The 72089-nt window shown below is 36.3% G+C and overlaps 3 protein-coding genes, 1 long non-coding RNA gene and 1 pseudogene across 29 annotated transcripts; 2 read left to right on the forward strand and 3 right to left on the reverse strand.

The window, feature by feature from the left end:
- Window positions 1-8554: 8554 nt before the first annotated feature.
- Window positions 8555-9211, reverse strand: LOC110933440 (tol-Pal system protein TolB 2). The gene has a single exon (XM_022176662.1). The coding sequence runs from the start codon at window positions 9209-9211 to the stop codon at window positions 8555-8557; it is 657 nt and encodes a 218-aa protein (XP_022032354.1).
- Window positions 9212-37982: 28771 nt separating this feature from the next.
- LOC110936489 (UPF0176 protein CPn_0734/CP_0012/CPj0734/CpB0762-like) lies at window positions 37983-42140 on the reverse strand. 26 transcript variants are annotated; one of them, XM_035989044.1, is made up of 11 exons: window positions 41713-42126; window positions 41436-41544; window positions 40997-41241; window positions 40810-40929; window positions 40487-40564; window positions 40298-40344; window positions 40139-40146; window positions 39937-39987; window positions 38878-38993; window positions 38740-38801; window positions 37983-38178 (listed from the first exon to the last, which is right to left on the reverse strand). In XM_035989044.1, the coding sequence occupies exons 4-11, from the start codon at window positions 40838-40840 to the stop codon at window positions 38116-38118; spliced, it is 456 nt and encodes a 151-aa protein (XP_035844937.1). In that variant the 5' UTR covers window positions 40841-40929; window positions 40997-41241; window positions 41436-41544; window positions 41713-42126; the 3' UTR covers window positions 37983-38115. The 26 variants fall into 26 exon arrangements, 23 of the variants coding, with proteins under 23 accessions (XP_035844937.1, XP_035844940.1, XP_022034582.1 ...); XM_035989047.1 differs by having other exon boundaries at window positions 41436-41578; XM_022178890.1 differs by adding an exon at window positions 41579-41624 and having other exon boundaries at window positions 40810-41241; window positions 41436-41497.
- Window positions 42141-53053: 10913 nt separating this feature from the next.
- LOC110934679 lies at window positions 53054-53565 on the forward strand. Its single transcript, XR_002588543.2, has 3 exons — window positions 53054-53116; window positions 53212-53341; window positions 53432-53565. It is a non-coding gene; the product is annotated as an uncharacterized LOC110934679 (long non-coding RNA).
- Window position 53566: 1 nt separating this feature from the next.
- Window positions 53567-54561, forward strand: LOC110934677 (annotated as a pseudogene).
- Window positions 54562-62459: 7898 nt separating this feature from the next.
- LOC110933439 (probable RNA-binding protein EIF1AD) lies at window positions 62460-64416 on the reverse strand. The gene is made up of 2 exons (XM_022176661.1): window positions 63817-64416; window positions 62460-62474 (listed from the first exon to the last, which is right to left on the reverse strand). Exons 1-2 carry the CDS (start codon window positions 64414-64416, stop codon window positions 62460-62462), a joined length of 615 nt encoding a protein of 204 aa, XP_022032353.1.
- Window positions 64417-72089: the final 7673 nt, after the last annotated feature.

The raw sequence follows: 72089 nt of genomic DNA on the forward strand, positions 1-72089 counted from the left end.
AGAGTGCCGAAAGTAAAAAGAATTACTATCACTCATGTTTATGTCAGAAATTACCAACCGCCGGGATCTAACGGTTCTGTTTTCAGTAAGTAAATCTTGGGCACGGGGGCGTGTTGAGTGAGCACGGCCCCGTGTTCAGCTTACTGTCTGACTTAAAACAGGATTGTCAGTTCCAATGATTGAGTACGGGGGCGTGTTCAGCGGGCACGGCCCGTGCTGAGCTCTGCAGAAGCTGAAAAACTAAGAAAATCCTAAAAAAATAAAAAAGAAAAATAAAAATATGATTAGGCCGTTGATTCCTAACTTTCTTAAAATCCTTGTGTCCCCGGCAGCGGCGGCAAAAACTTGATGCGTGCTAGTGTGTATATATTTTAGATGTATATTTAAGCCCTTTTTACACTTATAGCCAAGTTTTAAATTTATAAAACACGATATTCACTAACACTAAACACACATATGGGCAAGTGCACCCATCGTGGACGTAGTATAGTGTTGGTAAGATACCGAGGTCGTCCAAGGACACAAGAGCTTTTAGTACCGGTTTATCCTCAAAGTCTAATCAAATCAAAAAGTAAGAAAAGAGTTTTAAACTAAGAAAATGAAAACTAACTAAATGCTGAAAAATAAAATAAAAATAAAAAAAGATAGACAAGATGAATCACTTGGATCCGACTCGTGTATTAGTATAACCTTTGATTATTTTCGCACTTTTGCACTTGTTTAAGAGATTATCTTAGTTATTGTAGTAGGCCCCTCTTTTGAAGGCGACGTTACCCTCAACCCAGTAGTTTGAGTCAGCAAGGATACAATCGTAAAGGGTTGGATTATTGGAAGATAATGAATTAAGTTATTAATGCAAATTATGGTAGGCCCCGCTTTTGGCGGTGACGTTACCCTCGGCTAAGTAGTCTGAGTCAGCAGGGATACAGTCCTAAATAGTCGGGTTATAGTATTAATAGTAGTTAACTTATGAGGGGGTCAAAGAGTTTGGATCCCCGCCATCCAATACCTATGGGCATTGAAGGAGATCCTACTAAATTTGACCCAGGTCCCTTGCAGGACCTCTAAACGCTGAACAAGGGCAAGACCCTTACCAAACCATTCCCTTAACCCCCGACCAGGTAGCCAACATACCTCCATATAGACCGTGGAGATATGAATGGTGAAAATCTTTTATTTTATATAGACAGTAAAATAATGCCAAGACACCACGGACAAACGATAAGGAAAGATCACCTTCAACATAAGCAACTAGTTATTAAAGTCATTAATACAAAACCAAATAAAAAGTGCAAAAGATTAAAAATAAAAAGTATTATACTAAACACTTGTCTTCACCAAGTGATGTAAGAGACTTAGGCAAACATGGCCTTGATTGTCAAGAACTCTTACGATCAACCTTGGATCCCGAGACGACTCACACACTCTATGATGGACAATGGATGATGGTGGTGGATGATGGTGTTGTGATGGTGGTGGGTGGTGGATGAAATGTGAGAGAGGTGGTGTGCCAAGGGATGAGTTGCAATGAAACCAAGCACTTACAATTAATGAAGAGAGAGAGTGTCGGACAGGCACGGGGCCGTGTCCAGCGGACACGGGGCCGTGCCCAGCCTTCTGTTCAGCCTATAAATAGGAGTGCTTGGTTTCATTGCAACTCATCCCTTGGCACACCACCTCTCTCACACTTCATCCACCACCCACCACCATCACAACACCATCATCCACCACCATCATCCATTGTCCATCATAGAGTGTGTGAGTCATCTCGGGATCCAAGATTGATCGTAAGAGTTCTTGACAATCAAGGCCATGTTTGCCTAAGTCTCTTACATCACTTGGTGAAGACAAGTGTTTAGTATAATACTTTTTATTTTCAATCTTTTGCACTTTTTATTTGGTTTTGTATTAGTGACTTTAATAACTAGTTGCTTATGTTGAAGGTGATCTTTCCTTATCGTTTGTCCGTGGTGTCTTGGCATTATTTTACTGTCTATATAAAATAAAAGATTTTCACCATTCATATCTCCACGGTCTACATGGAGGTATGTTGGCTACCTGGTCGGGGGTTAAGGGAATGGTTTGGTAAGGGTCTTGCCCTTGTTCAGCGTTTAGAGGTCCTGCAAGGGACCTGGGTCAAATTTAGTAGGATCTCCTTCAATACCCATAGGTATTGGATGGCGGGGATCCAAACTCTTTGACCCCCTCATAAGTTAACTACTATTAATACTATAACCCGACTATTTAGGACTGTATCCTTGCTGACTCAGGCTACTTAGTCGAGGGTAACGTCACCTCCAAAAGAGGGGCCTACCATAATTTGCATTAATAACTTAATTCATTATCTTTCAATAATCTGACCCTTTAGGATTGTATCCTTGCTGACTCAAACTACTGGGTTGAGGGTAACGTCGCCTTCAAAAGAATAACTAAGATAATCTCTTAAACAAGTGCGAAAGTGCGAAAATAATCAAAGGTTATACTAATACACGAGTCGGATCCAAGTGATTCATCTTGTCTATCTGTTTTTAATTTATTTTATTTTTCAGCATTTAGTTAGTTTTCATTTTCTTAGTTTAAAAATCTTTTCTAACTTTTTGATTTGATTAGACGTTGAGGATAAACCGGTACTAAAAGCTCTTGTGTCCTTGGACGACCTCGGTATCTTACCAACACTATACTACGTCCACGATGGGTGCACTTGCCCATATGTGTGTTTAGTGTTAGTGAATATCGTGTTTTATAAATTTAAAACTTGGCTAAAAGTGTAAAAAGGGCTTAAATATACATCTAAAATATATACACACTAGCACGCATCAATACCCATATACTCTTTTCCCTTTTTGGCCATGTTCTTGCTATTCACCCGAGTACCCTTCTTGAAGTTTGCGAACTTTCTCTTGTTATCTCCAGATGGCTCTACAGGAGTCTCCTTTTTCTCTTCCGAAGTGGAAAATTTTCCTAGTCTAATCGCTTCTTCAGTGAGCGCCACACTTAAGTCGATAGCATCGGTGATTGTTGGAGGTTTAGATATTGTCACCAGGCTTAGAATCTGAGGTGCCAATCCCCCGACGAAGCGTTCGATCCTCTTAAACTCCGGTTCCACCAGACGCGAAGCAACTTGTGATAAATCGTGAAATCTCTGCACATACTCAGCTATCTTTGAACCTTCCATTTTCAAGGTCCACAGTTCAGTCTCCAACTTCTGGACTTCTGCCCTCGAGCAATATCTCTTACGCATCAGTTCTTTCAGTTCGTCCCACGTCAAAGCATACATAGCAGTCTGACCTAACGTCTGAACTTGAAGGTTCCACCATGACAGAGCCCCATCTAGAAACAATCTAGATATGTACATGACTTGTTGCTCTGGAGTACATTTGCTCAAGCTCAGAACAGAATCCGTCTTCTCAACCCAACGCACAAAAGCTACGGCACCCCCAGTGCCATCGAAAGCTCGGGGCTTGCAGCTCAAGAACTGCTTGTAGGTGCAGCCTGCGACATACGCAACATCATTCACATAAGTCAATAGCAAAGCACCCTTGGAAATGTCCAAATGTTTTGTAATGTGTCTTAAGTGACTAAACATTACCATTGGGTGGGTTATTTCCTGAGGTACCTCCGCTGCGTTTGGAGCGAAGGGCCTCGTACTGTGCGATGGCCTGTGAGATGCGCTCTTGTAATTCTGCCTCTGTCGTCGGCAGAGGGTTGCTGGTATCGGTGTTCCTTTGAAGCGACATCTTCTAAGAAAGAGATCGGATAGGTCAGGTCTTATTAAGGACACAAGCACATAAGCATCTACTTAATCGATTAAGACCTAGGAGGTGTATTTACATGTGTATATACGCAGTCGTTATAACAAGCAATCATATAACATCACAATTATAGCACAAGCTGGTAGATAGGAACATATTTAATGAGAACATAACAAGCAAGCACGTAGCATCATAATTATAGCACAAACATGCAGACCAATAACGTGCTTAGTGAGGACATGGCGACTGAGCTTTCATTATTTACCGACCACAATCACATTGTCTACAAAGTGTATCACATCACAAGGGACACAGGGTCACCCTACCCTTGTCCAATAAGTCTATCAGTATACCAAAATCACGTGGTCAAAAGTGGTCTTCGAAAGTCTCTACAATCTCGGTTCATTAGTAGTGTCTTTACCCAAAAGTAATGCAATCTGCATAAAACCAAAAGCCAACTATACTGGTGTCTGAGGTGGAGGAGTGAAGAAAAGCAAGCTGCTAACATGTGCAAGCTCCTCCTCGAGCTTGTATACGCGTCGAAGCAATTAACTTATCTGCTGCTTGATAGTAAAGAAACGAGCATCAAAACCTAAGAAATGTGTAATAGCAGCAGGTGAGAGTGTAAAAGGGGACAGTGATGAATGTGGAGGATCATAGTATACTAGTATAGACAGGGCGGAGGATATGGTGCCAGTTCAAGTTCCTAAACTCTGCGACTCAAAATCCTCAAACTGTAGCTGTTGTGACAGGAGCAACTCATCCCGTGTGTAGCCTCCAAAATGTGAGGGATGGTAGGGGTCTGAAATCAGCATAGTGTATGGTAGGGACCATCGGAACGGCTCGTCCAGCGGTGAAGAAATGAACAATGCAGCCTGAAGGATCTGTGGAAAAGCTGCTAATACAAAAGGACTGTCACGCGAGTGCTGGCCAAAGGTACCTTCCCCTGGATGGCGTGCGGGTATGTCTTGAAAGAAAACAATAGGCAAAACGGTGCGATGGACGTCGGACTCCACAGGAGGAACGGAGCAACATCAGCGGTGCGGGTGTAGGAACAAATGTCTTAACAAAAGGAAGATCAACGGGTACAGGTTCTAGGTCGGGAATAAGGAGTGTAATATATGGTAATTCAAATGGAACATAGTCAGGATCAGAAATCGGCTCAAGATCAATAGGTGCAACATCAGGCTGACCCAAAAGGAACTGGAGCTGTCTCATGAGCAGGCTCTGGGTCGTGTGAAGGTGTGGGATCTCGAGCAGGTGATAGTGTAGTAGTCATAGTGGTGTCGTCATCTGAATCAGTAGTAGAAAGCTGCAATCCGGCCGTCTGTAAGGCTGCAGATGTCACAGACTCAAAGGAGTCTGAAATCGAGTGCAAAATGGAATAAGAGGAAATCTCAATAACAGGGATCTCAAAAAGTGGAATAGCAACAATGTTCTCATCCAACTTTCCATCATCATGGGCGTCATCAGGAGGACCATCAACAAACAAATCAACGTCATCATCAAACAAATCGTCAAAAAGGCAGATCCTCAGGAGAAATGATCATGAGAGGTACGGCGTCGAGGATCGGAGTCATGATAGGCTCACCATCGGAATGACCAGTGATGGGGTGGTCATGGACCGAAACAAGAGTGACAAAAGGATCCTTGTCAGAGAAGACATCAGCAAACGTAAATCATTACCAAAGTCTGGTAGTGCGAATGGTTCGAAGTCGTCCTCGTCCTTGGTCCGCATGTCAGGATCACTCTCAGTGTCTGACGTAAATATTTCTGGCGCGGGTATGACCTCGTCGTCTGATGCGACTGCCTTCGGGTTGCAGGCATCCAATAACCCATCCTCTGAAGATAACATGTGTTCCTGCAACATCGTAATCCTAACATATGTACGTATAGTAACCACTAACACCCAATGTATGCAAACAAAGGTAATTTATTATGTAATCATGTATTCACATTATTCTTCATTAAACTTTCTATCCTTCCTAGTTTCCCAGACTAAACCACCCAGTCCCCCAGACTAAACCAACCAGTCTTCCAGACTAAACCAACCAGTCTCTCAGACTAAACCACCTAGTCTCTCAGACTAACCAACCAGTCTCTCAGAGTAAAACACCCAGCCTCTCAGACTGAAACACCCAGCCTCTCTGACTGAACCACGAACATAAACCTTGAAATGTGTTTTGTGTCTTTTCTTTATAAAAATTGTTTGTTTCCCTGGATCTGGGCGTTTCGTGTATGCAATGAAAACATGTTGTAAAAATATTTTCGTGAGAGCCCTAATGATTGTAGTCTAGACTCGAGAAGGAATCCTAGTTCGCTACAATCGAAGCTCTGATAACCAACTGTCACACCCTGACTTTTTCGGAAGCGTGATTTGGTGTGACTTGCTTAATATCATTGCATTCAACTATAACAAACAACTATATAATAAATCCAAGATGTTCATCCATTGATTAAGTTTTGAAACATTATAACAACATTGATTTAACCCCAAAAACATAGACTTCGCATTCAGAATACAACACCAACAGGTTTTAAGTTCCAAAAGGACTTTTCAAAAAACACTAATGATAACCAAGCTTTGAAACATGTATTCTATCCAAGATAGGATACACACTCCAAATCATTCGACACCAGATGACATCTTTTATTCCAGACAACACTTGAAACTTTAACGCCCGCCAGATCCATACTTAGTTTCCTGAAATACATGTAGTTTGAAAACATAAACAAAAGTTGAGCGAGTTCATGTGTGTGTTTGTGAATAAACCTTTGAAACCTTTGTAAGTATGTTTGTATGTAATTGAAATCCGGTATGAAAGCAACAAGGAAACAGATCAATTAATGTGTAGCTAATACATTAATAAACGTGACATGGTGCAGGAAGACTCAAACCTAGCAAACTTCGCACCGGACTTCCGGCTGTAAGACATAGTCACCACATGGCTCATTCGGCGGGCGCATAGGCGGGGCTCGCTACACCCGAATAGATCTATCACTCACGTCCCTCGGTCCTAAAATGAGGATTAATGGCCTTAAGAGTGCGCCTACCTATTCACATGATCTACTGTACTTTCCAAAGCTAACCATACCAATTGTAATTGTACGTAAACATTTTGTAACATGTACTTCACCCCTGAAGTTGTAAAACAAAACAGTTTAAAGAAAAGGGGGGCATGAACTCACTGTTTTGCGTTCTTCGAATCCGCATGTAACTCAAAGTTTCCTCTGGTGTACACGACTACCTACAATGTACTATGGTCTTATTAGACGAGCGGGTCATGCCTTGACTTAGTATTAATTAGTGCCTTTGAGTTACGTTTCCAAGTGTCTTTATCATTATTCCAAGTTATATAATTATTTGTCAAAATAATAAATATTTTAACTTAAATTATATTTATTAATTTTTGGAATAATTGTTAAAACAATATATATCAACTTAATACTTCCCAAGTATTTATACTTGTATATTCTTCCCAAGGATGGGGGTATCTTTCACTTGTATAGTCTTGCCATGTATTAGGGTCGTATTCCGGTGTGTTCATACGTATGAGAATATGTATTTTTATTGTATTCATTAAGTATTCCTTATACTTAATTTTATATTAACTAGTAGTAAACCCGCGCGATGCGGCGGTGACGCTAATATACAATGCGACACTTGTTTTCTGTTAGATTATCAATCCGCTCGTAATATACTATTTAATACTTTTGCTAGTTTTCTTATTTATAGCATTATGATGTGGTCTATTTATGTCATAAGCATTACAACTCTAACTCAATTAAGCCAAAAGTCATAAACATTGATGCAATGTAATAAACCAAAACACATGAATAAGAAAACATAAGTCATAAACATAACCATTTAAAAATAAACATCCACATGTTAACTACTTGCATTGTGATAAGATAAATTTTAGTCATTGCCTCACACATGTCAATTATTTCATCTACATTGTTTGGCCACCATTTGTCATCCCAATGGATGTTGGGAGCTTCTTGTTTGACTACTCTAGCGACCGGATGATAAGTTTCTTCTATTTTTCATCTACTGCCACATACTTTCACAAGGACCCAATCCACACTACTAAAACATCCAACCTAAATATAACATAATTATAATGATATCATAAATATAACTATCCAATTGCCATTAATTAAATTCAAAGGCCAATTTACCATCAATGAAAAAATGTTAGTAAATTATAGAGTTGACCATATTCGCACCACTGAGTCCAAGTTAAGGCCTTCCACTGTGCAGCATGATGTTTTTCTGAGAGTGACTTGAACCTGAGTTTGGCATTAAACAAATTTGAAGAATGAATATGCATGTACAAAAAACTAAAATAGTGCATCAAAATATGATTTTCCCTTAATTTTTCATTTGCAAGTTATTTTATTTATGGAAAGGGTGTAGAATATATACCCTTGACAAGCAGAACCAACAAACAATAGAAGCAAAATCCTTGATAGTAACACAAAACCAAAATCAAAACAAACCACTGGATTTTATTGTACTATCAAGCAAGGATGGATACATTATTCGTGCCTGATTATCGATTTACTTCATATTCTACATACTATACAATACGCGAACAATCTAACCGCCACATTGGATCTTAGCCTCATTTTATCAACTCTGTTACTTATTGCGAGCCACTCACTATCCTCAAGCGAGCATTTTTCCTCGTCTATTGACCACTCGATGTTCTCTGGCTTCATAAACTTGGGACCCCAGCTCGGGGTTCCATCTTCAAAAGAGTTATGGGTCAATCTAGTTAACTCCGAACCATCCAGCTTCATGGTAAATATCTCTCTCCGTATGGCTGATAGTGATGTGGATTCGACATTGGTTCAGCAGAAACAGCTGCATAGTCTGAGGTGAAAACAGTGTGCTTCCCATCCGGGCTGAACCATGGGTGGTTTGTACGTCCGGCTGAGCCACTATGGATCAAGTGTCGCAACCCAGTTCCATTTGGGTGGATTATATACAACCCAAAACTTCCTGAACCTGGGTTGTGACGGTCGGATGCAAATACGATCCAGCCCCCATCCGGAGACCAATTAGACAGCGTATCGGAGCATGGTCCGTTTGTCAATTGAGTTAGACCCCCCTTCTCACCTGCAACAGCATTCGTGTTATACAAATTCTTATGACCCGTTCGACCCAACCTGAAAGCAAGCCATTTCCCATCAGGTGAAACCGCTGGAAAAACGTTGTTTAGTCCATCAATGGTGAGTTTTGTAAACCGCGGTTCATCCACATCAACTTCAACCGAGTATATATCTACACTGGTGTCCTCGCTCTCAAAGGTTGGCCCGACGCTCGTGTAGATCACACCTTTACGCTTGGGGTCCCACACCGTTGGAAACGCACTAACATACGAATCTATCTCTCGGTTACCTGACCCATCACTGTTAATCACATAAAGACCCGGCAAACCAACATAAGCCATCCGATTCCCATCAGGCGAAAAAGAAGGGAACGACCCGTCAATCCGAAACAACGAAATGTCTGGTACCTCTGTTCTAATACTCTCGACAAAATGTCCATCTCACCACCTTCACTCACTTCCACCTCCTTATCCTTCTTACTCTTCTGCTACTTCTCCTTCACAATCTCATCCACAAAATCTGAAACCACAGCTTCAGTACGCTTGTTATCGTTGTCGTCGTGCCTGCGACGCATACGTGAGTGGTTTGGGGATGGGGTACAATGGTGGCTTTTTCTACGGTGTCTGTCGGTGGAGCGAGAACTGACCGCCGGTGGTCAGGGGAACGGGTTCGTGATCTGGGTTGAATGTTTGATTATATAGCATGTCACATTGTCCTTTGTACCTGAAAACAATTATTAAACATTATTGTTTGATTACAAAATGCATGCATCCACATATGACATTTCAGATTCTTAACATTTGCAATTACAAACAATATATATTATGCAAGTATGGATCTACAATATATGCAGATTCACAAAGTCTGGCATATTAAAGAGTAACTGGCATTCTTTTTTGTTTTTGTTTTAAGAACTCTAATTGCTCAAGCCTTCATAACTTCTTGAGCAGGACCCGGTTTAAACTGTTCTTATATCGAGCAAGTTCCCCATCAAGACGTTTGATCTTTTCATCCACAAACTCACCTCGTTTTTTTTTTTATCTAAAAAAAGTTATAAAAATTAATCAGCCATCTGTTTGTATAACAACCAAGCAAAAAAATAAATAATAACTATCAATACAAGACTAAAATATTACTGATCTTACTAAATCAGCAACAAGAAACTTATAATAATAATAATCTAAATAAGATATCCACCTAGAAACTTATTTACCATTAGAAATTGATAATAGGGTAGAAAGGCTCATCAACCATAGACATTGTTAAAACTTTAAACCTAATAGTAACATGAGAAGATTGAACAAACTAATTTCTTATTTCTCAACCTTTTAACAGAACTAAAATCTAGGACACTAATCACAGCAAAAACAATTACGATCAGTAAAATATTTTACATTACTTCAAGGAATTAACCTAAACGAATGCGAGATCCAAAAATAACTTAGAATTACAAATCTAGAGTCGATTAACATACAGTTTGAGATGAATTGATAATACTCACCGTCTAGGGTTTTGCTACGGTAGCCTTGTGGTTGTCAGAGTTGCTGAAGGCAGAAGAGCAGAGCAAGTACGGTTAAAAACCCAAATCAATAAAACTTCAAATCCAAACAAAACAATATAGTTTACAATGAAACAGATAGGGTTTATTAATTGTTACCTTAGCCGCCGGTACTTAACTCAGATCGGTTCTGCAGCAAAACCTTAGTGGTAGTCGCCACCACTTGAGCTCAAACCACGGGAACCCTTGATCCTATCTTACCGCAGTCGTTGGAATCATCATCTGTTAACTTTGATTGAACCAAGGGATGAATCGATTGGAGAGAACATAGGGAATACATGCTATTAATAAAGTATTTGATGGCTGTTGATTGCACCTATTACACGCATAAGACGGTTTCAAATTAGAATATTCAATTGGATGTCTTGAATTTACCATGGCTGTTGTGGAAACAATTGATGGAGGAAATAGGAAACAGCTGAATTCGTTTGTGGCTGTAGAGATTCAAGGTGAAGAAACTGAAGGAGAGGAAGATAAAATGGGAAGGAAAATGTAAAAAAGTAGGTTTTATTTAAGACTTTTATCTGCCATCTTAAAAAATAGGGGTTAAATTACTTTTGTGTCCATTTGAGATGTACTAATAGTTATATAGATTATTACGGAATATTATCTTTAATAAAAGCCCACCAATATATATTTCCAGAATATATATTGTAGTAAATATTATCTAGAAAAATTATCTATAATTTTTCTTTTGGCAAAAACATTTGTATTTTCTGATAAGTTTTAAAGATAATATATTTTCATGTCTAACTTGGAAAATATACATATAAACTCATTTTTCTCCAAAAATGATATATTTCATATTTATTCGGGAAATTATATCTTTCGCCTCAAAATATTGTATTTCGTATGTGTAAGAAAATATATATTTCTTAAAAATAATATATCTTCTAAAAATTTCAAGAAAAATATATACTCATACATGCCAAAAATAATATATTTTTCCCTTGTCAAAATGTGATATATTCTTGTAATAATTATGAAAATCACATTTTCATTCTCTTGGTGTTCAAAATACCAATTACCAAAATATACTTGTAAATAATTTTTCGGAATATTTTGTGAGTTATATTCGTTTGTTTGGTTCTACCGGTATTTTGGGTATTCTTTATATATTTATTCCTCGGAATTTTGGTAATATTTTGGATTGTAATTTTTGGTATTTTGATAAGTTATATTATTTCAAGCACCAAAATAATATAACTACTACACATAATATAAAAGTAATCACACATGTGTGTCTTCAATGTATATATATTCTAAATAAATATATATATATATATATATATATATATATATATATTTAGCCACTTTTATTTATAAAAATCAACCTTCAATACATATATTTTTATAACAAAAATTATGGCAAAGTTTATATGGAAAACTCATGGTTAAAATACACTTGTAAATATTTGTTTAAAATATTTTTCTAAGTGTTAATATTTTTAGAAAATTTTGCCATAGTTTCCCCTAAAAATGGAGGTTTACATGCTTTCAAGTATATCATTTTTTTTTTTGTAAAAATCATCACAATCAATTTACAATTATCAACAAACAACCTTTATTTGCCAATCTTGCCTAAATCATGCATATTTCACTACTTCATGAACTTGAATATTTGTAAAAATTTGTAGTAACTTGGTAGTGTGTTTAGTAAGTTTAGTTACCCTTTAAAGTGTGGTTGTTTATATAAAACCATCATTCTTGAATGATTTAGATGTTTATAACTTGTAATCATATTTTTCAAAAGTATTTCTTTATGTATTCTTCTTGTTACACAAGTGTTTCTACACTTGTTTAATCACTAAAAATAAGATTTGTTTATGTAAGAACCAAGTTTTAGCAAAACTTATATTTTTAGCTTGGTTTCTTTAGAAATCCTCCATAAATCTTTAGATCTATTAGTATTATTACTCACATTAATCATTATTTTTCAAGAAAACAATAATTCTTTCAAGTTCATGTCTTGCATGAGGATGATTTATAAATCTCTAACATTTTCATCCTCTCATCTTGCTAGATTATGTTTTTAATCATGATCTAGCAAGATCATATAATGATCTACATCATTTACACAAACCAACAATCATCAAGCATCATAACAACACTAAACAACAAGATTTCTTTAAGATTTCTTATAGTTTTATGCTTATGTTCATGTTTCATCTTCAAGTCTCTTAGTGTTCTTCATGATTTTCTACATGTATCATTCTTTAACCACTTGAAATAGATGTAAAATGGAAGGATTTATGTTCTTACCACTAGCTCAAGGCTAGGGATGATTCAAGTGAAGAAAACAAGTGGATAAAAGCAAATGATGAAGGTCCTTCAACTTCGGAAAGCTCCAAGCTTCCTAACTATGCTTCTTACACCTTAATAACACTAGAGAATGGTTGGAACTTGAATGAAAAATGATGGATGTGTGGGTGTGTTCTTGACTGTAAGTAGAAGGAAGGAGGAAGAAGAAGAAAAGTGTTGGTGATTTGTGAAAGTTATGAAGGTTATGATGCTCTTGGTTTATCTTATAATCCTCCATAACATTTTAACTAGTGTGTAATGTGTTTCAAAAGGTGAAACATGATCTAGTAATTTAATCAAATAAAATCTCTAGTGGGCCATGCTTAGTTGGCCGATTATAGGGGGGGTCTAGACTAGGCTTCAACCGTAGTTAGATAATCTAGTTCAATTTCAAGTATTTAGTTAGGGTGTTTAGTTATTAGATATTTGTATAGTATGTTATGATGTCCGGGGACCATAACTAACTTGGCAATGTTAAAACAATGCTTCTAGTGTAAATTTGACGTTTCGGGTAGTGTCCGGTTGTTCGGTTGGTTACCGGTTCCTTAAAGTGCTAAACTTTGCAGTTTAGTGTGCTTTATGTTACTTTTTGTGACAGTTTCGATTCTCGATACTTAGGAAAGTATTCTGGACCATTTAACCATAATTCTGCATGATATTAAGTTGTTAAATTGCTGAATTTTTGCTGAATTTGCTGAATTCTGTAGTGTATGAGAGTTTTAGGCACTTTCCGGTACTTAAACTGTCTCTAGGAAGGCAGTTTTATGATCCTTACTTTCCTACACACTATACTAGTGTAAGACTTGGTTTCTGGCTCATTCAGTGTCTCAATACAATGTCTGTCTATCTACTGAACTCTGTCAGCATTTTTCTGATTTGCCGAATAACTGTGCTAACTGTGTATCGTGCATCATTTGAGTCAATAGAGTTTGCATGCAGTAATGATATGTTGTTTGCAATATATGATGCACATGTATGTATGTGGTAATAATCAGAAAGCAATTCAAGTAATTAATTGTAATTCAGCACAGTCATTAAGCACAAATCATTATTTAATAATTGTACAGAAGCATGCAAATTTGACAGTTGTCACATTTATGATGCAAGTCTCGGACTTTACAATTGCAACGAAAGGACGATTACAAGAACACAAGACTTCCAAAAAATGGAAATACAAACGAGACTTTCTATTTATAGAAAGTACGAAAAAAGCAGGGCGTTACATTATTTACGAAAACGCCATCGCACCATTCTACTCCATAGATTGTGTCACACCCCAACCGATGGCGGAATCATCGGGGCGCGGCACTAGGCGAATCAGATTGCTCAAGAGAATCCATAACAACTATATTGCGATAATATTTATTACATTTGTCATCCCATACTAACAAACAATACAATCACATAAGTTATCACAGATTTCTTGTCCTCTCGAACAATTCAAATCCGACAACCTACAATTTAGATGAGTTTCTAGACTTCCTAGCTTGATTTGATGTAAACTTCGGCTAAACCTGCAACATACGTTAAAACTTTGTCAATACAAAAGTATTGGCGAGTATACAGGTTTGATATGTGATAGTGTGATAGATTAAAAGTGCTGCGAATTTTCACATGCATAAACGTAATACACGACATATATACTCACAAAACTGATACTACCAGCTAAGTCCTCGATGCTCGACTCTGGCATAACTAGACCCCGTCGGGCGAAATAGTACTATACTAGTCTTGGTGGGACGTCACGAGTATAAGTCCTAGCATACATGCAACTAGCATCACGTATATCTATGCAAACAGTTATTCGCAAGTGATAAATAGTCCAATTAAATCGTTCGTTTGATAAGTTTGGTTTTTATGGAACGTATGTTACACCCAAAATTCGATAAAAGGGGTCAAGTATACTCACAGCGCGTATTCGGTTGGGTTTGCGGAATCGGTGCCGGAGAATGTCCTGATTTCAGACAATTTATGTGAGTGATAGATTACTATGCGTTAAACGGTATCGATTTGCGTGAAATCGGGCAAAATTGGGTTAAAATCGGACAAAATGGTGAAATTGGGCTGGCCCAGTCGAACAGGCCACTCGATCGAGTGGGCCTGGTCGGTCGGATGGGCCTGGTCGGTCGGACGGGCCTGATCGATCGGACGGGCCTGATCGATCGAATGGGCCGTTCGATCGAATGGGCCACTCGATCGATTGGCCTGTTCGATCGAATGGGCCACTCGATCGATTGGCCTGTTCGATCGATTGGGCCACTCGATCGGTTGGGCCACTCGATCGACTGGTCCAGTCGATCGATTGGGCTGTTCGATCGATTGGTCCGCTCGATCGATTGGGCCGCTCGATCGGCCATTCTGTTCGGCTGTTTTCGAAGATTTTTCGAGCGTTCTTCGGCGTTTTGGGTCGAGACGTTATGATGAGGTGTTAAACAACTGAAATCCCGTCAATTCCGACCTGTTTCATCGGCCGGGAATCACCCCGTTCGTCAGATTTGGTCGTTTTTGTCGGTTTTTCCGTGTTTAACCCGAAATCGATCATTTTATTGCTAGAAATCAGATCCTAGACCAACACGACACTAAGAAATGTGCAGAAGGTCGGTCTAAGTTCTGGTTTTACCATTTTTATGTATAGATCTGATGTAAAAACCTTGATTTTACTTAGGAAATGCCCTAGATCTAAGTTGTTCTTGATGATATGAGGTCAACACTTTGAAGTTCATAAGAACTTGCGATGAAATCAGTCAGAACATCTCAGATCCATGACCATCTTAATAGGAAAACACTGATTTGGTTGAGATTCATGAAAAATCGTATGTAAATCATCCGAATCTGAGTTGTTCTTCATGGGATGACATCACCTTTGAAGAACTTTGTGGTGACATCACCTTAGAACACCCCAAATCCGTTGATTTCACGGTTAAAAATTGAGATTTGAAAGATAGAAAGATGAAGGATTGCATTTGGATCAAGAAAGTACAAGATTTGAGCCGAAAACTTACAAGAATCGGAAGAAATCGAGAGATTTGAGGGCTGGAGCGTCTTGGTCGGTTAGGAGCAGCAACACAAGTGTTTAGGAGCGAATGGAGGGGTATTTATAGGCAAGGAAGGAGAAAGGAAGGCAAAACAGTGACTGGATCGGCTGGCCCAGTCGATCGGCTGGCCCAGTCGATCGGTTGGCCCAGTCGATCGGCTGGCCCAGTCGATCGGCTGGCCCAGTCGATCGGCTGGCCCAGTCGATCGGCTGGCCCATTCGATCGGACTGGCCCATCCGATCGGCTGGTCCATCCGATCGGCTGGTCCATCCGATCGGACTGGCCTATCTGATTGGGCCGGTCTGACCAATTGGACTAGCCTGATCGAATTGATCCGTTCGGAAGCCTTTTGATCCCGTTTTTGGTGCGATTTCGACGGTTTGAGCCATATTTTCATATATTTATATAATTATTAAATTATTTATTATTATTAATCACAAAAAGGGCCGTATATACGTATTTATGTATCCAATTCTCAGTGCGGTGATCGAGTTACGCGTGCCTTCGAGTGCGTTCTTCGATGTGATGTGCCACAATGATTATCGGGGCACCACCTACTCATATTGCCATCATCGTCATGACGGTTAGAGTCATAGTACTCACCCGATAACCCTCGTTAGCGTTGATTACTCACATTTTGACACCTCACGCTCATCGAGAAGGGTAGTTTAGGCCCATATTCGACATCATCGTGAGTGTTATGCAAAATAGGTTTGTAATAGCGATAGAATATGCGTAATTATTCGATTGTACTTCGATTTAGCGATAAAATTGGTATGATTACATTATGATCCGAATCTCCGGTGCTAGGCGTAACGAGTGTATCGAGTAGTAACAACGCACGAAGGTGCGGGTTGTTACAGTATCCCCTCCTTTAGGAAATTTCGTCCCGAAATTAATCCAATAGTAGGGTCGTAAGAGTTGATGCGATTGATGGAAGGGATTAATAGCGTCTAGACAACGAGCGATTGATTACGATTTGACGAGTGAGAACGGAGAGAAGATACGATTCGATTAGTTAAAAGTGATAACACACACAAAAAGCAATTCCATAGCGTTTTAAACTTACCAATACTCGATTAATCTTCGAAGTTATTTAGGAAAATCTCCTCATGGCGCGGCGTTGACTGTATCGATGTCCACCCCAGCGCTACGGGGAGGGTTTTTGTTAGTTGATAATAGGTTTTGAGTTTTTACATTTTAAAAGAATCAGGTGGCAAAATAAGTTTTAAGAAAACTTTCCTACAACGTGGGTTCGAGCGGAACTCGACTGCCGAACCCTCGTTCTCGGGAAGATTCCTGTCGGTCATTGCAAAGGTTTTTAAGAAAAGAATTGGACTTATGAAATTTTCATTGGGCACGGAGCCAAACTGATTCAATGTTTTCTCCATGTTGTAAGGAATTTCATTTGTCCAACGGTTTTAGTAAAAATTTTATAAAAATAGGTTCTCCTTAATACTATGGAAAAATAACTTACATCGGGCCCCACGTGGCACCTTCCCACAAAAGTTCGTTAATATGGTTAAAACACTTATATATAGGAAGTACCAGCGGCGTATCCACCATGCTTTACCCATATTAACTCTGTTTCATGAGGCAGTGTCATGCGTGCTGATAAGACACAGATAGAATTTCGATTCCCTTGATCCTAGCGATGAGGTGCTAGACCGAGTTTTGAATAGAAATAAGTTGGATGCAAACCAAGCGTAGGCAGCGGGTGCGAGTAGTCCGGTCGCACAACGCTGATATGGTATGCTTGGTTGGGCAACGAATGACACGATTTTGATTCGGGTAAATGAGATTTCGATTTGATTCCACACGAAGTTCGCATGGCACGTTTCCACAAGACTTGCTAATATGACAAACACCATGTTTCCATATTAGTTTTATCTTGTGAAGCAATGTCATGCACCCTAACATTACACCACCTGCGATGACTTCCAAGTAACATTCGAACATCGATAGACAATAGATTTCAACAGATTGATAAACGACGATTGTTGCGTTGCGAGTGATAGACGATTGATTGAACTGATTACACCACGAATAGTACTAAGGCTAGCCCACACGGCCTTTTTTTCCACAAAGTCAACTAATATGGTCAAAACATCACCATGTTTCAACCTTGTTAGTTTCGTCTCGTGAAGCGAGGTCTTGTGCGCTAACATGACACGTAGAATGCGTGCATTGATAAGTAATAGCGAACCATGATAAGAGTATCGAGTTGGTGGATTAGGTGCGAGGCGCGTTAAGAGTGGAAGGCGGCGAGTGATTCTCGATACTCGTCTAGCGAATCCACAATAGACGATCCACACCAGCTGATAGAAGTTCACACAATTGACAACAACTAGCGTTAGAGATTTCTAGACAAACACATGATGCGATTGCGATTTCGAGCCACTTATCGAATGATTTGATTGCGAGATTGATCCGGCAAAACTGCGATTAAGTTGCGTTCTAGACTTTACGACCAGTCTCGCGTTGCTCCAATTGCTCTTCGGGGTGAACTTACCTAAGTTCATCGATGTGGCAATTTGTGTACGCGGACTTACGAGAAGCCTCGCAGTGATGCGGTTTAGTTTTGTTACGCCTTGTGATTGATGGTAGAGTGTCAAATTAACCATAATAGTATAATAGGTCTAATAACGTCCAACTCCACATGGCACTTTCTTCACGAAGTTTCGGTAGTATGGTAAAGCGTACCCCCGCGTTACCCCTACTACTTATGCCCCGTGCTTTGGTGTCACACTTTGTTGACACGGCCTTGACCGTGCTTTTAAACGTTATGGCACCATTAGAACTTCACTACGATCTCCGTGCACTGACCAAGATAATCCCGTGTGCACCCGTGATTAGTTGTCCCTTGCACGTATACCGTACCTCATTCTAAGAGTGTTATAGGGATAAAATACATAATATAGTACATAGTGCTAGCGTTTAGATAGTGCTCGATTATAAAAGAAATAGAATCCACATGCGACGATAGATAAATTAAGTCCTAGAAATGGTAGAGATAAGTCGTATTATTACAACAATATTAGAATCAAGGTAGCGTTGTTGCAGAGGACACTTGCGGAGACGGCGGTTGTTGATGACTTCCTTCCAGGTTACGGTCTTGTACGGCACTGCGACGTATAATGCCCATACCAGTTGCAATTTGCGCAATAGCGACATTTTGCTTCTAGCGGGTGATGATACGTGCATGTGAAACACAGGGGATGTGATCCATTGTAAGCTCGCTTTGACTGAACTGGAACTGATCGGAGAGGTTCGGGTTGCGGCAGTCCAGTTGTTGAAGAGTCTGGGCTCACGGTCCTTCGTTTGCGGCTCGGTTGGGCTTCTTGAGTTGATGCAGTGTCGTCCTCGGATTTGCCTGGTGATTCGACGGAGACATTGTCGGAGCAATCCTTGGAAGAATCCTCCGAGGAGCTGTCAGATGAACCATCGACCGATTCTCCAAGGGAATCATCGGATGAGTTGATGAAGATTGCTTGATGAGCTCGTGTGACAGGCTTCTTGAAGGAGAATCCGTCCACGACCCGTTTGCTGTTGATCTCTGCGGCTAGTCGGTAGGCTTCTTCGATGGTAGTAGGTTTTGCAGCTTCGACAAAATCACCCACACACTCTGGTAAGCCACGAATATACTTCGCGATAGCTTTCTTTGGAGTGTCGACTTGACTTGGGCAGATTATGCTAAGCTGTTTGAACCTTGCTGTATAGCTCGCATTGTCACCTTCGGTTTGCTTGATTTCCCAAAATTCGTTCTCTAGCTTCCGGACTTCGTGAGGGGGACAATATTCTTCCTTCATGAGTTCCTTCAGCTCACCCCATGAGAGGGCGTAAGCTGCGGAGATCCCACGTTTGTTGCGTTCGGCGGTCCACCAATCGAGTGCTCGGGATTGGAATACTCCGGTGGCGCAAGTAGTTTGAAGGTCCTCGGGGCACCCACTCTGACGAAGGGTAACCTCGATGGCATCGAACCACTGGAGTAATTGAGAAACATCTCCTTCACCAGTGAAAGGCATTGGATCACAGGCTTTGAAGTGTTTGTAGAGGAATGCAGATTCCGTCTTGACGTCTTCCGGGGCTCGAGAGTGGCTTTGAGAGTGCACTTGCGCGACAATTTGAGGAATGAGCTTGACCACTTCCTTGGTCACAATTGAGGCAATCCTCTTATCGGCGCGTCGTTGGGCTCTTCTCCTAGCTACTCGTCTCGAGATCGAGTTGTTGGAAGGCATCTAGACAGAAGGATTCGGAATGAGATTCGATCATAATGATTTTTTGAGCTTTTGATGCGATTTGATTCGATCAAAACTCGGTATAGAATTTAATTAAACACATAGGAGCCACATAGGAAAATTCTAGGTTCCTAAACTCTCACATAATTGATTCGTTTTGTATATAGTACGTATAGGTATAGCTGTAGGTTACACATAGATATTGATTCAGAATTCGCGAGGACGCGGTAAGGGGAATAGCGTAAGCGAATTCGAGTACTTAGGCGTTTGTTTCGTTGCGATCATTCGGTCTTTGTTTTAGATTGCGATGGCTGTGCAAGTTGTGCGCTTGGTAAATCTAGGATCGTAAATCCGATAAGTCGAGAAATCGATAAATCGTAAAGCTTAAATTTGAAAACTCATAGACGTAATTGATACCATATACGTAATAGTTTAGATAGAATGCCTTGGGTGTTTAGGCGTTGACTACCCAAGTAACCCGACTATACCCAACAAGTTCGGGCATACGCGTTGACCTAGGGGACTCATGCTTCCACTGGGATGCAGCTCCTGACATTCGTCTCTCTAGTCTTCGCGTAGCCTGAGTCGTTGTTATGGTCGTGACCTTGGTGAGAGCTTTTGTAAACCATTTTATGGAGTGGAACAGTTGATTAAGGTATGGGTTTCACCCCTGGCTTAACAACTTCGTTCCCATTTGTGGTTGTGCTCATCGAATAAATCCGAGAGTTCCACCAGAATTTCGAAATGGAGACCTTTTGTCGAGATGTGGATGTCACTCCTAGCTCAACAAAGAGTTCTCGTGCTAGAAAAAAAATACGCTGAGTGAGTGATCCTATCGAGAGTTATTGGTTTTCACACCTGGTCTCGACTAGATCACTCGGTTTTATTGTACGAGTAGTTTTGAAAACATGTGTATTGTGTCAGCCTTAGGAAAGGCTAAGTAACCTTCTAGCCTTAGGAAAGGCTCTTTGTGTGAAGCTGTAGTATGCGGTGTTCACACAATAGTTGTAACTTTTCAACAAATTCGATCGAGGGTAGCAAGTTGGCCCAAACAAACCCTAACGAGTTCGTAAGAGTCGGCCTGTAGGTACTTAGACTATAGACTAGGTCAATTTTTCTAAGACATCGACCCGGACTAGGTCGAGTCTCAAACTTTGCCTAATTCCCTATAGTTATGGCTCTGATACCAATCTGTCACACCCCAACCGATGGCGGAATCATCGGGGCGCGGCACTAGGCGAATCAGATTGCTCAAGAGAATCCATAACAACTATATTGCGATAATATTTATTACATTTGTCATCCCATACTAACAAACAATACAATCACATAAGTTATCACAGATTTCTTGTCCTCTCGAACAATTCAAATCCGACAACCTACAATTCAGATGAGTTTCTAGACTTCCTAGCTTGATTTGATGTAAACTTCGGCTAAACCTGCAACATACGTTAAAACTTTGTCAATACAAAAGTATTGGCGAGTATACAGGTTTGATATGTGATAGTGTGATAGATTAAAAGTGCTGCGAATTTTCACATGCATAAACGTAATACACGACATATATACTCACAAAACTGATACTACCAGCTAAGTCCTCGATGCTCGACTCTGGCATAACTAGACCCCGTCGGGCGAAATAGTACTATACTAGTCTTGGTGGGACGTCACGAGTATAAGTCCTAGGATACATGCAACTAGCATCACGTATATCTATGCAAACAGTTATTCGCAAGTGATAAATAGTCCAATTAAATCGTTCGTTTGATAAGTTTGGTTTTTATGGAACGTATGTTACACCCAAAATTCGATAAAAGGGGTCAAGTATACTCACAGCGCGTATTCGGTTGGGTTTGCGGAATCGGTGCCGGAGAATGTCCTGATTTCAGACAATTTATGTGAGTGATAGATTACTATGCGTTAAACGGTATCGATTTGCGTGAAATCGGGCAAAATTGGGTTAAAATCGGACAAAATGGTGAAATTGGGCTGGCCCAGTCGAACAGGCCACTCGATCGAGTGGGCCTGGTCGGTCGGATGGGCCTGGTCGGTCGGACGGGCCTGATCGATCGGACGGGCCTGATCGATCGAATGGGCCGTTCGATCGAATGGGCCACTCGATCGATTGGCCTGTTCGATCGATTGGGCCACTCGATCGGTTGGGCCACTCGATCGACTGGTCCAGTCGATCGATTGGGCTGTTCGATCGATTGGTCCGCTCGATCGATTGGGCCGCTCGATCGGCCATTCTGTTCGGCTGTTTTCGAAGATTTTTCGAGCGTTCTTCGGCGTTTTGGGTCGAGACGTTATGATGAGGTGTTAAACAACTGAAATCCCGTCAATTCCGACCTGTTTCATCGGCCGGGAATCACCCCGTTCGTCAGATTTGGTCGTTTTTGTCGGTTTTTCCGTGTTTAACCCGAAATCGATCATTTTATTGCTAGAAATCAGATCCTAGACCAACACGACACTAAGAAATGTGCAGAAGGTCGGTCTAAGTTCTGGTTTTACCATTTTTATGTATAGATCTGATGTAAAAACCTTGATTTTACTTAGGAAATGCCCTAGATCTAAGTTGTTCTTGATGATATGAGGTCAACACTTTGAAGTTCATAAGAACTTGCGATGAAATCAGTCAGAACATCTCAGATCCATGACCATCTTAATAGGAAAACACTGATTTGGTTGAGATTCATGAAAAATCGTATGTAAATCATCCGAATCTGAGTTGTTCTTCATGGGATGACATCACCTTTGAAGAACTTTGTGGTGACATCACCTTAGAACACCCCAAATCCGTTGATTTCACGGTTAAAAATTGAGATTTGAAAGATAGAAAGATGAAGGATTGCATTTGGATCAAGAAAGTACAAGATTTGAGCCGAAAACTTACAAGAATCGGAAGAAATCGAGAGATTTAAGGGCTGGAGCGTCTTGGTCGGTTAGGAGCAGCAACACAAGTGTTTAGGAGCGAATGGAGGGGTATTTATAGGCAAGGAAGGAGAAAGGAAGGCAAAACAGTGACTGGATCGGCTGGCCCAGTCGATCGGCTGGCCCAGTCGATCGGTTGGCCCAGTCGATCGGCTGGCCCAGTCGATCGGCTGGCCCAGTAGATCGGCTGGCCCAGTCGATCGGCTGGCCCATTCGATCGGACTGGCCCATCCGATCGGCTGGTCCATCCGATCGGCTGGTCCATCCGATCGGACTGGCCTATCTGATTGGGCCGGTCTGACCAATTGGACTAGCCTGATCGAATTGATCCGTTCGGAAGCCTTTTGATCCCGTTTTTGGTGCGATTTCGACGGTTTGAGCCATATTTTCATATATTTATATAATTATTAAATTATTTATTATTATTAATCACAAAAAGGGCCGTATATACGTATTTATGTATCCAATTCTCAGTGCGGTGATCGAGTTACGCGTGCCTTCGAGTGCGTTCTTCGATGTGATGTGCCACAATGATTATCGGGGCACCACTTACTCATATTGCCATCATCGTCATGACGGTTAGAGTCATAGTACTCACCCGATAACCCTCGTTAGCGTTGATTACTCACATTTTGACACCTCACGCTCATCGAGAAGGGTAGTTTAGGCCCATATTCGACATCATCGTGAGTGTTATGCAAAATAGGTTTGTAATAGCGATAGAATATGCGTAATTATTCGATTGTACTTCGATTTAGCGATAAAATTGGTATGATTACATTATGATCCGAATCTCCGGTGCTAGGCGTAACGAGTGTATCGAGTAGTAACAACGCACGAAGGTGCGGGTTGTTACAGATTGTTTTGATCCAACGGATGAGGGGCGTTCTCACCGTTTTCACACTTTTAGACGTTTTCCTTAATATATATATATATATATATATATATATATATATATATATATATATATATATATATATATATATATATATATATATATATATATATATATATATATATATAGGGTAAGGTTCATGCGAGAACCACCTTTATTGCGAGAACCGCGAGAACCAATGTGAACACAAGCTAAAATAGCTAAAAAAACCCTAAAAAAAACCTAACCCCCACCCCCCAAAAACCTAAACCCCCCCACCCCCCCCCCAAAAAAAAACCTAACCCCCCCAAGCTAAATGCTAAAAACTAAAACCCTCAAAAACCCTAAAAAAAACCTAACCCCCCCCACCCCACCCCCCCCCCAAAAAAACCTAAACCCCCCTCCCCCACCCCCCAAAAACCTAAACCCCCCCCCACCCCCACCCCCCCCCCCCCCCCCCCAAGCTAAAATGCTAAAAACTAAACCCCCCAAAAAATCTAAAAAAATCAAAAAAAAATCTAAATTTTTTTTTATTTTTTTACTATTTTTATGTTCAAATCGCTACTTTTAGTAGCAAAAAAAAAAATTTAAAAAAAAATTTTTTAAAAAAATTTTTTTTTTGGATACTAAAAGTAGCGATTTTTATATAAAAAATAGTAAAAAAATAAAAAAAATTTTTTGGATGTTTTTTAGATTTTTTTAGGTATTACTGTTTGTGTTCACACTGGTTCTCGCGGTTCTCGCAATAAAGGGTGGTTCCTAACGGATCTTTGTCCTATATATATATATATATATATATATATATATATATTACTTTTTTAAACTTGGCTATAAAATATATATTTTTAATAAATATATATAAAAAGCTTAAAATGTAATAAAAAGATTAAAATATATAATAAAATCATATATATATATATATATATATATATATATATATATCACTTTTTTAGTTTCAGGCTCTCCAAATATTTGGACCTCCGACGGTCGCTCGACCTGCCCAACCCTCTAAGCCAGACCTGTACCCACGCAACCAAATGGATGGGTCCCCACAAACCCAGGCATTTTCAGTCGATTTTCAAGTTATTTTATTAAATTTTATATTTTGATTTTTCCCTATTATTATTATTATTATTATTATTATTATTTTGAACGGTTAATTTTCTTTAATCTTCTGTCGTCTGTAGGACTTGAACTCAAGACATTCCTCTTCTCAACTCTTCCTCTTCTCAACTCTGATGTTTTAAAAGCTTTGTCTTTACCAATGGAACAACACTCCATTGGTTCCCTTTTATTATTTAACCATGTTTTTTAATGTAGTTCTATCTTTTGGTATAACCATTCTTTTAAACCTGATTTCTTCTTTTTTATGCTCATTTTTTATAGGGGTAACTTTGTAGAATAGTAACCAAGTTCTAAAAGTGTTCCAATTAGGTTACTTAAGTTTCAAAAGTGTTCTAATCAGGTCACTCAACATTCATTTTTCATTAAAATTAAGGGTTTTTTCATCCATTTCATAAGTAATCATGGTGATCTGGATTTTTGTTTCTTTTTTCCCTTTTATTTGATGCTAACTTTGAGTAATGACGTGATTTGCTACTTGTTTTTTTAATTTTTTAATGTAATTAAAGTGTTTTTATTTTTAATAAATATAATTTCATATATTAAAATATTCCGACCCCAACATCTTATTCTTCATTTTTTTCTTGACACATGGAAAAAAGGACATGACTCGATTTGAATGTTAAATTATCTAATTGGGACAAAAACGATACGAGTGACCTAATTAGAACACTTTTGAAACTTGGTTACTATTCTGTGACATATTCCCTTTTTTTTTATAACCACAAATTCATTTTTTTATAACCACGAAGTCATTACCGGTCTCTTTTCATGTTTTTTTCTTTTTCAATATGAGTTGGTTTTTGTGTAATATTTGCTTACCAAACCAGTGCATAACTTTGTTGTTATGTGCATATACCGTATTGTCACGACAATGCATGGAAAATTTCCAGTAGTTCAAATGTATAATTACTGCAACCTTGCGTTAAGCTAAATGTTTGATATAAACAGTTAAATTATTTAATATTATATTTTATTTTATTTTGACATTTATTTATTATAATATATCTATAAGCATAATATTGTATGATTGAGATAAAAATAGAATCAATAAGTTATGATAATAATTATGGTGCACATGATAATTCGGTACTTCAAATTTTAATATTTCTACTCACATTTGACTAATTAACTTACATATCTCTAGAATAAATGTTAATTATTTAACACATAATAATATACAAGTTGATATGGAATTAAAGGACTATTAATGAAGAGAAGTTGAGCACGCGAGTTGTTTACGGCCCTAACCTTTTTCTCATAATGTTATTTGTTGTTTAATATTACATATATTATTTTTTGCTATTATGATTAACACGTCTATATTTCCACACAGTCATACGCAGGGGCGGACCTAGGTAAGCTCAGGGTGGGCGGGCACACCCTTTAAAAAGAAAAATTTAGTGTATTTTTTAGGCAAAAAACCCGACCGCACTCCTTGAAAATATGCTTGAACCACTTATTCGCACCCCTAACAAATAATTCATGGGTCCGCCACTTGTCATACGTAACATCATTATAATAAGTTTATGTCTTTTTACGATTTCATATAACTTATGTTTCAAATTATAGTTGCGTGAAATAGATATGCATAATGTTAAAATAGTTAAAATAAAATAGATTATATATGAGTTACTAACTTAGTTGTATTGTATATTATGACTGTTAAACAGTAATAATAGAATATATTCTTCCTCAATATAAAGTAAACCGAATGCTAATGTCTATATGAAGATGCATGAAATATGATAATACTACTTTATGACCCCAATTGTGTTTGATTTACAGGACGATACAAAATTACAAAAATAATCGCTTTTAATTATGACTAGATTAAATTTAAAAATAACTTAAATATACATAACACATAAGTAAATAAGTTATATGTGTAAACTTTTTTAAGCTCTTACGAATAATAACAAAAATTTTGTGATCATAAGTGTGTGTATATATGTAATAGAATATAAATCAAGCTTCATGTGGTCTCATGTGTTTCTAAACCCAAGTCATAGTTCTTGATGGTCAAACCATTTTTACATAACATTATAAACCATGTTATGTTCTTAATATTCTACCAAACCCCTTCCCACTCTCACTCTTTCTTTAATAACAAGAATATAAAATATGATTATTAAATTTGGTAGTTGATTTCTTTCATAACAAGAATATAAAATATGATTATTAAATTTGGTAGTTAATATAGTTAACTTGGTAGTTGTTTCATCATAAAGACTTTATATATTAAAATTGCTTTACCATGTGAATAACCTACTTGATCAATTAATTATACCTTCGGTTATGATTTTATCTATATGTTGGTTATCACTAACCACATTTCCTTCACCATCTAAGTTTTGTATTTCCCATAATGTTATTTGTAAATTGTGTTAAACAGTCGCGGAACTAGAATATTAACTTATGGGTATCAAAAAAAAAATTAACCGTGCAATCATACAATATTAAAAAAACGACAATAAATAACTAAAGTAAAACAAATACCTAATAGATTTTTCCTCTTCTTTTTTTCATAGCTTGAAATCGTTCCATCACATCGTTGTCTTTTACTTCATGTAAAAAATCATTTTTGACCGCACAAACCATACCATTGTTCAAAAATTCTGGGCCCATTAGATTGGATAAATCCGTCTTGACAAGCTTCAATTTCGAAAAACATCTTTCAATGGTTGCGGGTGCAACCTGTAAAGCAAAACTATCTTCACTACCCGATAATCAACACTTAAGTTTGCGGATGATCAATCAACTCAGTTTGCGGATGTTTGATTCAACAGTTGAATCAGCGATTCGCCGTTTGCGGATGAATGGATGATCACGATCAGCAGAACTTCTTCAGTTCTTCTGCCTCTGGCCCTCTGCATCGTTCACAATCACAGCCCTCTTAGTCGACGTTTGGTATATCTGCGACATATAACAGTATAACTGGGCTGACATATAACATTATAACTTGTTTGAACTAACATATAATATTATAACTGGGCTTTAATAACAATTGGTTGGGCTTATTATATACAATCTTCATTATTGAATGCTTACTCTTCATAACTGGGCTTTAATAAACTGATTTGACCTTATTATTTACAACTGCAATTTGGGCTTACAATTTTTTTAGGGGTGTCCTCGTAGTTGTTTACGGGTGTGATTTGTATAAAAATCAAAAAAAAAATTACACTACCGGTACAAAGTTGAACCGTAGTCCGTGCTATGGCTAATTATTCTACAGGTCCGCACCTGGTGCGGTACTTAATTTTATATAATAGTATATGTGGCGTAAAATATATTTATAGGATAATTTAGAAAGTTCAACAAGAACGAGTATAAAATTTATATATGAAAAGGTATATTTAAATTGACCAAATACTTTTTTTATATAGATTCGGAACCATTACAATATGAAACACCATAACTCTCCGTTAAAATGTATGTGAGTTAGTGGTTAAAAATGATGGCTAATTATTTGGTTACCATCGAAAAAACCCGGAGCAGAAACTTCTTCAACAATGACCCAGATATAATTGATGATTTTGTACTGGTAGCGGTAACTCAATTCTGTTGATAGTCTAGGTTGCTACTTGTACACCCTTACTTCTAATAGGGCAAGTTGCTGTAAATAGCCCCGAGTTACTGTTGATTGCAATTAAAATATTATTACGATATATTACGATATATTACTATATATTATTACTAGGTTAGTTCCCCGTGTGTTACACGGGTTGAACAATCTAAACTATATAATAAATATTTCTTGTAAATGCAAATCAAAGATGGAGACGTTTATATATACCAAACTGACATAAGTGAGTTAATATAAAGATGATGTATGTTACTATTATGAAATTCATCAAAGAAACATGTAATCTTTGAAAATGATACAAAAATAAATATATTAGTTATAATAATAATATGACAAACAAATTAAGGACCTAAGTACGAACAATCAAGTTATATATCTAATTTAATAATAATAATATGACAAAACAAATATTGAACCTAACTATGTATAAATTTCTAAAAAATAAACAAATAGACAATAATTAAAATCCTCATAATAAATAAATAAGATATTTGAGTGTTTTCCCTTTCCATCAAACGAATTTTAAAATTTATGGCTAGATAATTTATTAAAAAATATGTTTCGTTAATAAATAATTATGAATTTTTTTCTAGAAGAGATTAAATTAAAATTAAACTAAATAATAATTATCTATAAGAGATTAAACTAAAAAATTTAATAGGATGATTATATATAATTAATTAAAAAAATTAATTAAACTAAATAATAATTATCTATAACACATGGCCTAATATGATGACAAGTGTCTCGAAAATGGTTTTAATAATAATATGACAAAACAAATATTGAACCTAACTATGTATAAATTTCTAAAAATAAACTAATAGACAATAATTAAAATCCTCATAATAAATAAATAAGATATTTGAGTGTTTTCCCTTTTCATCAAACGAATTTTAAAATATATGGTTAGATAATTTATTAAAAAATATGTTTCGTTAATAAATAATTATGAATTTTTTTCTAGAAGAGATTAAATTAAAATTAAACTAAATAATAATTATCTATAAGAGATTAAACTAAAAAATTTAATAGGATGGTTATCTATAATTAATTAAAAAAGATTAATTAAGCTAAATAATAATTATCTATAACACATGACCTAATATGATGACAAGTGTCCCGAAAATGGTTTCTTTTATTATATGTATAGATTATTACTATATATTACTATATTATTACTATATATTAATAAACGGATTAAAATTAATAGTGATTTTAATATTATAATAATGTATGGTTTTTTAATACTTTTATTATTTTAATATTATAATAATAGTTATTTTTTTATTTTTTTAACTTTAATCCTTTTTTTAATATCAGGGGTTGGGATAAACTTGATGTCAACCGGTATCGAACCAGTACTCGTATCGAAAATACCGGAACGATCATGTATATTATGACTGTTAAACAGTAATAATAGAATATATTCTTCCTCAATATAAAGTAAACCGAATGCTAATGTCTATATGAAGATGCATGAAATATGATAATACTACTTTATGACCCCAATTGTGTTTGGTTTACAGGACGATTCAAAATTACGAAAATAATCGCTTTTAATTATGGCTAGATTAAATTTATAAATAACTTAAATATACATAACCACATAAGTAAATAAGTTATATGTGTAAACTTTTTTAAGCTCTTACGAATAATAACAAAAATTTTGTGATCATAAGTGTGTGTATATATGTAATAGAATATAAATCAAGCTTCATGTGGTCTCATGTGTTTCTAAACCCAAGTCATAGTTCTTGATGGTCAAACCATTTTTACATAACATTATAAACCATGTTTTGTTCTTAATATTCTACCAAACCCCTTCCCACTCTCACTCTTTCTTTAATAACAAGAATATAAAATATGATTATTAAATTTGGTAGTTAATTTCTTTCATAACAAGAATATAGAATATGATTATTAAATTTGGTAGTTAATATAGTTAACTTGGTAGTTGTTTCATCATAAAGACTTTATATATTAAAATTGCTTTACCATGTGAATAACCTACTTGATCAATTAATTATACCTTCGGTTATGATTTTATCTATATGTTGGTTATCACTAACCACATTTCCTTCACCATCTAAGTTTTGTATTTCCCATAATGTTATTTGTAAATTGTGTTAAACAGTCGCGGAACTAGAACATTAACTTATGAGTATTAAAAAAAAAAAATTAACCGTACAATCATACAATATTAAAAAAACGACAATAAATAACTAAAGTAAAACAAATACCTAATAGATTTTTCCTCATCTTTTTTTCATAGCTTGAAATCGTTCCATCACATCGTTGTCTTTTACTTCATGTAAAAAATCCTTTTTCACCGCACAAACCATACCATTGTTTAAAAATTCTGGGCCCATTAGATTGCATAAATCCGTCTTGACAAGCTTCAATTTTGAAAAACATCTTTCAATGGTTGCGGGTGCAACCTGTAAAAGCAAAACTATCTTCACTACCCGATAATCAACACTTAAGTTTGCGGATGATCAATCAACTCAGTTTGCGGATGTTTGATTCAACAGTTGAATCAGCGATTCGCCGTTTGTGGATGAATGGATGATCACGATCAGCAGAACTTCTTCAGTTCTTCTGCCTCTGGCCCTCTGCGTCGTTCACAATCACAGCCCTCTTAGTCGACGTTTGGTATATCTGCGACATATAACATTATAATTGGGCTGACATATAACATTATAACTTGTTTGGACTAACATATAATATTATAACTGGGCTTTAATAACAATTGGTTGGGCTTATTATATACAATCTTCATTATTGAATGCTTACTCTTCATAACTGGGCTTTAATAAACTGATTTGACCTTATTATTTACAACTGCAATTTGGGCTTACAATTTTTTTAGGGGTGTCCTCGTAGTTGTTTAGGGGTGTGATTTGTATAAAAATCAAAAAAAAAAAATTACACTACCGGTACAAAGTTAAACCGTAGTCCGTGCTATGGCTAATTATTCTACAGGTCCGCACCTGGTGCGGTACTTAATTTTATATTATAGTATATGTGGCGTAAAATATATTTATAGGATAATTTAGAAAGTTCAACAAGAACGAGTATAAAATTTATATATGAAAAGGTATATTTAAATTGACCAAATACTTTTTTTATATAGATTCGAAACCATCACAATATGAAACACCATAACTCTCCGTTAAAATGTATGTGAGTTAGTGGTTAAAAATGATGGCTAATTATTTGGTTACCATCGAAAAAACCCGGAGCAGAAACTTCTTCAACAATGACCCAGATATAATTGATGATTTTGTATTGTCAGCGGTAACTCAATTCTGTTGATCGTCTAGGTTGCTACTTGTACACCCTTACTTCTAATAGGGCAAGTTGCTGTAAATAGCCCCGAGTTAGTGTTGATTGCAATTAAAATATTATTACGATATATTACTATATATTATTATTACTATATTATTACTATATATTAATAAACGGATTAAAATTAATAGTGATTTTAATATTATAATAATGTATGGTTTTTTAATACTTTTATTATTTTAATATTATAATAATAGTTATTTTCTTTACTTTTTTAACTTTAATCCTTTTTTTAATATCAGGGGTTGGGATAAACTTGGTGTCAACCGGTATCGAACCAGTACTCGTATCGAAAATACCAGGACGATCATGTTCCGGGACATGGTCATTAAACCCCCAAAGGCGTTAAACAAACAAAACAGCATTTTTAAATGGGTTAATTTGACAACACTTAGCCATCAACTGGTTAAGGTCAATTCCCCGACCAAGCGGTATTTTATATACCGTACCCTAAGCCCGTATAGGGAAAATAAGTTAAATGTATTTACCTGAGCAAAGTATAAATCAAAAACAGCGAGTGCACGTAGCTTTTACTGGGCTCCTAGATCTGGAAATTAAGGTTTTAATAACCTATTAGAATTCTAACAGGTCTTAAGCTTAGACCGGTTAGTTATAAAGGAAGATTACGGTTTTAAACGCACAATAAGGCGAAGACCGTTTTAGAATGTGGTTTTGACCCAACAAGCTTGCATGCTTATTTAATATGGGTAACATGATCACATTCTGGATTTTGAGACCAAAAAGATATGGTTTGACCCGTTTCGGCTAAAATGGCCAAACTAGTCACATAAGCCGATCCGAACGCGTATAGTGCGTAACGAGTGACCATAAGATTCAAATACAAGTTTCTGAAGTCAATATGCTTAAAATATGTTGTGGTATCAGAATGATACCTTCCATTATGCCCCAAATGGTTTTAAACCAAAACTATGCCTCATAAGGGCGTTTTGGTCATTTTATAAGGTGTAAAAGGGTTAAAATAATAACCTGAGTTACAGGTCTGATTAAATTAGTAAATATACTTAATTTACTAAGTTATAACAGTAGGGTAGCAAATCTATGTGAAATTTATTATCTTTAACCCTACTATGCACCGAAGGGGCATTTTGGTAATTTCACATGTGCCTAAAAGGTAAATTCTGGAATTCTGAGTTCAAAACATTTGCCTACTGTTTAAAATATAAAAATTCACTGATTACATCAGTAGGTTCAATCCCTCAAGCTTAATAAGGTTCTAGTGCACCCTTATGCGTTAAAATGCTTAAAAAGGCGATTTGGAGCCATTTCCGGGTTTTCTGTAAAAAGCTGATATTTTTAATATTCCAGAAGGCTCAAAATAATTTATTTATCATAACAAATCAGTAAAAATTGGTTTGGGGTCAAAAGGATTTGTAAAACTCATTTTATGGCTTAAAGGGGCAAAACCGGCATAAACCGAATTAATCTTAGAACACTAAGTTATGCTGAGCCTAAAAATAAATAAAAATCACCAAAAATCCCAAAATATTATTTTATAACAGTGGTTAAAAAGCTTGGTATAAAAATTTGGGTTTTGATAGGCTATATGCAATTTACGCCATTTAATTAGTAAAGAAGCTCTTAATTACGCTATTGAGCATAACTCTTAATCTAGACCTCAAATTGACTTCAAATTTTGGGTGCAAGTTTATAAATCAGTAGCTAAGGTGCCTACCCTTTTACATTTTCAAAAATCACATTTTAAGGTCAAATGGGCATAATGGTCAACATATAAGCGATTAACGGAAACATGCATGTGAATAGAATATCTAATGAACCAAGTAGTATAATCTCAGAGAGTTATACTAACATGCAAATAGGTCTAAAAGAAGCTCTAAGGCAATCCTAAACTTGGTTTAATGGGTCAGAACTGATAGTCAAAGCAGAAGTCAAACTTTGCGACTTTCGGTTCCAAACCGAGCATAAACTGAAAATTGTCGAGTTGAACATGTTGGAACATGTTCTTACATTAATTACCAAGTTATTTAATGATCAAACAGGTTGCATGTATCCTACATTGCTAATTATGCATTAATTCACAAATAACCTTTCTGTTGACTTTTTATAATAAGCTTTGACTCGACAATTAACATAGTTAGAGTGGGAATCTGGAAACACCCTTTTAAGGGTTTGTTACCCACATAATTACCTATTTAAAGGTACTTTTAATTCGTGATTTGACAGAGCACATTTTAATTAATCACGAAGTCAAACCTTAATTACGACGGTTTGATTTTTAGCTAATTAACTAAGCTAAAATGAATTTGGAAGGGTTAAGGACACTTACAAGAGTCCTAATTAGGATTAGGGATGCTAAGGATGAGTGCTTGCTGTCCAGAGAGCTCCAGAGAGTATACTTGTGAACTTTTGAAAGTGGGTGATCAAATGGTTACAACCTCAAGTCCCTTATATAGTGAAATTGATCTCCCAAGATGGTGCCAAACAAGTCTACACTTGTTGTAAGATCATCACACATGTCCCTAATGCAGGAAAACTGGTTGGGGCAGCCCATGGTATGCAAAACAAGCCCCTTAAGTCGGTTACACAGCTTTTTACAGGCATCTGTCCAAGAATTCTGATGCTGGCAGTCTGACGCGGCCCACTTGAGGTTATAGGGGATTCTAACGCGGGCCGCCTGGACCGGCAAAACCTGCCAAACAAGTTTTAAACTTTGCATTTTCAGTCCCTGGTCCTTTGTAACGTGGTTTTAAGTCCCTAATTTGCATTTTCAGCCCTCTAACCTGATTTTTAAGGGCCTTGGGACTTTTGCTAACTTGGTTAAGTCCTTGACTAACCTTGTAACCACTCATAAGGCCATAGAATTCAATGTTGACGCTTTTAATCCCTCGAACACGAATTTGATCATAACTTACTCATACGATAACGAAACTTTATGAAATTTTAACCGCATATTCTAGTGAGTATATTTTATCGTTACAAAGCTTCGGGTCTGCCAAAAGGTCACTCAGAGGTATACTTTACACATGTTGACACTTTTAGCCCCTGTAGTTTGTAATTCCTCACTTTCTTTCATATTTAGCTTCGTATGATCCATGATTTATTCGTTGGAAGGTATAAACTTATGTAGGGCTATTTTAGAATATATTTATCCATTGTTGACACTTTGGACCCTTATATTCACATAGTTTCCCCGTTTGTCAACTTTAGTCCCTCCAAAGTATTCTTTCTCATGTTCAGAGCTTGTGACACGTGTTTATACATTATTGGGCATAAATTTTCAAGGTGTTACAAAGATCTTTCGGTTCGGAAAATTTGGTACCGGTACCCAGAACAATTTGCTTATCTCTGACCACGGGTTTAATACGAACAACATCGTTACCATACAACTTTTTTGGTTGATTTTCTTTCGGTTATCTTTTAATGTTTTTTCTACATTTTCTTTTTATTCTTGTCAGCAGTTTCGTTCGCAACACGCTCGTAGTGATTTCAAAACACATGTAAACACATACTAAATAACAAAAGAAATTCGCTATAACGCGGTGAACTTCTTTAAACCTAGTTATCATAAATGCCATGGATTGATCAAGTTGCTATTGATGATCAATTGTTACTTATAACTAGTTCTGATGCAACTTTTTATCAACAAGAATTGCGACCCGCAGTAATGCGGCGGGGATTCTTTAGTTATAACTAAGTCGATCTATGACCTGCACGTTATATTAAACCTGTCAAACAGGAAAAAGTAGACGATGTAAAAACGTTCACCCACACACACACACGTTGCGTCGTATTAACTCGCAAATTTTAGAACGAAATGTAAAAACGTTAAACCAAAGACGCACGTTGCGATGTGTTAAGTCACAAAATTTAGAACCAAGCATAAAGCGAAAAATTTGCGAAAAATCAAAACTATAAAGGACCAAAGTTGAAAATAAAAAAAGTTGTGAGGATAGATTGCAAAAGATAAAAAGTTTTGGGTTAAAAGTAAAACAAACAAATAGTTTTGGGTTAAAAGTAATTTATGAAATGCTTTTGGGTGAAATGTAAAAAAATCAATTTTTTTTGGAAAACCCCCAAAGCCAAGGTTACAACAACCATATGCATAACCATTTTTTCTTTAAGAAACCCCCAAAGCAAACCCCGCGTTCCGGCGGGGCGTAAAATGGTGTCAAATAGTACTAATGTCACACAACCGTCATCGACCACCAACACTAACTCGACCTAGGATCTGCGTGTTGCGACGAACCTGTCAAACATGGAAAAATAGAGGTAAAAACGTTAAACCACACATGCACGTTGCACCGTGTTAACGTGCAAAATTTGAAACAAAACATAAAAAAGTTGAACCACAGTCGTACGTTGTGTCGTATTAACTCGAAAAATTTAGAACTATGCGTAAAACGAAAATTTACGAAAGACGAAAAGTATAAGTGACAAAAGTTGTAAAGTTAAATTGCAAATAATGAAAAGTTTTGGGTTAAAGTTAAAAAAACAAATTATGTAGTGTAAATATTGTAAAAGTTAAAAACCTTTGGATTAAAAGTAAAAAATCAAGTTATTTTTAAAGTCCCAAAGCACAGGGTATAAGTTGTATTGCATATTTTTGTTGCTTATTTATAGTAACTAGAATTATGACCCGCCGCAATGCGGCGGGGATTATTTAGTTATAACTACGTCGATTTAGAACCCGCACATTATGTTGAACCTGTCAAACGGGAAAAAATAGACGATGTAAAAACGTTCACCCACACACATACGTTGTGTCGTATTAACTCGCCAAATTTAGAACGAAACATGAAAACGTTAAACTAAAGACGCACATTGCGATGTGTTAAGTCACAAAATTTAGAACGAAGCATAAAGCGAAAAAATTACGGAAAATGAAAACTATAAAGGACCAAAGTTGAAAGTAAAAAAAAGTTGTGAGGATAGATTGCAAAAGATAAAAAGTTTAATGAAACGTAAAAACGTTAAACCAAAGACGCGCGTTGCGATGTGTTAAGTCACAAAATTTAGAACGAAGCATAAAGCGAAAAATTTGCAGAAAATGAAAACTATAAAGGACCAAAGTTGAAAGTAAAAAAAATTGTGAGGATAAATTATAAAAAATAAAAAATTTTGGGTTAAAAGTAAAAAACAAATAGTTTTGAGTTAAAAGTAAAAAACAAATAGTTTTGGGTTAAAAGTAATTTATGAAATATTTTTGGGTGAAAAATAAAAAAATGTTTTTTTAAAAAACCCCAAAGCCAAGGTTATAACAACCATATGCATAAACCTTTTTTTTTTTTTTTTGAAAAACCTCCAAAGCGAATGATACAACTACCATATGCATAAAGTAGTTACTTATAAAAAAGGTTTTAATTTAATTTTAATAAAATAAGCTTATTTAAATCTGAAGTAACTTTCAACTATGGACATGGCCTTTTAATCTAGCCAAGAAGTGTAAAATGTTTATATATTTCATACAGTTAATTGTAAAAGTATTATCAGTATTAACTGATTATTCAAAGCAACTTTTTGTAACATGTTTACATTTTCATACAATTATGTGTAAAATTGATTATCTAAAGCAACTTTTTGTAACATGTTTATAATTTTCTACCTTTTTCCTATTTCGTATAAGTTATGTAACAATGCTGCTTATAGTTGTGTGAAATAGGAATAGGTTGCACGTAAAGTTAAAACAAAATCGTTTGTATATGATGTTAAGTTAGTTGTATTTTAATGCAGTTAAATAGTGACAATGTAGAATATCGATCATCTTTTTTTTTCAATCTAAAGTAAGCTGAATGTTAAAATCTATCTATCTACATATACTATACTAGTGGGAATGCCCGCGCGTTGCGGCGAGTGCGTCTGTTTTGTCACCTCATATATTATTTGAACGGAAACGATTCGTTTTGTCACGGTAAAGAACAAAAATAAAAAAACATTTTTTATCTCACATGTGCGCTTTTGTATAAAGCAGTTGTGGAAACGTAGATAAAAATAATCATGTCACGTTATATTACTAAAATAACGAAAAGGATAAACACAGTTCGTTTATACGTATATAAAAAAACTGTGAGGTAGATTTGATTTTGATCAGTTGTATGTTACAATTCACAACTCGATTTTTAGTAAAAACAACCACGTCGTAACGACATCGAAATTTTATAAAATTTCGTATTTTGAATGTAATAAAAAGAGAACAAATTTTTTTTAAAGAATTTATACTAATAAACGATAAATAAATAAAAATACAGTTACTGTTTATGGATCTACACTCTATTTGCCAATACTCCAAAGTAAGTGTTTTGGTTCCTCATAAGCTAGTAAGGCCATAAAATCCTACATAAAAATAACTCATTTATTAACCAAACTAATAAAAATATTAATATGCTAAAAGCTTCCTCAATGAAAAAAATCCTAAAAGGGTGTTGTTGAGGAATCAAAAGCTTTTTTAACATACAAATCGAGACTTAACGAGCTCGAGTCTGAAATACAAAATTTGTTTAGGCTTGCGAGTCTAAACAAGCTCAAAAAAATTTATAATGATAATGATTATTATAACCCGATACTAAAAAAAACCCACATTGGTTTCAAGTTAGGCCCATATGATTAAACTAATGACATTTGCAAGCCGAGTTCGAGCCGAGCTTTGGGTCATTTAGGCGAAATCAAAGCGAGCTCGAGCCGAGCGTTTAGATCATTTAGCCGAGTTGAGCCGAGCTCGAGAATTGGGTTTTACTCGCAAGCCGAGCTCGAGCTCGAGCTCAAATAAGTAAATCCGAACCGAGCCGAGCTTCATAAAAACATGACGAGCCAAGCTTGAGTCGTGGAAGGCCCGCACTCGGCCCGACACGTTTACACCCCTATCGGAGTACCAAAATGTGCCTTCAGTTGCCTTGCCTGTATATCAAACACGTTTGGTCTTTGAGCTCCATGAAAATGACCAATATCCCATTCATAACCTGCCAGCAAAAAATGAGATAAATGTAAATTTACCTAATCACCCCTGACTTACACCAGTAAACAAGGAGGAAATACCATTTCTCACATCCAATCTGGATTTTGACAGCGTTTTCCTACATTCAGATGGTGTGAGAGGTGTTGCCACGCATAGATGAGTCAACCAACAGAAGATGTGACACCCCTCCTTCCATCTGAGGTAAAATAAATTATTAAATGTAACTTCAAACTTTATTATTTTTTACTTACAACATGAAATTGGAGAATCAAACCTATTAAACTAATCAACTGAATACAATGGCAATAGTGAAAAGTGTTAGATGCCTACAGCCACTCCACATTACTTTTTTTTTACAAATAAGTACACCAGTGACCATCATATCATATTAGTGTAACTTTCCTCCTAACATACTTGGAATGTAATAAATGCACATTAGGGCTGCACGCTGTAGGTTGACATTTGGGCCACATACTAATGTCAACCACCTGTTTTACCATGAACCCATATTCAACCATTACCCAACCCACTTATCTATCACCTCAAATGCTAATATTTTAGGGTGAGGGCAGCGACTTGTCAACCAAATTTAGAATTTATTTTATGGGCTCAATACGTGTCAAACTGGAATTAAGATGTACATATACATATCAATAGAATAGAATGAGAAGTGGCATTTTTTTTCACGGGCTCATCCGCTCAATATGGATCACCCTTCTGATGTCACACTGGTACCTACAAGACGTTACACATGGTTCTGATGTTGCCTTGTTTTTGCCTATTAATCTTGAAATTTTTAACTCTCTGATGCACATCGTGGGTTCACAAAATTATCTACAAGCAACTACTTACTGGTATACACCACCAAATCAATTTATTGAATATCCATCTGTAATAAACATAAAATACACAGCTGGGAGGCAGTACATACTAACTCTTATCAAATTAATGGGTCACTTATTCAATATACATAGCATTACTATACTACAGAGATGCATATACATATATATTGATAGGGGGATAAGCATACCCGGTACACAATAAGCAGTTAGATAGCTGCTTATACAACTATTAAGATTATTCTATGAATCTGTTATTTGTCATAATAATCTAATCGGAAAACGTAAAGATGTACTAACCGGTAAGACAGAGAGAGGCCCAGTGTTGAACTCCTCTTCGTCATTCTTCGTCTGCAACAAAGTTTAACATTATAATTTATACGGCGATAACACAATTTAGTCAAAAAATAGTGAACCATTGGGATGAGATGCAGAATTTACAGCAATGAATTGTAAGTAGAATCACATTATCAGTACAAAGAAAAAGAAAAGATACACTTACTGGTGCATCTTCCTCCATTGGTCGATTGCAAAAACAAGAATACAAATAAAAAACGATTAGTAATTTAGTAGCATCATTCAGTGAGATTTGAAATAGCTGCAAATTTAGTGATATCTTAGAAGCAAGTATAACTAATAATATGTAATGGAATGGAATCACCTCATGATGGATGTAAACGAAAAGAGACAGTTGGCGAACAAAGTGATCTGAAAACAAACAGGAAGAAAGGTAGGGTTTAGGGTTATGAATTACAAATCCCTAATATGGATACAAATGTGCGAGCTTGCAACAAGCATCGGAACGGAGATGAGTTCCGGTGAAATTGAAGGAAAAAGGAGGAAGAGATACCTGTTCGTTCGTTCAGACGCGGGAAAGATAGAGGGTGCAGCAGTAGCAGAGGATCTAATAGTAGAACAAGTGTCTTATCTACACAGGCCAACCAAATTGAACCCCCAAGGTCCAAACCATATTTTTACGTATCATATAAATTTAATAGATGCTAGATCCATAAACACGGTTGTTGTATTTGACTGTTATTTAAATACATAAAAATCGAACTGTGAAACCCTAGATAATGATAGATTTGAACATATAAACATCAATAAGTCACAACCAACTTGATCTACATGACAGTATGAAACTAAAACTTGAACGAATCGAATCTAACTTACATGATAAACTTCTAGGGCACAAACAGATCATGTCCCGACCGTCTGCATCGCGATGTGTGCTTCAACCACCGAGCACCACAAACATAACATACATAACAACAGTATAACACAATAAAAAACCTAAACAATAAAACATCAAATCATCATGATACAGTTGAATCTAATAACCGCAAAAAACAAATCGAACCTGTTTGACGGATTCAGCGATCTCGGGACCGATGCCGTCGCAGGGAAAGAGAGTGGCGCGAATCAGATCGGGTGTGGAGGAGGCGTTTGGCGATATGCAGAGCCATCGGAATCGGAAAGGTGGCCGGAGAGATGATGGATGGTTTCACACTAACGGCCGATGAAGGTAGGATTTCTGTCTTATGGTTTTCTTTCCTAATGTCACGGTGAGAGGAACCGAACATGAATCAAATCAACAACGCAAATCTACAACAAACATTAATATATATTTAGAGATTTTTTTACTGTACGTATTTCATCAGATGTAAACCATAATTCAACCAGTTCACACATCTCAACCTTAATATGCATCAAAACAACCACAAATCTAAAATAACAAAGAATAGGGATCCGAAAACTCACCGACGTGATAAGTTATGAGGTTGGTAAGAAAAAAAAACCTTAAAAATAGTTGAGCCTTAGCACCTAGCAATGCATTTGCAAACAGCAAGCGACTTTATAGCTTCCGGCATCATCAGCAACACACCAACACACATAAACGGTTCAGATCTATAAGATTCAGTAAAACAATCAGCTAGCTTACCTGCTAAAATCACGAAAAGGCTCGCAAATCATTGTAACCAATGAAACTATGAACAACATACAAAGATAGATTTAGGGCTACAAATTATCGATTTAAGGCTTATCATCTTTCGGAAATCGAATTAAAAAAATTACCTTTTTGACAGAGATGGCAGTCTTGCACTGAAAGGGCTCGTCGGAACCCTAATCGTCTCGCCAGAAATCTCCACAACGCCATGTTAGTTTCTGTCGCCGTAAAGTCACTCCAACTCGACCTGAATCAACTCGACCCGAATCCTAATAACCCTGACTTGCGACAGAACCCTGCCATCGGAAACCCTAGGTCGAGCTTTGTCTCTCTCTCAACACAAATCCCTCATCAGATGTCGCTGTGGCCGGAGATCCATGGGCCTTCTCCCCCCTCTCTGTATTCTTCTCTTCCTCTCCCTCGTCCAATTGATTTCATCTATAATTGCATCGACCCTTTCATTTGCTATATTCACTCTTGGGTTTTGATTGTACGTTTGTTAGGTTTCTTTGAGGGCAGTGAAGGAAAGGATTTTGGGTTTGTGAGTGTGGTGGGTAGGTCGAATATTATACCCTTACACTGTCTTAAAATTTCATGTTCATTCCAATTTTACCCTTATCAAATAAGCATTGTTTAATTGTACATATTGCATAAAATGATGGACGCCATGTAAAATTACATGTGTGTACATCACTTCTCCTTTTTATAATAGTATAGATAATAAACGTAAATATTATTATGACTTTTTTTTTTTGAAAATTAACTTCTTTCACAAACAAGCCGACCCAAACCGGACCAACCGAAAAACAAACAAACAAACTACCGATTACATATTAACAAAGGAGCTCCATTCTACCCAATCTATCTCTTTGAATATCGATCTATTCGAAAATCAAATGAACCCCGTAGCCTTAATCTCGCTAATAATTTTATCTATCCTGAAGGGAATATTGGAAAAAATTAAACTATTTTTAGCTCTCCACAAACTCCAGCAAACAATCCTCACTATACCTTGAACCGCTCGCACTTCATTGATTTTTTTCCCTTTTAACTTAATTTTTTTTAATTTCATATGCTACATTTTCTTCTTGCATCTCTCTCCTACTCATTAATAGATAATTATTATTTAATTATTGATAGTTACTATATTTATTAACAAGTGAAATTAATTATGAATTTTATAAATAAACTTATCTTTTACCTAAAAACTTATATTTAAGTCTCCAAATATTACTAAATTTAAAATTACCTTCGTTAAATATTACAAAATTAAAGAATAAATATAATAATAATTGTTTTTACGAGTGATTTCTAAAAATTTTCAAATATTTAATGTGGTTGGATGGTTTGAAGGGTAAAAATATGTCAAATAGAAAAAATAGATAGTACTAAAAGAATCATATTTTAGTCCTTAATTTTTATATGTATTTATATTCTATATATTTATAACTGTAATTTAAATTAACTTAATTGTGTTATAATGATATTTAAAGTAGTATCTACACTTTAATTGAATTAACATTAACATTAACATTTATCAATACCCGGTTGAAAAAAAAAATATGTTTCAAAATTAACTTAACAAGATTTATAAATGTCACGTTAAAGTTCATTTTTAAACACATGTTTTGACGATTACGTGTGTTAACAGATGACATATATTTTATTTAACCTGTATAATACATGGTTTTATTCAGCTCGTGTAAGGGTGAGCAGAAAATCGAAATAACCGAACCGTAACCAAAATAACCGACAATATCGAACCAAAAAACTGAAACCGAAACCAAAACCGACGGTTCGGTTTTCGGATTTTTAGTAACCGGAAATTTCGGTTCGGTTTTCGAATAACCATTTTCAATATCCGAAAAAAACCGAACCGAACCGAAACGAAAAAAACATATATTTTTATGTTTAAGTTTAAGTGATTAACCCATGCTATTAGAAATTATTAATTTTATTCTTGAATATTAAGTACTTATAATAAAAACATTAAGATGTTTATTTATAATTGAGATATTTATTTATTGCCTATAACAAATAACAAAATTTAATATAACAATCTTCAAAGTATTATAAAAGAAAAAGTCCTAATAAAAACTTTGAAGAAACATAAAAATAGATTAGAATGCTAGGTTTATCTAAACATTTTTAGTTAAAAAGATTAAGTATAATAACTTAAATGTAACCGTATAAGAAAGATTCTTAAATTTCGAATTATATATTTTTTTTATTTTTGAATCTTACTTACTTTTGTTTCAAAAACTGAAATAACCGAACTGAACCGGCGTAAAAACCGAAAAAACCGAAACCGAACGGTTTTGAAAAACCGAAAACCGAAATTTCGGTTTTGGTTTTGATTTTGCCTAAACACCGAACCGAACCGTGCACACCCCTAAGCTCGTGCAATACGCATGTTTTTTTAAACATAATATCTTTTAATTATTTAGTATATAACATTACATTTATTTAACTCGTGTGTAATATACGTGGTTATAACCTAGTGTATATATATACACTAGGTTAGAACCCCGTGTATTACACGGGTTGGATAAATATGGATTAGGATCAAATACAAAGCATAAAATAAATAAGAAGGGTAAGAAGGATTTTAGTCAATTGATTTTAGATTTGGAGGGTTGAGAGTAGTTTTAGGGAAAAGAAGATAATAGAAGGACATAAAGGGAATCCTACATTTATAGATTTTTTTTCTCCACATGCAAAGCACATGTCAATTCCTCACATCGGTTTAAAACGTCTATAACTTTTTCATACGACATTTAAAAAAATCACCGTAATAACAACTTTTTATTTTTCTTGAATATGAGTATCACATTATCATATAAAAAAAATTATTTTTACTGGGTTTTTTTGCATTGTGTTAAAGGTTTGGTCATTGTGTCTTTTACCTGGGTTTTGGTCATTACGTTTTAGTATGGTTTCTATACATTGTGTTATTATCAAAATGTATAACACAATGTTAATTTGGGTTCTGCCCATTGCGTTTATATAGGAACCTATAACACAATATTTGACACAATGAAGATAGTGTTATATCTGGGTTTTCTATACATTGCGTTTTTATATACTAAATAATAAAACAATATATCTTTAAGAACATCGTTTATTACATGAGTTGAACAAATGTAAGTTTATATATTAGATAAATAAAAAGTTATATATTTAAGCACCCCGTATATTGTATCGGTTGAATAAATGTAATTTTATATACCAAATAAAAAATTATATCTTTAAAACCGTGTGTATTACACGGGTTGAATAAATTTAATTTTGTATACTAAATAATAAAAAATATGTATATAACAACCCTTTGTATTATACGGGTTGAATACATGTAATTTATATAACAAATAATAAAAAAAGTTATATCTTTAAAAACCATGTGTATTACACGGTTTGAATAAACGTAATTTTATATAGTAAATAATAAAACAATTATATCTTTAAACAACCCCGTATATTACACGGGTTGAATAAATCTAACTTTATATACCAAATAATAAAAAAGTTAAATTTTTACAAATATTAACGGATGTACTCGATACGCGATGGATAAAATGATTGTGGAGATGGTTCTTAAAAAGAAGATAAATTATTTAAGAAGTAAATCAGCAATCATTTGAGTGATAAATTGTTTACCAATTCCGACAATTTGCTTTATAAATTAGGTAATAAAATCGATATAATAAATTTATTAAATAATGAAAATAAAAATCTAACTTATAATAAAAGAATCCAAATAATGACACATGGCATTCTCTCCTTCAACCTCATAAATTTTATTTATATTTATTTAATAAATTAATAAATGTCTTTTAATATTAATATTAATTAACAACTAATATATAGATATCACTTATTTTTATTCTTATCTCTATCTAAAATTAAAAAATAACTTTGATTTTGCAATTTAGACCCTTTTTTTTACTTTTAACACAAAGTTTTTCATCTTTTGCAGTTTAATCCCAACTCTTTTTTATTTTCAATTTTGGTCCACCATACTTTTCATCTTTCCCAAGTTTTTCATTTTGTTCTAAATTTTGTGAGTTAACGCACCGCAACTTGCGTCTGGGGGTCAACACTTTATCGTATATTTTTTCCCGTTTGACTGACCCGTCGCGTCACATCTATTTTTCTGCGTTTGACAAGTTCGTCAAACACGCAGGTCCTGGATGGACTTAGTTTTTTTCTATGTTTTACGTTTCGGTTTAATTTCTCAGCAACAAGCATGCGTGATTCAAAGATTTTACGTTTGTTTTTCACTCGAGATTATTTTTTCTTGTCTTTATATATTTTGTTTTTACGAGCTTTTTCGGTATTGGTGATCGTTGACAATGGTATAGTATTGCTAATACTTAACACAGTTTTATGACAACCGCTGCAACGCAGGGGCTTAATACTAGTAAATAATATATTAGTACAAAATTTATTTTTTGTGATAAACAGTTTGTTTTATTTGAGAAAATATCTTAAATTAACAATTGAATTTAAGCATAACGTTTTATTAGAAAAATAGATAGATTCTATTCGAAGTAGGGTAAGATTTAATATTAATTCATTCTTTATTTATTTATTTATTTATCATAAGATAAAGAGAGAAAAAAAGACGAAAATCAAATAGTAGATGTCTAAGACGTGTCATACATCGATTTCTTTTATTATAGATGTAACACCTCGAAAATTTGTGTTCAATATATAAACAACACGTGTCATGTAAGACAAAAAGCATTATAAACCCGGATTTAGTTAAAGATGTATGGCAGGATTTTTGAACATGTCGACATGTTAATTTATACCTCTGAACGACTTCATTATAAATCCCAAGACCCTAAAATGAATAATAAACATCTAGTATACCTTTAAATCCGGTGATTACTAACGATAATGGATTCCTAATTGCAAGAATGGGATCCTATGAAATAATACACGATAAACCTTCGTTTATAAATTCCATTATTGTTCAAACCAATAATTCTATATGATAGGGTAGACACAACTGATCAAGCATGGGTTAAAAGTCTCATACTAACAATTCCTGGCAAAATCATATTACATAAGTTGCCCTTTCAAAGCTAGGAAGGTTAATTTTTTTTGCCTTCTGGTAAAGGCTTACGGACCGTAAAGGTCCTGCCTTACGGTCCGTAAGGAGTGCCCAGCGACAGAAAGTTGGCTGTTGGCTGTTATAAACGTTTTAACCAACCTAAGGAGACATTTTCACTCTCATGGGCGACCCCTAACAGTTCCTAGGCACTAGGAACACTTGTAAATGATCTGAGATCAATGCCAGGCTTACTTGTCATGATCATAATGGATCAAAGGCACTATATAAAGGCCTCATTGTTGCAACTTTGATCATTCACTCCCAACTCAACTTCTGATCATTTCTGGAGCTCAAGGCCATTCCCTAAGCATCCCTAGTCGTGCATTGGACCTTGGTAAGTATGCTTAACCTTTCCTAATTGAGTTTTACTTAGTTATTAGCTTAGAAGTCAAACCGTCGTAATTAACATTTGACTTAGCGATTAATCACTAATGGTTCAGTGTTTAGTTGAATCAAAGGTAGTTATAAGTTGGTAATCATGTGGGCTTTAAACCCTTAAAAGGGAACCCTCTGATTCCCGCTCTAATTAGATCAAATGTCGGGTCAAAGTTTATATTAAAAAGTCAACAGAAGCATGATTTCGAATTAACATGTAATTAACAATCTAGAAGACGTGTAACCTATTTATTCACTCATATAACATGCTAATAAGTATAAGAACTGGTCTAGGCTTGTTTGATCCGATAATTTTCTGTTTAGACCCGGTTCGGAACCGAAAGTCACAAAACTTTGACTTTTGCTTTTGCTTTGACTTCAGTTCTGACCCGATTTAGTATGATTTAGATATGCCTTAGAGCTTCCTTAGGACCAAGTTACATAATGGTTTAACCCTCTGTGATTGGTTCGTTGATTGTCCATTTCATTTGCACGTTTCCGTTAATTGCTCAATGTTGACCATAACGCCCTTTTTGACGATAAAACGAGAATTTTGGAAATGCGAGAGGACAATAATCTTTGTTACTAATTTATAAACATGTCCCTAAAGTTTCATAACAGTTCGAGGTCCAGAATAGGAGTTATGCTACATAGCGCATTTAAGAAACTTTTTGTTAATTAAACGGCGTCATTAGCATAAAGCCTATCTAAACCCAATCTTCGACACCAAACTTTTTACCCACTGATGTAACATAATATTTTGAGATTTTTAAAGATTTTTTTATTATTTTTAACCTGCTCATAACCTAAGGTTATGGCCTTGACTCGGTAAATACCGATTATGCCCTTTCGGGCATAAAACGAGTTCTACATAATATTTTGACACAAATCCAATTGCTACTGATTTTATATAATAAATAAAGTATTTTGAACTATATAACCTGATCAGAAAACTCAGATTTCCTGTACAACCCGGAAATCGCTTAAAATAGCCTTTTAAGTGTAATTAAACACATAGTAAGGGTTTAAAACCATTTTTGTCATATAAGACTTATCACCAACCGAGATAACCTGTTAAAATAAGTTGTCCTACTAATGATTTCAGACCCGAATCTCAGAATTATAATTAATCTCTTTTATAATCTTTAAATTGACCAAAATACCCCTACGGGGCTTAATATGAGATTAAACTCGTTTTGGGCATAATGGAAGATATCCTACTGATATCACAACATATCTAAAGCACATTGACTTAGGAAACCTGTATAGGACTCTTACGGTTACCCGTTACGCTAATTACGCGTTCGGTTCGGTTTATGTAACTAGTTTGCATAAATTAGCCGAAACGGGTCAAACCTTATCGTTTTTATCTCAAGATCCAGAAGGTGTTTACTTCACCCATATTATACAAGTCTTTAAACTTGTTGGGACTAAAACACATTCTATTCCGGTCTTCGCCTAATCGTGCGTTCGAACCGTACCTTTCATTAAAACTAACCGGTCTAAGTTTAGGCTTAATTAAAGACCCGTTAGGATTCTAATAGGTTATTATAAACCTTCGTTCCAGAATAGGAGACCCGGTAAAAGCTACACGCACTTGCTATTTGTGATTGATACTTGCAAAGGTAAATACTTTTAACTTATCTTCCCTATACGGGCTTGGGGTATGGTATATAAAATACCGCTTGGTCGGACATTGAATCTTTAATCGATTAGAGGTTAAATCATTGATATGCTCCGTTTTGAAATGTTTTGTTTGCTTAAAGCCTTTGGGGGGTTAATGACCATGTCCCGGATATCCCTGGCATCATTTTACGAAATGGCCACGACCTAAGCACGGGGTGTAGGCGTACACCCGTCAGTGCCAAAAATAAATAATGTGGTGTGTCTATTGATCTTTAACCCGGTCTATGGATCGGGCTACTGAACGCATAAGGAACATGTAATTCTTTTACAAGATTATATACAAATAATTATCCCATGTTATAAAAAGTTCGTGCCTCGTGCATTGAAATCAATTTTATTAAACTTTTCAAAATGAGTCGGTTGATTGTATTTACCAATGTAAACTGACGTATTTTCTTAAAAAGGTTAAGTGCAGGTACTACGCGAACTAGGCTGGCTTTCTCCTAGCGTCCACAATAAGTCTCGCAAGCTTGGATGTCAAAACTGTTGAACAATGTTTTCCTATTTATTTTTGATCTACCTGTGGATTACTTTCAACTATTTGTGATACTTGATATTACAATTATATTCGGTTGAAATATATCTATCTTTTGCTTCCGCTGTGCATTTAAATATTGTGTTGTTTGACTGTAATGTTACCAACTACGTCACGATAATCCCCCACCGGGCCCACCGGTGAAACGTGGAAATATCGGGGTGTGACAATAGAGTATATAGATAGATAGATATAGATATTAATTATATTTAAGTATTAATATGTTGTATCTTGAAACATGACTTACACATCTCTTCTATTCTCGTATTGTTATAGAGTATATAGATATATGGTTCGCCTGATGTGATGTTGATGTCGAAGTTCAAGATTCTTAGATCGAAGATCAAGGAGTGGTATTCGCAGCAGCAAAACATGGAAATGGAGGAGCATAGTGGTCTGGTGGTTAACATTGGCGACTTAGAATTGATTTTGGAAGAATGGGACTTAACTGAAGATGAAAGATGGGTTTATGAAGAAGCCTCTAAGAGGTTGAAAGAGCGGGAAGCATATAAGGTTCGGGATTTGAAACAAAAAGCTAGAGTTCAGTGGGCGAAAGAGGGCGATGTAAACTCTCGTTTCTTCCATGGTGTTATTAATGCTCGTAGAGGATCTAATTCGATTCCTGGGATGTCCATTAACGGAGAGTGGGTTACGAAGCCAAAAGAAATCAAAAAGGAGGTGCACAGGTTTTTAAAGAGAAGTTTGTTGAAGATATTAAAGACCGACCGTTTCTTAGAGTGCACGGTTTAAAGACTTTGGCTCTGGAAGCTGCTGAAGGGCTTGTGGCTCCTTTTTTAGAGAAAGAAATCAAAGATGCGGTGTTTGCATGTGGGAGTGATAAAGCGCCGGGCCCTGACGGATTTAATTTTCGTTTTATTAAAAAATTTTGATCTCTTTTTTCAGGTGATTTTGTGGATATATTTAGTACTTTTGCTGAGACGGGGGTCATTAGTTGGGGAGTGGGGTCCTCGTTTATCACTTTGGTTCCTAAAGTGAAGGACCCGGTGGACTTGGGGGAGTATCGATTGATTAATTTGATTGGTGTTGTTAGCAAAGTAATCTCAAAAGTTCTAGCAAACCGTTTGAAAATGGTGATTGATAGTCTTATCTCAGAAACTCAATCGGCGTTTATAGCAGGGAGATATATTTTGGACGGGCTCCTTATCAATAGTGAAGTTCTATCTTGGGCTAAAAGATGTGGGAAGGAGTTGTTCATGTTCAAGATCGACTTTGCAAAAACATACGATGATGTTAATTGGGGTTTTCTGATATCGGTCATGAGACAGATGAATTTTCCAGTGATTTGGTGTAATTGGATCAAAGGTGTTTTGGAGTCAGCTAGGTCGTCGGTTCTTGTTAATGGTTCCCCTACATTCGAATTTTCCTGTGAGAAGGGTATGAGACAAGGAGACCCTATATCTCCTTTCTTGTTTATTATTGTCATGGAGGCTCTTGCGGGTTTGATAAAGAAGGCGTGTGATGTGGGGTCCTTTACTGAAATTCGGCTTCCGAATAGTGGTATTTCTCTTTCTCATCTTCTTTATGCAGATGATGCGATGATCATGGGAGAGTGGTCGGATAATAATTTTGCTACTCTTAGACGCTTACTTAGAGTGTTTCACTTATGTTCGGGCCTTCGGATCAATATTCACAAATCTACCCTTTTTGGGGTGGGGAAGAGTATGGATGTAGTTAGTGAAAAGGCGAGGGCGATGGGATGTCGTTCAGGAGAGACCCCGTTTTCGTATCTTGGGATTCACGTTGGTGCTAATATGAGTAGAATAAGCAATTGGGAGCCGGTGGTAAAGGTGTTCAAATCTCATCTATCTAAATGGAAATCGAAGGTTCTCTCTATTGGAGGTCGGTTGACGTTAATAAAATCGGTGTTGGAAAGTTTGCCATCTTATTATTTTTCTTTGTATAAGGCGCCAGTTGGGGTTATTAATAGCTTGGAATCCTTGATAAAGAAATTTTTGTGGGGTGGTGATTTGGATACTTCAAAAGTTCATTGGGTAGCTTGGGATAAAGTTACTAGACCAAAGAATCGAGGTAGGTTGGGGCTTAGTAAATTTGGAGATAGTAACAGTGCCTTTTTGTTTAAATGGCTTTGGCGCTATCGAAAAGAAGGGAATTCCATGTGGAGAAGAGTTATTGATGCCATTAATGGTTCCGTGAGGAGGTGGGAGACTTATCCGATTAAAGCGAGGTTCTCGGGTACATGGTCGAAATTAGTGAGTAGTTGTTGTCGGTTGAAGGTTGGCGATATGTACGGATCAAATTTGATAAGGGGTCAACTCGGAAATGGTTCGGATATAAAGTTTTGGTTAGACCCGTGGGTTACTTGAGTCCCGTTAAAAATGATGTTTCCTGCATTGTTTCGGCTAGAGCAAGATAAGTGGTGCGTGGTTGCGGATAGAATTGGATCCAATAATTTGGCTGGAGCGATCAGTTGGAGCTGGAAAACTTATCCCTCTTCGGATCAAGAAGTCAGCGAACTGCTTACTTGTCATCGGCTTATAGCAGATCAGCGATTGGTAGATAATAGAGATAAATGGGCTTGGGATGTTGATGGGCCGACTGAGTTTACGGTCCAGGAGGTTAAAAAATGGCTGCAAGGTGGTCGTCCGATTGATCCTCAAAGTGATTTTGATTTTGTTTGGTGTAAGTGGGTTCCGATAAAGTGTAATGTTTTTATGTGGAGGGTTTTGCTAGATAGAATTCCTACTAAATTGGCGTTGCGGAGAAGAAATATTATTCATAGGGATTGCCTTTGTGAGTTTTGTAATGTGGTTGAAGAAAGCGTGGACCATATTTTTATTGTTTGTAGGGTGGCGAATGGTGTTTAGAATGGGATAGCGAATTGGGTTCATTTACCACCTATCTTCTTATTCACGGTTAAAGATATTGTTGAGGTCGTTACAAATTCGGGATGGTCGAAGAGTAAGAAATAAATCTTATACGACATCTTCATAGTGGTTTGCTGGCGGATATGGAAAGCTAGGAATGAAAAGGTTTTCAATCAGACGATCAGGACTGTGGTAGACATTGTGGCAGATGTCAAATCGTTGACGTATCTTTGGTTATGTAATAGGGGTAGATTTGGTGTAGTGGATTGGAAGGGTTGGAAGTTTTTCCTTTTTGATGTAATGTAATTTTTTGGTCTTGTAGGGATTTCCGCCTTGGAGATTACCCGGACTTTGATGTTTAATGAAGTTTGCCTTTCAAAAAAAAAAAAAAAAAAAAAACTCTTTTGTTCTGTATCTATAATATATTAAAAAGGAGAAGTGATGGATAAAGATGTAATTTTACCAGTTATACAAGTTGTTAAACAAGATGTACAAAAGAGTTTAAGCCATACAATGGGAACTCAACAGCCATTTTAAGACGCCTGTAGGGTTATTCTTGGAATTTCACAAGGAATTCTAAAAGAACACTAAATTAATCATCATCAATTGAAGCCGGCCAAGGAAGGGTCTCACCTTCAATTCCCCTGTTAAGAATTGGACCTTCAATTCCCCTGTTAAGAATTGGGCAATGGAAGATCATACAGCATCTTCGTGAGTGGTGGATGATGACGAAAGAGATGGTTTCTTATCAGAAGTTGATTTCCTTTAATTTGAAGAACCACATCAGAATATGGAACGATTAGGGTTCCCTTGATTCTAGCCAGGTAAAAAATTTATAATTTTTGGAAGATAAGTTTGATTTTTGTTTATGTTTACAGTTTAATCAAAGGAGAAAATGGAGAATTATTGTTTATGTTTACACTTTCAGGCGACCAAGATCCAACGAAAATCATTCTTGTTCGATGAACCAGGTAAAACCCTATATCTACATTAGATTTTTTCAGTAAATCAATACGTATTAATAAAGATCTGTAACTTATGTTATTTTTTTTTTTGGCCAAGCTAGGCTTTAGGTCACACTCCGGTGAGAACTCCAGTAGGTTCCGGCAACCTACGATTTGGTAGAATGGTAGATGAAAATTGAAGATTTGGAGCCTAGCCTTTAGATACAACAATAATGCGAAAAGCAAAGAACGGTATGTATATATGTAATATTGGGTTTTAAGCTCTTCATTTTCTTGACTTTGGTAGATGAGTTTATGAGATTGTTTGTTTACATTATGAAGAACATTGAAAGGTCATGAAGGCCGCTACATAGGTAAAGGCGTCGTATAGGTTAGGGCGGCAACTGGCAACGGCATACCGGGAAGACAAACAGACGCAGACGCTGCATCATCTTCTTCAACGTGGACCTCGACAGAGTCGATTTGTCCTATAGGTTGAAACATGCGGGTATCTTTGATATGAAATGGAACCCAGTGGGAGCCAACACAACACATCCATTGCTTGCTCAAGCAGACGCTGATGGTTTCTTGAGGGTTCATCACTTAAAAAACTCTATAAACGGTACACTAAATTGATAAATAAAATGTCACTATGTATGATTTAAACTCATCAATTGTAACATGATGCAGGGGATGCTTTGAAAGAGGTACATAACCAAAAAGTCAGCTCGTTTATGTGTCTATGCTTAGACTGGAATCCATCGGCTACATCGATATCAACAGGACTTTCTGACGGTTCGGTCTCATTAATCTCTATTGACGAGACCAAAACAAGCATACTACAAGAATGGAAAGCCCATGACTTTGAGGTTTGGGCTACTTCTTTCGACCCGGACCAGCCACATCTGGTCTACATCGGGTCTGACGACTGCAAATTCAAGGGCTGGGACTTACGCAACAGTCCATCCGAAATTCAATTTCAGAATTCAAAAGCCCATCAGATGGGTGTTTGTTGTATTGCAAAATCTCCACATGATCCCAACACTTTATTTACAGGAAGCTATGATGAAAATTTAAGGGTATGGGATGTGAGATCGATTTCAAGGCCCGTAAATGAAACATCGATCAATTTAGGTGGCGGGGTATGGAGAATCAAGAACCATTCTGTTGTTCCCAGATTTATTTTGGCAGCTTGTATGCATAACGGGTTTGCTATTGTTAAAGCCGATGGGAATGAAGTTAAAGTGGTGGAAACATATAACAAACATGATTCACTTGCTTAAGGAGCAGATTGGTATAGAGGGAGTATACGCGATCTAGACAACAAGGAGAAAACTATTGTTGCTACATGTTCGTTTTATGATAAACTCCTTCGAGTCTGGGTGCCAGAAAATGATATAATCTAATATTTGTAAGTCTATATTTACTTAATGTATTGATCAATTCTAGGATCTATAGTTTCATCATTTTAGCTAATGTATTGTGATAACATATACAGTGGACCATTTAAAAAAATACTAACAGGACTTGCCAATTTGCCATTGATTTTGGAAGCACTCAGAAAGTCATTATTCTTTCTCAGAAGTTGTTCACATTAGGCTTAAAACAACTGGCAAAAATTATGACTATAATGTCACATGATCCTGTACAAAAAAACACACCTCTTTGGTAAAAAGTTTGACATAAAAAATAAAAATTAAATTAGATTGTTTTCATTTCTACAAACCACATGTAATATTGTGGTCCCGGGTGACTTGAGGTTACATAGAATTGGTAAGGTACGGTTAAAGAAGTAGAAAATAGTGAATTAGTTGTTAGGCTTTGTTTTAGATATAGACTGGAGGCCATTTTAGGTCCTAAGAGATTTGACTATCTGAGTTTAAACTGAACTTAGCTGGCTTAAGCGGCCATTCAGTTACAACATAGGTAGGTGCCGCGGTTTCCTTTCCTCAAACTAACTATACCAGATTATGATGAAAAAAATATATTACCAGCTTTAAAAAATTTACACCCTCCGCAAAGTGTGGGTGCTTTTACATACATATAAATACATACAACTTACATATGACCTTTTTTTATTGTTTTAAGGTTTGAACTATGTTCCCGCCATGTATTGTCGACTCCGCCGCAACGCGCGGGTGCCCCACTAGTATCTTTAAACACTTCTTATTAGATACATGTAATATTTGTTGTTATAAATAATCTTAAAAACGTGGTGAGTATGCAAATGATTTTTGATATAGAAACAACTATGTATATTTTGTATTATATTTAAAATTAAAATTTAAGTGACAACTAAGTTATCCTTTACCCATTCGATTTTCTTTCTAATAAAGTTATTTTTACAAGATATATTCAAAACTATTTAAGACTATCCGCATCAGTGAAAGGCTATCCTTTCTACAAACAGCTTAATCAGCATGCCACATCAGCTTTTCACTTATTCTTCCCACAAACACTTTTTACCCACAACAATAACATATATATCCTTCCCACAAACAACCTTATTATAATTATTTTATTAAATTTAAACTAAATAAAAAAAAGAAAGGACCCACCATTCCCCATTCTTCACCATTCTTCCCCAAGAATCCTTAAGAATGAACACCCTTCATGTCATCATCTACAACACCCACTAATCCATCCCTCTCACAAATGCCTTCCACATAGGCCAAGAATCACCTACAAACATCCTTGATGTGGATAGTCTTAACAATCTAAAGATTTTTATTGAATTACATGTCATATGAAATGCATGCTTATCATAAAACGGGAATTTAAATGAGAAATAAACACAAATGATAGATGGATAACTCCATTTAGGCGAAAACATATTCAAGAGCTCTTCATTTATTGACATGTATCCCTCATAGAATATTATTAGGGTGATCGGGGCACTAGCGGGAAGGGGAATCGGTGACCCTATTTCCCGATTGGGAACATCGCCGCCATCACCGCAGGGACCCAAATCGGGGAGAGGAATCGGGGTTGGTTCACCGCGTTGAAATGGCACAAGGTTTGAGGTATGGTCATTTTTTTAAACGGTCAAATTTAAAAAAAAAATCAATTTTTAAACAAATATAAATAACCACACCACCACTAATTTTTTATACTCTCAAACCACACCCACTTCACTAATTTTTTACAACACCCACCACTCTCAAACTTTTACTACACCCACCACTCTCAAACTTTTATACTTTCAAACCGAGCAATGGAGAACCAACCCCGCGAAGCCAAGAAAAAAACTAAGGGACGAGGCTCGCAACCGTCTCGTGGTGGTTCGAGCGGTGCAAGTGCACAACCACAACCCCCTTTCGGATATACTTCACAACCCCCGTTTTTTTCCTAACAACCATCACACCCCTCCTTTTACAACACCCAACCACCCAACCTTCAACCCAATTTCGGCTATTTTCAAAATTTGTTATCAATGGATCCTCCTCAATCCCCCGCCTTCGACCCATATGGTTTTCGTTCCCCACAAGTTCCATCTACACGAGAAAATATTGAACGTCCTCTACCTATTTACGACGACGAGGACGAGGAGGTAGTGCCCGAAACTCAAAATTTGGGCGACGATGAAGATGACACCGGCGACGATGAATATAATGTGGATGAAGACGCCGGCAACGAAGAAGATGACGCTCGGGATAAAAAGGGAAAAATGGAGAGCCAAAAATGGACAAAGGTCCAAGAAGAGGCGTTGGCGAAGGCGTGGGTACATTACTCTACCAACAAAAAGAAGGGCAATCAACAAAACCGCGATAGTTTTTGGCGTAAGATTTTAGATTATTTTAACGCCACCGTTGGTGGAAGTAACAGTAGCAGACCCAGGAAATTTTTCCTGGGGGTGCAGAATATTTTCAAAGATTTTAGGCTCATAGTTGTATAAAAATATCGGTTCATAGCGGGTCAGGTCGGATCATGTAAGACAAAAGAACATCAAACTAAAATTTATAAATCATCAAAAACACGTCAAACGTCATTATAAATTACAAATATATTTAAAATTGTGCCCTACATGTTTTTTTTAAATATATCCAAAATATCATCTAAAGATACTAAACACGCCATAAGTTCATTACATTCTTACTCATTGTTCCTAACACATATAATTTGCAAAACAACACTAAACACTTAAACAAAATGAACAATCATGTTCAACCATAGCCTATAACTTTCAAATATATTTTTAAACATTCAAGCCCTAATATTAAATGTTGATTACTTGTAACTAATCATTTAAACAAAAAAGCTATAAATAAAACAACAAAATCATTTAACTACAAGTCTAGGACAACAAAAAAATATAAAAAGATTAAACCCATACACATCTATATTTTCTCCTAATCACCACATAAAACAAAATAATAACTAAATAAATAAACCATACTAGTTCTATATTGGAATTCTGACGTAATATGGGCCGGTCAAACCGGAATTTTGTTTTTTTCAGTAAAAAAAGCCACCAGATCGTGAGCAGTGGCGTCAAGTCGCTGAGAGTTTTTTGGTGGCGAGATTTGGAAATGGAATGGGTGGATGAGTTTGGGTTATTTTATTTAGTTCAAATTTCTTTAGGTTGAGTTTGGGTTTGTGTTAATAAAAATTGATTGCAGATTGGGCTTTGATTGGGTTAAATAATTAAGTGAATAAGTGGTTAATCATTATTTTTTTTTTCTAAGTAAGGCGGTTGAAAATTTTTAAGGGGTGCGAATGAAAAATTCCAAGGGGTGCGGTCGAGATTTCAGTCGAAAAATAACACTAAAAAATAATTTTTCATGGGGTGCGCCCGCCCACCTTTGGTTTAGGGTGGGTACGCCCCTGGGAAGTAACCGGACCGTGCATCAAGTACGGTCTAAATGGGGCCCGATGATGACGAAAATAAACTTTTTCAACGGTCTATACCAACAAGCGGTAAAAATTATATTTTTTAACGTTGTATATTTTTTAATTTTTTTTACTAAGTTCATATTTTTTTAACACTTATTATTTTATAATATGTAGGATCGCACACGAGGAAGCGGGTGTAACGATCTCAACGTGATGAAAGTCGCTTTAAAGGAATTTAAAGAGAGATATCCGAACGGTTTTCAACATGTCGAGGCATGGGAGGTCGTTCGAAAACACGAAAAATGGGCCCAAGTCCCATTGTTGGGTGAGGAAGGGGAAGGTTCGGCACAAAAAAGAAAGCCCGTTGACGTGGACCCTTCCATACCCGATATGAACGAAGACCCCTCGCCACAAAGAACACAACGGCGAGACAAGCGTCAAGCGATATCGTCCGAGGGAAGCTCGGCCGAGCTGGCGGCACAATTCAAAGAGTACACCTCCATGAAAGAAGCGAAGCACGCGATTGAATTGGAGGCGATTGAATTGAGGAAGAAAAGAGAGTCGGAGGCTCGCGAGCTCATATCGGAACAACGCGAGACTATGAGAAACTACAATTACGATCGAGATATGAAAACATTCCTCAAGCTGCACGACGATTCTCCGCCAAATATGTTGCCGTTCATCCTCGCCCGAAAGCGCGACATCGCTAACAAGTACGGGTGGCCGTGCGATTTCTAAAATTTTTATTTTCTAGTTTTAATGTAATTTTTATTTTCTAGTTTGAATGTAATTTTAATTTTCTAGTTTGAATTTAATTTTTATTTTTATTTTCTACTTTGAAATGTCTTTTGTTAAATTTTATTTAATTTTTATTAATATTTTTTTATAAACATGCATAATTACAACAAATAAAAAAACAAAAAAAAATAAAAAACCAAGTCTCCTAAGAGGGGAATACCGTCATCAAATTAGGGTGTGAGGAGAGTTTAAGAGGAGAGTTGACGTGGCATAACGTATAAGAGGGGAGTGCCCCTCTCACCCTTATATAGTTAAGTATAGGTATATATTTAAACCACCATGTCTTAGTATTTTGGCAATTTTGTATCATCCTTTAAATCAAACAAAATTCGCTGTTAATATTTTGATATAAAAAATATTCAACAGTTAAATTTGTAGGAAATTTTCGTCAATATTATAATAATATTGATGGGAAAAAAGTAAATCTATATAAACGAGTGACTAAACAGGAGTTTTAATATTTGGTTGATTTCATTGAAAACTTAAATAGTACTGGGTAATATATATAGTACCTATTAAATTCGATATGACGATGACGGATCAGTAGTAAATGATATGGATTTTATAAGTGAAATGTATTGAAGACTTTGAGAGTGGTCCAAAGAGTTTGGGAATAGCGATTATAAAATTTTAAGTAATTTAGTTATTTGAATGGACTTAAAATATCGAAATTCAAACTGAATGGGACTAGATAACGAGCTCAAGGTCGGTTTTTGAATTTTTTTGGATCGAGTTAGCATTCTATCCGAATCAGAATTTAGGTTTTTCGTCTAATACAACTATACAAGTTTTTAGGTTTTGAATGGATACGACCAAAATATTGGAATTTGAATTAAAAATATATAAATATATAATTTTGTTTCTATTTTATATTATTTCTTTTTTAATTTCTTATAGTTATTTTGTTTATTCAAATCAATCCCAATGTGAACCAAAGTTGAAACGGTTTATTGAATTGTGCTTCTGAATCACTTGCAAAAAATAAGAACTCTACTTAATCCAAAAACCGATACATGAAACACCGTATTAGGTCATGTGTAGTGGGACGTTATGCACCCATATAAAGCCCCTATAAAGCCCCAAACACCATTACGAAGGGCTTTAAGACAAAAAAATTAGTGGAGCGTGATATATATAGCGCCAAGTATGGGGGAGATTTCAAAGTTTGGACCAATCAAATTTAAGCAGGGTTTTTTATAATTAATTAATAAAATTGAAAATTATTAAATAGGTAATGATGGGTAGGGGTTTTATGACTACGGGCTCTAATGATATAACGCCCCATAAAGCCCCCATATGACGTGGCACGACACGTGTCGCATAACGCCCCACAAGGAGCTTTATGACTACACATGACCTTATGATGTAAACCTCATTTTTTACGAATAGGCTCAATCGCTTTGAAAGTTGATTTTTTGGGGTTCAATACCAGTTGTAATATTTAGTACTCATACCAACCAATATTTTTTTATTTTAACACAAGAACTTAAAGTATTTGTCTTGGTTACTCGAGTGTAAACTTACAAAGTCACCCATCCTCCATTATCCTCATTCAAATATGCTTAACTTTGGAATTCTTTCTTCCATAGTCAACACGCCAAAAACTCTTTAGTGTTATTTGAAATGGGTTATATTTTATGACAAAAAAATCAAATACAAATAACTTCAACATATGAACTGAAGGTTTTGCTGAAAAAACGCGGTGATATTTTCGTAACTATTAGTAATTATCAAAATTACTCTATAAATGATCATGTAGAGTAATTTTGATCTTTGTAGAGTAATTTTGTAAAATGTTCTTATAGAGTAATTTCGATCTTGTAGGGTAATTATCAAAATTACCCTACAGGTGTATCAAAATTACTCTGCATCAAAATTACTTTGTAAAATGGTTTAGTTTTTAGCATTTAGTTTGGGAGGGGCGGGGGGGGGGGGGGGGGTTAGGTTTTTTTAGGTTTTTGAGCCTTTGAGGGGTGTGTGTGTGTGTGGGGGGGGGGGGGGAGGGGGGTTAGGTTTTTTGAGGGTTTTTTTTTTTTTTGCTGAGGTATAGTTTTTTTTATCAGAATTACTCTAAAAGAACATTTTACAAAATTACCCTGCAGGATCAAAATTACTCTATAGAATCATTTGTAGAGTAATTTTGATAATTACCCTACAAGCAAATATTTTCGAAAATGACACCGTGTTTTTTTGTCTTTTTCATGCTATTCGTACGTTTAATACGTTAAAGTTATTTGTACGGTTTCATAACCTAATATCTCTCGTATACACGAAATAATGGAGAATTTACCTATCTTTTAGAAATTTATTTTTGTATTCATAACCTAATATCTCTTTTGTGCATGAAACAATGTAGAATTTACCTAACTTAAAAAATTCTTAAGAAAGTTACCTGCCGTAAATAAATATATGCCGTATTCCATTTATGGACTTTTAACATTGATACTGGATCTATTCTTTTAACCATTATAAACTGTAATTTTTACATATTTTTTATATTACCATTCAATAAGAAATATCATGGTCGACCAAACAATAGTCCAAAACCTAAAAAGTATGCAAACGCAATCAAAGCTGATGATCCAAGTGGCTTATGATTCAACGCAATTGCTTGTTAATATATGGGCTTGAGCCCAGCAGCTAAGATGCTGTTTTGACGGACCGAAGCCTTCATGCAGTCCATCAAAAAAGAGGAGTAGCACAAGTCGCAACTAGAGGTGCACAAAAAATTCGTATCCGAAACCGGACCTAAAAAAATCAGAAATCGGTTACTTGTGTATCCTGATTTTTTATGCCCGTAACCGAACCTAAACCAACCTGTAAGTTATGGATCGAGTATATATTTTGAGATCAATACCCGTACCTAATATATAACTCGAAATACCCGGAAAAGGTCATACCCTATACCCTGATTTTTTAATACCCAATAGAATACTCAAATTTTTAAAGTGTATTTTTATGTTACTTTACAAATTTTCTATTTAAGTTTAAAAAAATGAATATTATAAACTTTACAAAGTTTCTATTTAAGTTTTTAAAAATGCATATTATAAAACAAATAATTTGTATTCGCGTAAATTTATGTTATTGTAATTTATTTTGATTATCTTTACAAATTATAAACCAAATTTAATTTTTAAACGACTTTATTTTTGTGTAAAATAATTAAAAAAGAAAGCTTATATTTTAAAGCCGGGTATTAATACCCGAACCATACCCAATTCTAATACCGGTTATAGTCAAACCTGATCATACCCTACCCGAGTACATAGGGTATAGTTTCTCTCTTCAATACCCATACCTTACCCGATTTCTCTCAATACCCAATTTTTCAATACCGGCCATACCCGAAACTGGGTATTAAAAAAAATAATTTGTGCACCTCTACTCCCAATAATTCTATAAATACAACTATACAAGGTTTGTAATTCTGTTTAATTTAATTTGCATCTTTCTATTATTAATCAAGGTTTGTACCTCTACTCCCAATAATTCTATAAATACAACTATGCAAGGTTTCTAATTCTGTTTAATTTAATTTGCATCTTTCTATTATTAATCAAGGTTTGTAATTCTGTTTAATTTAATTTGCATCTTTCAGTTATTTATCAAATACCTTAAATATTTCTGTTAGCTTATATGTTAAGGGTAAATTTTCTGTACAAATAGCTTTATCGTACAAAACGTACGAAAGACATAAAAAGGTTAAAAAAAACGCAGTGACATTTTCGTAATTATTTTACCCGTAATTACCCTACAGAATCAAAATTACACTACAAGATCATTTGCAGAGTAATTATGATACTCTACAAAATTACGCAACAGGATTAAAATTACCCTACAAGATCAAAATTACCCTACCCTATAAGATCATTTGTAGAGTAATTATGATACCCTACAAGATCAAAATTACCCTACAAGGTCATTTTACAAAATTATCCTACAAGATCAAAATCACCCTACAAGATCATTTGTAAGGCAATTTTGATAATTACTTTACGAGTAAATAATTACGAAAATGCCACCGCGTTTTTTTACCGTTTCATACCTTTCGTACGTTTCTTACAATAAATCTATTTGTATTTGATGTTTTGCCTATAACTTAAATACATCATTTCGGGTGTGACACGCTGATAAGCTTTTGATTCCTGGTCGCTATTAGAGGTCTCATGTTCGTTTTCACAAATTTCTGCCTAACCCTCTACAGTACAACTTACATCACATTGATAAGTAGCACCTGATGGGCCTCAAGATTTTTGTTTAGAAAGACTTGGGCCTGATAAGTTAAAACAATATGAGTTGGTTATTTATGTATTTATTTATTACTAGTTTATTAACCGGGATTGCTTCCCGGTCTAGGAAAACTTAGTTATATTAATTATTATTTGTTATTAATACAACATCATTACAATAAAAATGTGAGCAGTGGGTGTTTTTCATTGGAATTCTAGTTTTCATTTGATAATTTAATTCTATAATTAATTAACCACATCAACAATAAAAAGGTGAGTGGTTGTTTTTTAGGGAAACCACTGATGGTCAATATCAGTGGATGTCAATAATAAAAAATTGAGCAGTGAGTGTTTTTTTTAACAATCAGTGGATACCTAACACTGATTGAAAAACTGATGTTTGGTCAGTCAATGGTCAACATGAAGAATAAAGAAACATAAGTTGTCTTTTAGCAGTGGATAACATTTAAAAATCAAATTTTTAACGAAAACAGTGGTTGTAACTAACTTTTAAGGATTAATGTTCCCCTTGGAAAAGATGATGCCAAAACTCTTCATTATTCTGGATTTTTATTGTCTCATCAAAAGTTCCCTAACTTGGCCTTTAAATTGCAATTCAAAATCTAAGGAACTTGTATCATCCTCATCCCTGCAAAGTGTAAGCTCAAGGAGATCCTGTAAATCTTCAACACCCAGGCCAAGTGCTGCTTCCCTTGATATATGCTTCACTACACCATTAGATCTAAATAGAGTCAATACATGGGTCTTTTGATCAGACATCCACTTTAGTATTTTTGAACCTAATGGGTTTCTTGGGAAAGGTTTATTTGCTGATGAGTTTGGAGATGGTGGCCTGTTCAGAACTTGTTTGTCTATGTTTTGAATCTTTGCTGAGTTGTCATCCTCTAGTGCCATTGTTTTGATAGCTTCTTTGAAATATACAACTTCTTGTTCTTTCTCTTCTTCATCAGTCAGTTTTTGCCTCTTTCTTTGATTTACCACAATGGTAGAGGTATCTGATGATGTGAACAGTGGTTCAGAAGTGTGAGCCTGCTGCTTTGGTTTAGCAGTGGTTTTGTAATCAGGCTTCTTTGGAAGTTTAGGATCTGTTTCTCTCCTTTTTCTTAGCCTTTCATAAGCCTCGTCAGTGTACTGCCTTGTCCATTTTGATATGGCTTTGGCAGTTCCCACTTTTGCATCAACCAATTCCTGCTTCTTTCTTTTATACTCCAATGTAAGATCATCAATTTTCTTTTTGTATTTGCTCCAATTTGGTGCTGACCTTTTCATGCCTGGATCTCTCTTTATTCTTTCAATTCTATTCAGTTCTGTTTTCAGAGCAACAAGCGGCCAGTCTTGGAATTTTTCAGCTGTGGCAGGGTAGAATTTTTCACTCAAAATAAGCTTAATGATGTCTTCTTTCAGATCTTCCTGCAAGTTAGCTTCTGGAGGCAGGTTGGACATTTCTTTGCTTAGGTCTCTTGCATAATCTTCCAACTATTTAACTTTAGTGAGCAAGAACTGCGTATGAGTTGAGAGTTCATTGTCACTTTTCCCTTGGCATTCAAGTCTAGCTCTGGTATCAGCTTGCCTGGCCTTGAGTTTTAAATACTCATTTATGTTGGCTGGATCTCTATAACCAATCAGGGAAGGGAATTTCCTTTTTGAATGATCATCCACTAAGTAAAACTGCCTCATTTCATTCTTTACAGCATGCCGTTCCAGTGGATAACTGGCAGCTACTGGTACAACATCAGCAAAGTCATATCCTTGGAGTTCTATAGGATCTTTGATTGGGTTGAACAATTTTGAAGGAATAAAAGATTGAGGTTTGGTGATATTGCAAGGGGCAGATGAAATGGGAACAGGTGCTGGTATATCATCATCATGCACTTGAAATTTTGTTTTTCTTGTATACACCTTTTTGGGAGAAGGTGTTTCTATTTGAGTTTTTGGATCAAAAGGAACAATGGCTTGTGAAGAGATAGGTGATTGACTAACAGCTATTGAAACAACTGGTGTTTCAACCACTGTTGTCATTACAACAGATGATGTGTCATCTGATGTCTTCTGCTTTTTGGCAGGTGGTGATTTTGATGCTGGTTTTGTTGTGGCAGTGGTTGTTTGAGTGATGGCAGTGGTTGAATTGTGTGTTGATGTATTGGTGGTGGTTGTTGGGTTAACATCTGCTGAAACCACTGAAGTATCAACAGCTGTTGATACAACAGGTGTTCCAACATCTGTTGGTTTGGAAGATTTGATGAGAGGAGCTTTTAGGAGGTTTGGGAGTATGTTTTGTGGATCTGGAAGGTATGGATTTGGGTTGCCTCACTTTTCTAGTGGGCTATCTTCTTTTAGGCTTAGGTTTTTCTTCATCCTTGGGCTCAGAAGTACCCTGCTCTTCCTTCTCCATAAAGACTTCCTTCTCCTTTTTCAGCCTTGCCTTTTCATTAGCCAAGGCATTTAAGGATTCATCAACCTTTTTGGAACCATCTGGCCTAGGGAGGTCTGCAAGCATACTGGATTTCTCTGGTGCAATGTACATAGCATCTTCATATCCCCTTTTCTTTAACTGCTTCATTTTGTCCCCCTTTTTTGGCATCATTTGGTGGAGGGTTATCAACAAAGATTATTGTAGGAGGAGCAGTGCCAGTGGTTTGCAATAGATGGGCCTTGATTACCTTGATGTCTGCTTGTGTATCTATGAACCTAGCTTCCATTAAATTTCTGAACTTTTGAATTTGAATTTCATGTTGCTGATCAGCATGTTCTCTTTGTTTGTGAAGCAGAGTTTGAAATAATTCCCAAAGCTCATTTGGAGTATGAGCAGATGATGGAGCAGATGTTTGAGCTGGTGCAGAAGTGGGTGTTGCCTTTTGTGCTTGTAACAACTGTTGCAGCATAGTTTTGATATCTGCAACAGATGTTTCAATTGTATCCAATCTTGCTGTCAATTCTTTGTATTTTAAAGCATCACCCAAGTTAATGGGATCATCTGCTTTCCCACCAGCAGTGGTTGTATCAGCAGTTGACTTAGGGAAAGTTTCCCAAAGTCATCCACCGATGCCCCTTTTTCTTGGTACTGCGGACTTCTTTCCTCAGCAATTGATAGCTTTTTAAGATCACCAGTGGTTGGAAAAATACACCAGTGGATATCAGGGTTGCTGGAGAGGAAATTGCCTTCAAGGGAGTCTGATTGATGAAACAACTGCCCAGGTGTAGACCAGTGGATCCATCTCCTGTAGTTGCTGCTCCACTTGAACTATTGACAGGAATTACTTGTAATTCCTGCAATATAGCCTCCTCAACTATTGGTGGGTTAACAGAGATTGAGACACCAGACTCAGTCACTTCTTGTGGCATATTCTCAGTGATAGGTGATTGAGAAGAACTGATTTGTGTCTGGGCTAAATCAACTGCATCCAATAGAGGTAACATGGATTGTGGTAATGTTATTGATGAAGGATGTGGGGTAGAAAGAGATATGTCCATGGGATTTGGACTATGGAAGATGGAACCAAGTGGATCCAGAGCTTCATATTGTGGTGTCCCTGTGCTTACAACCTGATCCTTTTGTGAGGATGAATGAGGAGTTTTAGGCAAAGGTGGAGATCTTTGTTCCAGCTGCTGTGAAGAAGTAGCAGCAGTGGTTTCTGGTGACTTTTGTGATGTCACATGTAGTTGCTCCGGAATCTCATCTTCCAGAGTTACCTTTTTTGTGGGTTTGGGGGGCTTCTGGATCTTTTTCTTTTCCGGCTTTCTGGTGGTTTTAGGTGTGGGTTTCACAGCAGTGGTTATGCTGCTGTGATCACCTTGAGCGGTGGGCTTAATAGAAGGTGCCTGAGGAGCAGTGGTTGCTGCTAAACTCTGCTCAAGTACCTCTGCTTGTGTTTTGGAAGGTTTTGACAGCCTTTTAAATGTTTCAGAGGTTAGGCTGTTTATTCGAAAAGGCTTGTTTTGGTCAAAAATTACAAAAGCAATTTAGTGATCAAATTAGTTAAGTGAGGTAGTGTGCTAGAAATATGCGTTGTAAATATGCTGATTAAGTTATTTGTAAAAACAGTTGGAGGATACGGCTCAGGATATAGAGCTGTATCAATGATCAAACAATGAGCAAAAAAGGTAAAGGGTGACACCGGATATACGAGGAAAGCCCTTGATCAATCTAGATCGACGGCACAAAACCTCGGGAGCTGACAATCACAGTTGCCTTGTTCTTCAATTGATTCAAATATCAGGATACAGTGCAGGATGTGATGCGGATCAACTAGGTGTTACAAGATAATTCGAGTACAAGTGTTTATGTGTAGTGATTGCTAGCAGCTAGAGTGTAAATTGTGCGAATGAAAAGTGAGTGCCTTAACTTGATCCGATCCATCTATTTATAGTAAAAGAAATTTAACAAACTACCCTATTAAACCGGGATTCGGCGGATATTCCCCATTCAAACGTTGTAGACCTGGTCTTTCGGGTTCAACGTCTCCATTCCAACTGATTTGCCCGAGTCTTAAGGGGAAGAAGTCTTCTTGAACGTTGGCGACTTGTAACTCTTAATCTGCACGTGGTTAATTCACTTAATACCAAGATATCGCACCAGGATGTTACCAATATCCTGATCCGGTATCCTGATCACAAGTAAACAATCAAAAGCAGAATATTGGTCAGGATATATGCTTAGAAAATGACCCATAACAATTGTCCCCAAAATATATCTGTTGGTATACCGATCCAACGGATATATTTTACAACTCTATCTCCTGGACCGAGGCAATTTAAAACGAAATGACGGTCAAGATAGCAATGCGTAACTTCCAACGCGGTTTTCACTCAATGGATATTTATTATGCCCCTATATCTTCTCTTGATGTGCAAATTATGGTCTATAAAAACTAACCTAACCTAGACACCCTAGTTTTAAATTTATGAACTAAGACTCTCTAAATGCTAGACCACTGACAGGCAAGTGTACCTATCGTACGTAGTAAAACCAGATGAAGTCCGAGTATCGAACCCACGAGACACTAGCGATGCTAACTAAACTCTGACTCAACTAATTACTTAACTGGTTTTAATTGTTTTGGATTTTGGGGTTTTAACTAATTAAACTAAAGGAATTAACTAAGACGAACTAGACTACCTAGACGCAGGTTGAAGGCTACTAAGGTGAAATCAAGGATGAGAAATTACTACCCAGGTTTGGAGTCCTATTCGTGACTATCGGTTTTCTCTCGGAAATGGTAACTATGATGGAACCAAGTTCTAATAATACGACACTCTAAGACTAAAGATAAGTTGAATCTCCTCCCGGTATCATCAACTTCTCCTAAGGTCCTAAAGGTCAAATAAAGCTGACTGGTATGGGTTGGATCACCTCCCGGTCTCTCCAACAATACTAAAGTACCCAAAAACTAGATCTCCTCTCGGTCTCACTAATCACAATACACCCTAGAGCGCACGGGGTAACCTAAAAACACTTGACAAGACTTAGGAAAACAAATAATACTAGGCCATTTAGACAGATCACCTCCCGGTCTCACTGCACCTAAATATCTAGCACTAAAGACAATCCTAACTATCTATCTCCTCCCGGTCTCAAGAATAGGTAGAACACTAAACTCCTCTAAATTATCAAACAACGTTCCTATGGAATACGTGCACCATAAACCATAAACTAGTTACAAACACAAAGTAGGTAACCTAACATGCATCTATACATGAAAGACATTCACAAAGACACATGAGGAACGATTGAATGATAATAAATTAGAATAAAGCACGCACACACATCTAGCCAATTATTATTAGGTCTTTTACTTTAATATTAATCCATCAATAAATTACTAAAACCGAAAGATTACCGATTAAAACAAATATTCATCACAAACCCGGGTAGAAAAATAAGTTTAGCCAAGAAACATAATCAAGAACAAGAAACAAATATCAAACCATAAATAATCCATAGTATCAAGTTTGAGAAACACAAAGTAAAAACAAACTGAATAACTAACGGATTATAGTTGACCCGATTCTTCGATAAAGCTTGATTCTCGATCCGTATGACTTCTTCTCCTCTCTCTGCCCTTCGACCTTTTCTTTCTTGCGGCACTTCACCTTCTGCCGTCTGATGTGCGGCTCCTCTCCAATGTGTTCCTTGCACAGCCGCCTGCCCCCTGATATCCTTCCTCTTATGCGAATATATGTATTTTTGTTTTCTTGTTGGTTACGTCACCCCCCCAAAGAACCCCACTAATGTTCGAAAATTAATATGGATGGGCAATGGGCAATTGTTCTTTTTTTTCTTTTTGCGGCCCAATACTTCTCCAGCCAAATATATATTAATTTGGCCACCTTCAAGAATAGTCCTCTTTAATAATTGGCAGCCCATTTCTAATTAATCGGCTGCTTCTAAATTAAACATGGACCCACAAAATTTGTCAACCGATTTGTCCAATTAAGATTCTTTTAACTTTGATAACCTGTGAAGCAAAGAAAACAAATCAATAAATTAATAGCTTTCAAGAATTCATTTAATCACAATTATGGTATTATCTTCACTCGACACTTTTCACAAACAAAGCTCTTAATCAATTTAATGGAGTAAATTGCCATTTTAGTCCCTGAGTTTTAACTAAATTTGCCATTTTGATCCAAATAGTTTTTTTTTTGCATCTGGGTCCCTGACTTTTACATTTTGTTGCCATTTTGATCATTTTGTTTAACTCCATCCAAAAACGCAGTTTGTAACAGGGGTAGTTTGGGGATTTCCTTAAAAAATGTTTTCAGTTGCCATTTTGATCCAATTCCAAAAAATCAAAAAAATTCCAAAAAATTCAAAAAATTCTAAAAAATCATAAAAATTCTAAAAAATTCAAAAAAATATAAAAATAAAAAAAATTCTAAAAAATTATAAAAATTCTAAAAAATCAAAAAAACTCTAAAAAATCCAAAAATCATTAAATGTTTCGGCACGAACCGTTTCGACCCGTACCGTTTCGAACCGAAGCGTTTCGACCCGTACCGTATCGAACCGAAGCGTTTCGACCCGTACCGTATCGAACCGAACCGTTTCGACGCGAACCATTTCGAACCCGTACCGTATCGAACCGTACCGTTTCGACGCGAACCGTACCGTTTCGACGCGAACCGTTTCGAACCGTACCGTTTCGACCCGTACCGTATCGAACCGAACCGTTTCGACGCGAACCGTTTCGAACCGTACCGTTTCGACCCGTACCGTTTCGACGCGAACCGTTTCGAGCCGAACCGTTTCGACACAACCCTTTCGACCCGTACCGTTTCGAACCCGAACCGTTTCGAGCCGAATCGTTCGACGCGAAGTGTTTTGACCCGTACCGTTTCGACGCGAACCGTTTCGACGCGAACCGTTTCGAACCGAACCGTTTCGACGCAAACCGTTTCGAACCGAACCGTTTCGACCCGTACCGTATCGAACCGAACCGTTTCGACCCGTACCGTATCGAACCGAACCGTTTCGACGCGAACCGTTTCGAACTGTACCGTTTAGACCCGTACCGTATCGAACCGAACCGTTTCGACGCGAACTGTTTCGACCCGAACCGTTTCGAACCATACCGTTTCGAACCCGAACCGTTTCGAGCCAAACCGTTTCGAACCGTACCGTTTCAACTCGAAACGGTACGGGTCGAAACGGTTCGCGTCGAAACGGTTCGCGCCAAAACGGTTCGTGTTCGAAACGGTTCGCGCCGAAACGGATTTTTTTGATTTTTTAGAATTATTTGGATTTTTTAGAATTTTTATGTTTTTTTAAGAATTGGATCAAAATGGCAACTGAAAAGGTTTAAATTGAAAAGAGTAACTGGGTTTTTGGATGGAGTTAGGTAAAGTGATCAAAATGGCAACAAAATGTAAAAGTCAGGGACTCAGATGCAAAAAAAAAAAACTATTTGGATCAAAATGACAAATTTGGACAAAACTCAGGGACTAAAATGGCAATTTACTCCAATTTAATGCTTATTAAATAGTTATTACTCATATTAACTCATTATCCGTTTAAACCTTTAAACTCCAAATATGAACCAGATAGGAGTAATAACCAATAAAAACACCCTTAAAGTCACTCAAAAGTGTAAGAATATTTATATAAAAATATGTATATTTTAGAGTGTATCAAATATCCCCACACTTAAACCTTTTTCGTCCCTGAAAAAGACTTATGCAAAATCCCAAGCAACATGTTCAACTTAAACACTTAACAATAACGCAAGTCTCAAACAAATTATAACGCGAACTACGAAATCATTAAACACAGCGGTTTCGCAAGACTTACAACGTTCAAAAGGTTGACAAATCAAGATATTTAAATGAAAACCGGGCCTACCTAACCAAGCTTTTCTCACCTTCAAGCAATCAATTATGCACCGTCAACACCCCTCACAATTTCACTCATCTCTCGGCTAATATATATGTAATTTCGAGTGAACTCTCAAAACCGAACTATGAAACATACTACCATAAGCTTGTACGTCAATCAGATCTTCACCTAATTTTTAGAATTCGACACGGACCAAGAGGGCTTTAACGGGTAGGTAAGGGCTAAGGTAGGTTATTTTATTTGGGAATATATGGCTAAACACAATTGATCACACGATAGACCGGATAAGCACTAAACACATATTAACCATATTGGTCATTTTGACCCACAAATTTATTCTATTTTTTTTCTTTTCCACTTTTTCTTTACTTTTTTTTTCTTTTTTTCATATTTTTTTCTTTTTTTTCATGTAAATAAAATAACATAACACGATCCGGTTATCAAATCACAAATGGGTGACAAACGAATGGTTTTAGGCTCAAAGTGGGTATCTAAGGGTAGTGGTGAAACGGGTCAAACACAAAGGCTACATAAACAAGGTGATCCTAATGCCTCTATCACATCCATGTCAAATCCTAACCGAAGGTCTCAAACTGTATCAAAACGCACAAGTTCTAAAGTAATGCAACAAAGTCGGTAAACACACATGAAACGAAAGTAATGATCATAAATATATGAAACATATAAAGGCTCAAATCTCACTAACATGTGGAAAATAGGGCTACCGATATTGACAATGCACAACCAATTAACTCTCCGGCTCCATCCACTATCCTAGGCATCC

Source organism: Helianthus annuus, chromosome 4 (assembly GCF_002127325.2).
Source record: "Helianthus annuus cultivar XRQ/B chromosome 4, HanXRQr2.0-SUNRISE, whole genome shotgun sequence".
Taxonomy (NCBI): domain Eukaryota; kingdom Viridiplantae; phylum Streptophyta; class Magnoliopsida; order Asterales; family Asteraceae; genus Helianthus; species Helianthus annuus.

Coding starts and splice junctions, on each gene's coding strand:
- LOC110933440 (XM_022176662.1), bottom strand. CDS start 9,211: ATGGCTTATGTTGGTTTGCCGGGTCTTTATGTGATTAACAGTGATGGG.
- LOC110936489 (XM_035989046.1), bottom strand. CDS start 40,840: ATGATCTGTTTGTGCCCTAGAAGTTTATCAT. Junction 40,565..40,809: donor GTGCCCTAGAAGTTTATCAT/GTAAGTTAGATT, acceptor TGGCCTGTGTAG/ATAAGACACTTGTTCTACTA. Junction 40,345..40,486: donor GCGTCTGAACGAACGAACAG/GTATCTCTTCCT, acceptor GTTTGTTTTCAG/ATCACTTTGTTCGCCAACTG.
- LOC110933439 (XM_022176661.1), bottom strand. CDS start 64,416: ATGTCCAACCTGCCTCCAGAAGCTAACTTGCAGGAAGATCTGAAAGAA.